The following is a 72,089-nucleotide window of genomic DNA, read 5'->3' on the forward strand; positions in this document are numbered from 1 at the left end:
TGGGTGAAAAGCAAACAGCTGTTTGCTGCGGAGTGCAGCGCGAGCAGGCTCCGGTGAGCGGGAGCGCGCTGCTTCACTATTTCGCCAAAATGTTTTTAATACCAGCGGTAACCGCCCAAGCGCTGGGCAAAAAACAATCTTCAAATAAAAGAAAGTCACCGGAGGAGTTAAAGGAGAGTGACAGGGATCATGAGAAGAAGAGGGAGAGAAAGTTTCAGCTTGATCGATGGAGTTGGCTGCAGTGACGCGTCCTAAAACCCTTTTATAATCTATCGATTAGATTTATGATTAGAAAATTATAAAAGTAGGGTAGACATGTGGAGATTATCCGGCTGAACAAAACGTGCATTTATCAAACAGGTTTGTTTTCCACAGACCTTATTTCCAGCTATTTTCCAAAACCCTTGTGGAGGGAACCAGCAGCTTACTTCCTGGTTTCAGGACGCGTCACTGCACCTCTCAATATGATGCCAGTATAAACAAGGTCTTCTGTCGGCTCTGTGCATCAATGCCGACCTGCTGACAAGTAAGTGAAGAGTAGAAAATATAAAGGTATTGGCGAAATGTCCCACCAGTTTAGGATAATGAAGGATCTAATCTATAGCCATTACATTTCTAACTCCTAATGACAGGAAGGCAGAAAGCGCATTATACAAATAATAATCTCATAATAATAGCAGACATTTTTTAACAATGACCACAATATCATTATTTTAATAAACCAAATATGAACAATTGAGGAAAATGAGGAAGAACTGATGATGCAAATGTTGTAGTACAAGTAGTAATGTAGTTAGTGCATAAATTACTATTGCAACAAATGTGTTAATTTTCTTCATTATTAGTCGATTTGTTTTTGGACGAATGCTCCGGGCCAGTGGTTACAATGGTGGGGCCAGTGATAATACAAGTCAATTTTACCCTTAATGTCTACCTCTGCGGTAAGTCACTAGCACCCCCCCCCCCCCCCCCCCGTCGACAATTTACTAGCGGTATTTACTTGCGGCACCGCGTGGGCCGGCGGTACCGAAGTGGGCCGGTCGAGAGTCCCGGGCTGATTTGTAGTCCCAGTCCGCCCCTGCCTAGACTACTGCAACTCCCTCCTGGCTGGTCTACCTGCATGTGCCATCCGACCTCTGCAGCTCATCCAGAATGCAGCGGCTCGTCTGGTCTTCAACCGTCCTAAATGTTCCCACACCACACCGCTCCTCCGCTCCCTCCACTGGCTTCCGGTAACTGCTCGAATCCACTTGAAGACAATGGTACTTGCGTACCATGCTGCGAATGGATCTGGCCCTTCCTACAGCCAGGACATGGTTAACCGTACACCCCAGCACGTGCACTCCGCTCTGCATCAACCTAACGGCTCGCTGCACCCTCGCTGCGAAGGGGACCCAAGTTCCCATCAGCAGAAACACGTGGGTTTGCTATCCTGGCTCCAAGATGGTGGAATGAGCTCCCATTGACATCAGGACAGCAGAAAGCTTACACACCTTCCGGGGGAGACTGAAAACTCATCTCTTTCGACTCCACTTCGAGCGATAGAACTATTAACAAAGCACTTATATACTAATAAAGGACTGGCTTATCTAAAGCCAGTTGAGTAGCACTTGACATGCTTGGCTCTATGAAACCTGATGTACTTTATGATTCTGTTTTCTTCAAGGTTGTGTCTTCCTGGTCGAATGTACTTATTGTAAGTCGCTTTGGATAAAAGCGTCAGTTAAATGCAATGTAATGTAATGTAATAGTATACCCCCCAGTTTCTGAACAGATATGAGGAGCTGTGAGCTCTGAGTGTGTGCTAACAGCTAACGGCTGATGTGTTGGGCCAATCACGAAGCGTCATTTCTTGACTGGTAGCAAAAAACAACCAATCACAGCAGTGCTTCTCTGGCTGGCTCTGTCCAATCACAAACAAGAAGTGTTCTCCTAAGGAATACCCTTTCCGTCCAATGTGAAATGCTGTGGTGTTTTCTGAAATGCTGTTGTGTTTTGTGAAATGCTGTGGTGTCTTGCATTTCAAGGCCACCATAGATGTGTGTGATAGCCGAGAATGTGTATAGTAACGTCTCCATGGTTACATAAACAAACACTGCGTAGCGTGCGCTTGCCGCCATCTTGTGTATTGTGTATACACACAGTTATGTAATATGTTGTCTTTATATTTTAGTTTAATTATTCTGTAAGAGTTCTGCTATCTTGTCAATTATATTATCTTATCAATGATAGTGTGGTAATTAAGGACTCTCATGATAGAAAAATGCAGTGTTAATAGCCAAGTTGTATGTAGCCTATTTGTTGACTCACTCTCGAGTAAAGTACCGGAGAATGAAACCTCACTTTGACTCTTGTCATAATTCTCCCCTTTTATCAGGGGCATAACATTGAGGACCGGGGAAAAAGGAGAAGGGAAGGGAGATGTCTTCCTTTGAGAAAGGGTTGCTGTCAGCCATCGGTCCTCTGTGCATGCCACCACCAGCGGTGGAGGACGAGGACGAGTTATTTTTCCGGAGTCTCTTGCCTTCAATGAGAAGGCTGTCAATTGCAAAGAGGGCAAGAGTGAGATTTGCAATTCACAGAGCTATTTTTGAGGCAGAGCAGGAGGTGGAAGACAACTGGGCCCTTTCTCATTTCATCAAATCCCCCTCCTCGACTCCTCGACTCCTCTGTCCTCCGGTAGTGACCCGGAAATGAATTTCAGCGCGCCATGTTGAAGGGCGTCTCATTTCTCTAAATGCACCTCGAGGACCGAGCATCGAGCATCGAGGAGGCTCTCTGGAGGAGCTCTAACCGAGGATACACTGATGGGTCCTCCACGGTCCTCCACGGCTCCTCCGCGGATGCATTTCCAGGAACAGAGATGTTTCAAAGAGTCGTGACGCACGGCCGGACTTATCTCAGCCAATGACAGCTCTGCATGCATCCCCTGGATATTATTTTATTATCTGCTCTCATCGCGGCGATGTTTACAGTGAGAACAGCTGTGAGGTCCTGCAGAAAGCAGAGCAGTGTGTAAAATATATATCACTCAGTAGAACAGGCCTACTCTCTTTATTTGCTTTAGTTTAGTAGATATCTACAAACAAAGAGTTGATATTTTTCTAAAACCATTTAGTGCTTCACATAATAAAATACACAACAGCTGTAGCCTGATTATGTGTAGGTGTGTGTGGTACAGTGTGTGTGTAGATGCATCGGACAGACAGGTCTCAGTTGGTTTGGTGTCCTCTGCTTACTTGTAATACTTGTAAATAAAACGTTTGGCCCGTAATTTATTTTCCTCATTGTAGCGACCAGAGAGGGGGGGGGGATATATCCAGTCTCTGATAGTGTTATGTTATTATGAGAGTGCTCTGTTTGATTCTGAAATTGTATATATTTATATAGATAGATACATATATATATATATATATATATATGTGTGTGTGTGTGTGTCCGCATCTGTAGCCTGTTATTGGCTCATTATACCGCACTGTGAATGAATCAAAGTAAATATATAAGTGGTCATGAACACATCTGTCCATCAGACAGAGGGCTGCTGCCTCCTGTCATCATTAATGGACGTCTCTTTAAAATGACCGCTCAGAGGAGAGGAGTTCTCCTTTCTCTAACCGCCTGCTGCTTCCCCTCCTCTCTCCTCGGTTCCCCTCCTCAGTCCTCCGCTCGCATCTCCTGTGGGCGGGACTAAGTCTCGAGGATAGGAGTCGAGGAGGGGAGTTCGAGAAATGAGAAAGGGCCCTGGTGTATCCTTTGTTTTTGTTATTCACACACATACTGATCCACACTACATGACACTCATCACTGCACACACTTCACTCACAATATTACATAAATAAAAGTTATTTAAAGTATGTTATGGCTATACTGTGTCTTCACTGTTTGTCAGTTGCAACATACCAGAAGCTTCATGTATGTCGATATATAATGTGCTGTATTCTATATAATTGTTCATGTGAAAACCTATTGAAACTAGAAAATGCATTTCCTGCTGAAAGTGCGTGGGAAGGAAGGAGAAAAAAATATGAGAAGACTGATCAATACCTCCATAATCTTCAGTGTGGAAAATATTATTTATCAACCTGAACATCTACCACTGAACCAGGAATTTGTATTCTCAGAACTGGTCTTTGTTTTTTTCTTTCTTAAAACTGTTCATGTTTTATGAACCAACACCTCCACCAAGTGGCTTTACAGTGAACTGCATGTGGGATATAAAAACTGTAGATAATGTGTTTCTGGTCATTAATAGCATATTTTCAGTAGCATTAATTATAAATATTTAAGTGGTTCAATACAAGTCACTACAGCATTTCAAACTGAACTGTGAATAAATGCAATTTAAAAAAAAGAACCACAGCACAAAACGTAGAGCTTTACATTTGTATAAGACTTATAAAAAAAGAAAAAAAAATACATTAACCAAGTTAACAATGCTTCATATTATATCATAAATGCTTCATATCATTTACCCCCACATTTACCCGTCACAGTCCACGGGCACATCGTATCTGTGCCCGGCTGTTTGAAAAGCATGGGAAACAAAAGACAGCATTTACCTGTTTGCATCCAGCTAGCCAAGCCTTTCTGGTGTACCAGCTACGTGAGAAGCCTTGTTGATACGTGTTGTCTTTTTCACAAGCTTGCTTCGATATATACAAATCGGGTTGGTCTGGTCCAAGGTCTTTAAGCAACAATTTATCTCCCAAACTTCTCCTTTCGAAAGGATTGGAGATTAGCTCTTGAACTGCACATGAAGCCATCCTCATCAACTACTGCGTCACCCGGATACGAGTCACTGTCCAAACTACTCACAGACTGCACCGGGCGCTGACATTGGCGCCCGGTGATCATCAGATTTGACGACGCTGATTGGCTGAAATTATGTTTCGGAGGCATAGTTTACAGATAGCAACAGTCAGCTGCTGGTGGCTGCTGCTGCACTGGTTGAGGGCTCCTCTCTTAGTGCCCAGACGAGAGAGGCTAATGATACACGGGCAAGGCCAGGCAGGAAACATGTGACGTATCAGTAGCTTTAGACATTGTAATCTTTTATCACAACTAGACTACAAGGAAATAGTGCTACTTGGAGATTTTAACTGGGACTGGTTAACTGCAGTGTCAGAGGATTTTAAAAACCTTTGTATCTCTTTAAATGTTACTCAGATTGTGGACAGTCCTACTCGCCCTAACATTAAGTCCCCTAATAAATCCTCCCTAATTGATCTCATTCTAACTAATGTTCCCCATAAATATTCTTCTGTGGGAGTATTTGCAAATGATCTGAGCGATCACTGTGTTGTAGCCACAATTAGGGACACTAAGGTCCAAAAGGTTAAACCTCGCATTATCATCAAGAGAGACATAAAACATTTTGTGGAGCAGGGTTTTGTGCATGATCTGTTTGGGTTTGATTGGGGTAAATCGATCTGTGTGCTGATGTGGAAACCGCATGGTCTTATTTTTATCTTGGTTTTATGGAGATCATTGATAGACATGCACCCCTGCGTACATTTAGAGTAAAGGGACGAGACAATCCTTGGTTTTCTGCTAATCTGTCCAGTCTCCTTCATGAGAGAAACAAGGCCTGGGCAAAGGCTAGGAAATCAGGCTCAGAGGTAGAATGGCTGCGTTTTAGGCAGCTAAGAAATAGCTTCACTTCAAATGTCAAAAGTGCAAAGTCGAAGTACTATTTGTCAGTTACCACAGAAAACCTAAATAATCCTAGGAAATTTTGGAAAGCAATAAAATCGATATCCACCGGTGAGATCCGTAATGAGCTACCTCCGTGCCTTACCACAGCATCTGGCACTATATCGGACAGGGCCACTATGCTAAATTGCTTTAATGAGCACTTTGTGTCCTGTGGTTCTCTATTTGATTCTGTCACTAACTCTGCTTCTGTGAACACCACAGTATGTGACTCTGAACAACGTGGTCTGGAAAACCCTTTCAGTTTTACCCCTTTTACTGTCAATGTTGTTCATGAAGCCTTATCTAAACTAGATCCTAGGAAACCGGCTGGTCCGGACAACTTAGAACCTTTCTTTTTAAAGATAGCTGCAGATGTTATTGCTCCACCTCTTACTTCTCTTTTGAACCTCTCCCTCAGCACAAATACAATTCCAAAAGTATGGAAGTCTGCTTATGTCTTGCCTTTACTGAAAGGAGGGGAGGCAACTATTTTAAATAACTATAGGCCAATCTCTAAAATGTCAGTTCTGGCTAAGGTTCTTGAACGCCTAGTGAGTGAACAGGTAAAGGAGTTTGTATGTACAAATGATATCCTATCTAAACATCAGTCAGGATTCAGAAAGCAACACAGCACCATCACTGCCACGATGAAAGTGGTAAATGACATTACTAGTATTTTAGATAATAAGCAGAGTTGTGCAGCTCTGTTTATTGACCTTTCCAAAGCGTTTGACACCGTTGATCATCGCATTTTAAAGCAGAGGCTACTCAGTATAGGCATATCCAGCCATGCAGTGGGTGGTTTGTAAACTACCTCTCTGAAAGGTCCCATGTGTTCATTTTGATGGGCTGTCTTCTGAGTGGTTAAACATTTCTAATGGTGTACCACAAGGTTCTGTTTTAGGACCACTTTTATTCTCCATATATATTAACAGTGTAGGTGATAATGTGGATGAAGCTACTTTACATTTTTATGTGGATGATACCGTGATGTACTGTGCTGGTCCCTCCATTCAGGAGGCTGTTGTTAAATTACAGGCTGTTTTTAACACTATTCAGACTCAGCTCTCTGAATTAAAGCTTCTTTTAAATGTGGATCAAACCAAGGTCATGCTCTTTTCAAAAGCTAAAAAGACACCAGAGCCTGTTTTTGATATTGTCACTACGCAAGGAACAAAACTTGAAGTTGTTGCCTGTTACAAATACCTTGGTATCTGGCTTGATGATTGTCTCTCTTTTAAACTCCATGTCAATAACCTGCTTAAAAAGCTGAGGGTTAGGCTAGGGTTCTTCTCCAGGAACACGTCCTGTTTCTCGCTTGAGGCCAGGAAAAGGCTCTGTGACCTTTTTACCTGTGCTGGACTCTGGTGATTTGATATATATGAATGCACCTGCCCATTGCCTGGAAAAGTTAGATGCTGCGTATCACAGTGCTCTGAGATGTGTTACTAACTGTAAAGCACTCACTCATCACTGTACCCTGTATGCCAAGGCAGGTCTGCTTTCACTAACTGTACGGAGGCTCAGTCACTGGTACATGTTCATCTATAAAGCCATGTTGGGTAAACTACCTTTTTATATCTGCTCTCTGATCTCTGGACGAATTTAAAGTACTTATTGCCTGAGATCTCATGATGTTGTTTTATTAAATGTGCCAAGTGCTAGGACTGTCTTAGGGAAGAAAGCTTTTAGATGTGCAGCTCCACTAAATTGGAACAGTCTGCAAACCTGTTTAAAACTGAGCACTTTGGTTCCCCTGCATCATTTTAAAACTCGGCTGGGTGACATGCTGTTTGATACTCATGGTACCTGTCATTTGTAAACTGTACCCTGTACATTATGTTGTATGTCATCCTTATTGTTGTTCTGTTGCTCGGAGCTAGAGCCTGAAAAGCGCCGTTTTTTCCTGTTCACACCGCAGCGGCGCCGGCTCTTAGCTCCGGAATCGGGTTCACTTCCAGCTCCAAAAAATTGTCGGTCTAGAGGCAAGAGCTTCGGAGCTAAGAGGTGGCGTCGCTTACGTCTCTCTTACGTTGAGGCGTGCAGGAAACTAAACCCACCTCCCCTGAACATGGGTCGACTGTCATGCCTGCCTACAAGCAGTAGTGCCTATAAACACACTTTATAAAGTCAGGCAGCACTAACCAGGCTTCGTGTGATTCTGTTTATTTGTACCTTACTTTGACCATCCGTTCACTGTTATCGATCATTGTGGAGAGAGGCAGACGTGTTGTTTTGTATTATAGCAGCTATCGGATGGAATCAATACATGAGCTGCACAGGTTGTCGTGTCCGACTATCACAAGTAGAATCATAATAAAAATACGCCTGTAAAATGTGCCTGTAGAAAACGGTGTATGCCACAATAGGATAGCAATAGCAAGTAGTCAGTTTAGCTTTGGTTGCTATGGTAACATCACCCATTTTATACCAGAGAAACTTTCATAACAGCGTTGTGATACCAAACAGTGTCAATTCAGACTGACACACATTCACTTAGGCTAAGGGGAACTGGGGATATGCATCAGCTGCTTGTGTGAGTCGGACAGTGAATACTTAGAGCGGCCGCTGCAGTGTGAGCTAACCGGGAGCTAACGGGAGAATAAACTCCTGTGGAAGAGCAGCACTGCAGCGGTCGGTAAATGCTGCAGAAACACATTAATAAACAATGAACCACGGCACTCTGGAGAAAAGTATAAGGTTGGAGAAGTCGTTATTTAATTTAATCTGGCTTCGTGTGATTAAAAGCAACACGATCATCGACCCGACGCAGTTCCTCGTTGTTGTTGTTGTGAGCGCCGTAACGCCGTTGGGGAGCAAATCAGCGATATAAACGGTGACGTCATGACGCAGCAGCGGCAGCACCAGTCGGGCTCTGGGTGGTGTGAACAGAGCGGGAGCAGAAAAGGGAAACCGGAGCTGAACCAGAAAAGCTCTAGCTCGGAGCTAGTAAGGGGAAAGCGCTGGTGTGAAAGCTGCATCTAGGGTTGCCAACCGTCCCGTATTAGCCGGGACGTTCCGTATTCGAGCCAACAGGGGCGTGTCCCATCATTGTTTGTGTGGCATGTCAGCCTGTTCAGTCGTGTGGGAAAATGAGCGCTGCCGGTGGAGGAGGTGATAATGAATGAGGAGAAGAGAGAGAGGATGTGGTTCTGGGCCCTGGCCCTTCTAAAAAGAAAAGACTTGTGTCTTACAACAAACAGTGGAAGAAAAACACAGTTGGGTGAAGCCTGTGAGTGGAGATCTGTCTCGGGTCTTCTGTGCGTGTGTGTGTGTGTGTGTGTGTGTGTGTGTGTGTGTGTGTGTGTGTGTGTGTGTGTGTGTGTGTGTGTGTGTGTGTGTGTGTGTGTGTGTGTGTGTGTGTGTGTGTGTGTGTGTGTGTGTGTGTGTGTGTGTGTGTGTGTGTGTGTGTGTGTGTGTGTGTGTGTGTGTGTGTGTGTGTGTGTGAGAGTCAGTCAGCTGATTGATGGGAAAATGCTGGGAAAATGGTTGGTTGAAGGATAACATAACAAGTCTATTCTATGAAGGGCCGTGTAGGCCAAAATTCAAACTCACCTCACACACACACTACTGAAAACAACCTGATCTCACCAGAATGCGTGACTCCACCACGACTCCTTAACACCACAATGCGTGGTGGAGTCACGAACTTTGTTACATTTACGTGTCGGCACCACGCAAACAACCCCAATGTAAAGTGAATGAGGCTCCTTTGTCGTGGTGCACACACGCATTTCTACAACGTCCCGCAGTGAGCTTTTATTCTATAAAACGTTTTTTTTAAATCTACTGTATAGCTTGTAGTAACTCACGGGAGGCTTCTTTTATTTTATTTGTATTCATAATTATTTTTATTTTTCGTCAGAATGTAAAAATTACATTAGTTACGAATTTGTGTTCTCAAAAAACAGTGCATTGTGTGTAATGCAACTGTGATTTTTATTAAATTAGTTAGTTTTTAAGGAAGGCCAGAGCTGCAGCTGTGCCAAATAGATTGTTCCCTTTAGTTAACGTTATTTAAAAGATAATGATCATGTCCCCTGTATTGTATTACGAGCGTCCATTCCCATTGGATAACGGAGAATTTTACACCCGGAAGTAAGTAGCCTATTCTCCTTACTGTCGATTGATTTTACAGTGATATCTGCACTACTCATCGACTAAAAAACACCAAATTGTCCTTGTTAATTACACAACATTGATAGGTTTGAATTGTGTACAATGCTTTTGTATTTTCCCCCTTCGATTCGGAGAAACAAATATTTTTTCGGAGTTTTTGGACGGCTGAAGACACTACACTACCCAGAATCCTCAGCTATCGTTTGGGACTACACCATGTGCTTAGCGTGACAAACCCCGTGATCAGTCCTCAAGCTCTTTGATTGGTTGACCTCCAACTGCATTCCATATGAAAAAAAACTTCTTAATGTCTTTCATTTTTGTAAAGCACTTTTGAATGTGTTATATTTTATGAAAACATTTAAATATTAAGAGTACATACAAAATAGTGGGAAAGTAGAAGGTCAATTATATAAATATAGAATAGAAAATATCAAGAAGATACTCAAATGATATCTAGAGTAAAACAGTTTAGTGCCTGATAGGAGGATGTGCAAACTAATAAGGCTTTATTTAAAGAAATGTGCAGAATATGACAGTGTAATGGTGGAAGTATACACACATTGATAGATGTCTTGTAATGCACTGTTGAGGAACCCAAGTTTTTCATTCATTGCATAACTACACTGTTGTGTATATGATATGTCAATAAACCTTAGAAAATCTTGAAAGGGATGTGCAAAATAGCAATTATATACAGTCTTTAATTAACTATTAGAGAATAACGAGTAATGAATATGCTTTAAACCAGGGGTCTCCAACCTTTCTCCACCTGAGAGCTACTTTGAAAAAATGAAAGTGGCCAAGAGCTACTTGCATCGCATCGCTTACATTTATTCACATAGCACTCATCAGTTGAATTAAGCTACTTTTGTGTGAAATTGCAATACCTAAAGCTTATCTAAAATCTTAACTTCACATCAAGGTCCAAGAAAACGACAATTTCTCACATATTAATATGGACAACATAGTAAGTACTTATTATGGCCCACATAGTAAATACATCGCCTTAATAACCACCTTGCAAGCATCTTATGGCACAGGTGTAAAATAAGTGCATTCACTCTTTTTTACAGTTAGTGAGATGACTGGCGCTGCATGGAGTCCACCATACAGGTGTATGCTGGACCCACTTAGGTTCACTCTAATGGAGTCATTTACATGTTGATCAGTCGGTCTTGTTCTGTATTTAGATGTCATTCATGTCAGAAAAAGCTGCTTCACAAAGGCAATTAGAGCCACATAAAGCAGACAGGTTCAGTGCTGCTTGGTGATGTTCTTATAGTTGTCTGAGCGTACAAGGCTCTAGAAATGTTGTGAGTTTTGCTGAGACTTAAGCTGAACATGATTTTGGAGATTTATAACCTCCATCTCCATCTCCACAGGATTGACACTGAACAGTGCAGCCATCTTTTCTTCTTCTTCATGTTGACATGCAATTATAAACCATAATTAATCAATTGTATAGGTCTAGCCTCCCTATATCTGTGTGTGACATTTTTCCATCCTCAAAAACAAAAAACTAATACTTCTGCAGTCTAGCTGCAGCTTCAAGCCACGGTCTTCTGTTAAAAAAAGGACACTGAATGTCTTGAATGAGGCATCACACACATGAAGTCTGAACACAGCAGACAACAGGAGTATTTACAACAGCATTATAAAAAAAAAATAGTGCATGTGGGTGCACACTTACATTCTCTTACTGTTACATGAATCCCATGAATGTATGAGATTAAGTTAGCTTCATCATATCTCAATCAGTGATTAAGTGAATAATAAAGTTTCTATCAGGTCACTGTCAGCCTGTCACTCTTATTAGTAGTTATTTTTCAGGAGGGGGCGGGGCTTGGAGGAACGGAGAGGAGACGGTGATCGCGGAAGCTTTCCTCCTGCCTTCACAAACTTTACACGCGTATGTATCAACTGAAAATAGCAAGAGGAGATTCATACTCTGCAATCCAAGACTTGATTAAATCCACCAAAAACCTGACATGACGATAACGAGTGTTTTTCAAAAAACACAAATCCCTCCCTGTGTCTCTGAGCTGCAGCGACAGGGCCTGATTCAGAGCGGGTCATTCTGCCGTTGGTTCTGACTGGTGCTGCTGGATAAAGCAGACTGCTCCGTGTGTGGTGTCGCTGTGCCGCTGTGCCGCTGTCACGTCTGTTCCTTGATCTCTGCGTCACTGACCAATTTTATATTCGTGTGACAGAAACAATTCTAAAATAAAAACACTTTATTGTGTGGCCGAAAAATCAAGAAGCAGCGTTACTACGCTATAATCGATAATCGAGCGGCGAGCTACTGAAAAGCTGCCCGCGAGCTACCGGTAGCTCGCGATCGACGTGTTGGAGACCCCTGCTTTAAACGGATCTGCAGATAAATATTTAGTCTTCTCAAGCACCAACAATCAAATATCTCTCCTGATTGTTGGCACTTGACAATCACCTTCACTGAATTTCATTCAGGTGTAACTAAAGTCTGATTTAAGGGTTGTTTATATTTCACATCATTAATCCAAATCAGTAAAGTAACTAAAATAAATGTAGTGGAGTAAAAATACCAGGTTAACTTTAAAGAAAGCCCTCAGGATTATAAAAGACCCCATCACCCCAGCCACAAACTGTTCTGTCTGCTGCAGTCTGGCAGGCGGTACCGCAGCATCCGGACTAAAACCACCAGACACAGAGACAGCTTCATCCCACAGGCTATACGATTATTAGCGGAAGGAGGAACCTATTGCGGTGAGCACGTTGCACGTTGTAACTTCCGGTTGTTGTTGTCATCTCCGGGTATCCCGTGTGCCTGTTCTGTTGCTGATAGCTTATTAACTTAAACTTAATCGATCGTTTTAAAACTCTTGATCACGGCAACTGCCTGACGTTGTAATCACACGTTACTACAGCTTAAGCACTCACAACTCTCCTTCTCTTAGCGACTGTAACTCCACAGTTGCCTACACTCTTTTCGGGTTTGCTAACGGTAGCTACTTTAGCTTGATAGCTAGCCATGGCTCTTTCCCCACCTTCTGGTGTTATTTCCTGCTCTTCCTGTCTCATGTTTGGTTACTTCCCGGCCTCCCTTACTGGTAAGGATACATGTGTTAAATGTAGTATAGTTGTTAGGTTGGAGGCGGGAATCATAGCCATAGAAGCCCGGCTCCGCATCTTAGAAAGTAACTCAGCTAAAGTAAAGCCCATGTTAGCATGTGCGGACCGGCAACATGTAGCTCCTCTTAGCCGTCCCCCGGCAACTCCCGAGCAGCAGGGAGGCTGGGTGACTGTTCAGAAGGGGCATAACGCGAAACCCGCAGGTCCCCACCAACCCGTTCACGTATCTAACAGATATTCCCCACTCAGCGAGACACCCGCTGAGAAGCCAACTCTGGTTATTGGTAGCTCTATTATGAGACACGTGAATTTAGAGACCGAAGCCTCCACAGTCACATGCATTCCGGGGGCCAGAGCGGGCGACGTTGAGGCGCATCTTAAACTGCTGGCTAAAGATAAACGTAAATACAGTAGGATTGTTATTCACGTCGGTGGTAATGATGTTCGTTTACGCCAATCAGAATGCACAAAACTTAATGTGGAGTCGGTGTGTAGTTATGCTAAAACAATGTCGGACACCGTAATCTTCTCTGGTCCCCTCCCCAATCTGATCAATGATGACATGTATAGCCGCATGTCATCATTTCAGCGCTGGTTGTCTTGGTGGTGCCCAGCAAACAATGTGGGCTTCGTAAATAATTGGACAGCCTTCTGGGGAAAACCTGGTCTGATTAAGAGAGACGGCATTCACCCTACTTTGAAAGGTGCAGATCTCATTTCGGCAAACATTTCAGGGCTTTGTGGACGTAATCCATGACAAACTGGAGTTGAGACCAGGAGGCAGAGTCGCAGTCTTACACGCTTCTCTGCGCTCTCTCCTAGGCAGTCACCCATAGGAATCCCGAACCCAATAAAATACCCAATATTAGCGGTGTGTGTGTCTGCCCAAGGACAATTTAAGGTAAAACCTAATAGAGGTGTCATACATAATAACCTAATAAAAGTAAATGTAACAACTACTACAGTGCAACAAAACAGGAAGATTAAATGTGGTCTCTTAAACATAAGATCTCTAGCATCTAAAGCAATATTGGTAAATGATTTAATATCAGATTATAATATTGATATATGCTGTCTCACTGAAACTTGGTTGAGACATGAAGAATATGTCAGCATAAATGAGGCCACTCCACCCAGCCATGTCAACACTCATATTGCTCGAGGCACGGGCCGAGGAGTTGGAGTTGCAGCAATCTTTGACTCAAGTTTACTTATCAATACTAAACCAAAATGTAATTATACCTCTTTTGAAAGCCTCGTTTTTAGTCTTACGCATCCGACCTGGAAAACTTTGCAGCCAATCTTATTTGTTACAGTGTATCGTGCACCAGGTCCTTATTCAGAATTCTTATCAGAGTTTTTATCAACTTTGGTTCTTAAAACAGACAAAGTAATTATCGTAGGTGACTTTAATATTCATGTTGACGATGATAAAAATAGCCTTACTGTTGCATTTAACTCTATATTAGATTCTGTTGGTTTCTTTCAGAGTGTAAATAAACCAACCCACTGTTATAATCACACTCTCGACCTTGTTCTGACTTGAAATTGAGCAACTATTAGTCGAACCGCATAATCCTGCTTTATCCGACCATTTCTTAGTAACTTTTGAAGTACTGTTACTAGACTACAAAGCAGTAGTCAAAAGCTCCTGCAGCAGAAACCTATCTGTTAGTGCTATAGCCACATTTAAGGAAGAGATTCAACCAATACTTAACTCGATAGCATGTCTGCATGTAGGGGAGGAAACTTATACAAAATGTACACCACCCCAAATTGATCATGTTGTTGATAGTGCTATAGATGCGCTGCGAATAAAATTAGACTCTGTTGCTCCTTTGAAAAAGAAGAAAATAAAACAACATAGATTAGCTCCATGGCATAATGCCGAAACCCGCAAAATAAAGCAAAAGTCTAGACAACTTGAAAGGATATGGCGTTCCACTAAACTTGAAGAATCTCGTTTAATTTGGCATATTACTCTCAATGAATATAAGAAAGCACTGCGTAAAGCAAGAGCAGCCTAGTACTCTTCATTAATAGATGAGAATAAGAATAATGCAAGATTTCTTTTCAGCACTGTAGCCAGGCTGACAGAGAGCCACAGCTCCATTGAGCCTTCTATTCCCTTAGCACTCAGTAGTAATGATTTTATGTGCTTTTTTAACGATAAAATTCTTACTCTTAGAAACAAAATTAATGACCTCTTGCCTTCGACCAGTATAGTGTTATCAACAGCTCCCGGAATCGTAAGTTCTAATATTACACTAGATAGTAAACTAGAATGCTTTTCAGCCATTAACCTTGAACAATTACATTCAATGATTCTCTCTTCTAAACCATCAACGTGCATGTTAGACCCAATTCCAACTAAGCTGTTGAAGGAAGTTTTTCCATTAATTAGCACTTCTTTATTAAATATTATGAATATGTCTTTATTATCAGGCTATGTTCCACAATCATTCAAAGTAGCAGTGATAAAACCGCTTCTTAAAAAGCACAACCTCGATCCAGAGGTTTTAGCCAACTATAGACCTATTTCTAATCTTCCGTTCCTCTCAAAAATTCTTGAGAAAGCGGTCGCAAAACAGTTGTGTGATTACTTAAAAAACAATGATTTATTTGAAGATTTTCAGTCTGGCTTTAGAACACATCATAGCACAGAGACAGCTCTGGTTAAAGTCACAAATGATATTCTAATAGCCTCAGACAAGGGACTTGTCTCTATTCTTGTTTTGCTCGATCTTAGTGCTGCATTTGATACTATCGACCATGATATCCTATTGCAAAGACTAGAGCACTTAGTTGGCATACAGGGAACTGCTTTAGGCTGGTTTAGGTCCTATCTATCTGAACGCTCTCAGTTTGTACGTGTTAACGATGAATCTTCCACGCAAACCAAAGTTAGCCATGGAGTGCCACAGGGCTCAGTGCTCGGACCTATTTTGTTCACATTATATATGCTTCCGTTAGGCAATATTATAAGGAATCATTCTGTAAACTTTCATTGTTATGCGGATGATACTCAACTATATTTATCAATCAAGCCTGATGAAATTAATCATCTAAATAAAATTCAAGACTGCCTTAAGGACTTAAAAACATGGATGACCTTAAACTGAAGTTATTGTACTTGGCCCGAAGAATCTACGAAACAAATTATCTAAAGACATACTAACTATGGATGGCATTCATTTGGCCTCCAGTGAGACTGTAAGGAATCTTGGTGTTATATTTGATCAGGATTTATCCTTTAACGCCCACATAAAATCAATTTCAAGGACCGCCTACTTCCATCTACGTAACATTGCAAAAATCAGGCATATCTTGCCTCAAAACGATGCAGAGAAACTAGTCCATGCATTTGTTACTTCTAGGCTGGATTATTGTAACTCTTTATTATCAGGGAGTACTAAGAAGTCAATCAAGTCGCTTCAGCTGATTCAAAATGCTGCGGCTCGTGTACTAACCAGAGTTAGGAAAAGGGACCACATTACTCCTGTTCTGGCTGCCTTACACTGGCTCCCTATAGAACACAGGATAGAATTTAAAATTCTTCTTCTCGCCTACAAAGCCCTTAATGGGCAGGCGCCATCTTACCTTAAAGAACTCATTATACCCTACTGTCCTACTAGGGCATTGCGTTCCAAGAATGCAGGGTTGTTGGTTGTTCCTAGAATCTTTAAAAGTACAATGGGAGCCAGAGCCTTTTCTTATCAAGCTCCACATTTGTGGAATCAGCTTCCAGTTTGTGTTCGGGCGGCAGACACCCTATCCCTTTTTAAGAGTGCGCTTAAGACCTTCCTTTTTGATAAAGCTTATAGTTAGGGCTGATTAGATTCAGCCCCTAGTTTTGCTGATATAGGCTTAGTTTGTCGGGGGACATCTTACTTCTTCCTTCTCTCTGTCTATACCCGTGTACACTAATGTTCCGATTAACCCAGATTCCCCAAATGTCTTTCTTGTTGGTGTCTATATACGCTGGGATCCGGAGTCATGGATGATCCTGCGGTCCTGTGTCCTGGATCGCGAGCGCTGGATCTTGAGTCGTGGCTGTGGTCCTGGATCATAGGTCCTGGATGGATATCCTCGTGGATTCATCTTCCTATTATACACACATGCATTTCCAAACATTTGGACTACCTATGTTGCAAATGTATTATCTTTTCAATTTACACACGGCATCTATTGCACGTCTGTCCGTCCTGGGAGAGGGATCCCTCCTCTGTTGCTCTCCCTGAGGTTTCTCCCATTTTTCCCTTTAAACTGGGTTTTCTTTGGAAGTTTTTCCTTGTACGATGTGAGGGTCTAAGGACAGAGGGTGTCGTATTGTCATACTGATATTCTGTACACACTGTGAAGACCACTGAGACAAATGTAACATTTGTGATATTGGGCTATATAAATAAACATTGATTGATTGATTGATTGATTGATTGATTGATTGATTGATTAAACACCTGAATTTAGAAATAACATTCATCTGGCTGCTACTTAGAAATTATTTATCTAATATATCATATTCCAATCACTTGTATATAGACTCTTATTGCACTATTTCACTATTTTTTCTGTGTATCTGTTTTATTGCGTAGCACTGTTGGAGGAGCCTGTGACCTAAGGGGGGGAGGGGGTAGGACACGTTCGATTCCTGTTTTGAATAGTGTGCCGTCGATGGGTTTCATTCCATTTCAAAGTCCTTTTGGACGCTCTGTGTAAACTTCGCGCATCCAATCACAGAGGTTGAGGACTGATCACGGGGTTTGTCAAGCTAAGCACATGGTGTAGTCCCAAACGATAGCTGAGGATTCTGGGTAGTGTAGTGTCTTCTGCAGTCCTAAAACTCCGAAAAAATATTTGTTTCTCCGAATCGAAGGGGGAAAATACAAAAGCATTGTACACAATTCAAACCAATCAATGTTGTGTAATTAACAAGGACAATTTGGTGTTTTTTAGTCGATGAGTAGTGTAGATATCACTGTAAAATCAATCGACAGTAAGGAGAATAGGCTACTTACTTCCGGGTGTAAAATTCTCCGTTATCCAATGGGAATGGACGCTCGTAATACAATACAGGGGACATGATCATTATCTTTTAAATAACGTTAACTAAAGGGAACAATCTATTTGACACAGCTGAAGCTCTGGCCTTCCTTAAAAACTAACTAATTTAATAAAAATCACAGTTGTATTACACACAATGCACTGTTTTTTGAGAACACAAATTCGTAACTAATGTAATTTTTACATTCTGACGAAAAATAAAAATAATTATGAATACAAATAAAATAAAAGAAGCCTCCCGTGAGTTACTACAAGCTATAAAGTAGATTTAAAAAACGTTGTATAGAATAAAAGCTCACTGTGGGACGTTGTAGAAATGCGTGTGTGCACCACGACAAAGGAGTCTCATTCACTTTACATTGGGGTTGTTTGCGTGGTGCCGATACGTAAATGTAACAAAGTTCGTGACTCCACCACGCATTGTGGTGTTAAGGAGTCGTGGTGGAGTCACGCATTCTGGTGAGATCAGGTTGACTGAAAACATCTGGCCTTGCACACTGAAATCCTCTCACATTCACTACTGAACACCTCACACACACACTACTGAAAACATCTGGCCTTGCACACACACTACTGAAATCCTCTCACATTCACTACTGAACACCTCACACACACACTACTGAAAACATCTGGCCTTGCACACACACTACTGAAATCCTCTCACATTCACTACTGAACACCTCACACAAACAAAATTAACCTCACACACACTCCTGAAAAACATTTTACTGAAAGGTTCTCAGTAGGGAATGTGCATGTGTTTCACCTATGTGTGTGTGAGGGGATTCTTGCTGTAACGGAAGTCATTCTAATGTAACGGAAGTCAGTGGTCTCTTTGCTAGCCCCGTTAGCTTCATTAGCTCCAGGCTGCTACTCCGAAGTGTTTGTTGTGTTGATGCCTGGTGGAGTATTCTTCATTGAAATATCTCACTTCTCGTATGGCTCTGCGGTTCAAACAGACCGTCCATGAATGCAGTTTATTCGGTAAGTGATATTCAAGCACTTTATTTCTTACTTGTCTTTTTATTCAGCTAACAAGCGAGACGAAGCTACATCTGTGCTAACGATGCTATCCGTAGCATACAAGTTAAAACATAATGGAGAAGTGTAAAACATTAAGAAGGATTATACTGTAAAACATAAGGCTTCTCGGTGAGGTTGGTAAAATAAGGTCATGCTTGTACATTAGTTAGTTTGCTAGTTAGGTAACTGTATGTATTGTTATTGTTAATTTAAAATAGCTATGCTCGTCGATGCAGACAGCTAGCGTCACATTAGTGTTGATTGAAGAGCAGACTACTGTATGAGATTAACCTCACTATAAGATCTGTGTATCTGAAAAATATGAATCTCACGTTTCCAGTTGGTTCCAGAAATAACGTTAACGTAGATATTGCAATATGGTTTGTTGAGCTGGAGTTGATTATTGAAGCTTACTGGTTAACGTTCATCATATTAAACGAACGAACCCAAACGTTGTTGTTTTTATTAATATTATTACCAATACTTACTTAGCATTTTATTACCATTACACTGGAGAAACCGACTTATTGTGGCAGCAGAACGTGAACATGTAACTTAATGCCTGCATTTGAGGACGAAAACTAGCTCAGTCAATGCTTTAGGGACAAGGAAATGATTTGTTTAAATATTAGATATGACGTTATGTGTGCTTCTGTGACAATGAAGCTTATTCATTACTTTACATTTGTTGAAGATGTTTGTCTTTTACCCTTACGTGTGTGTTACAAATGAATGTGAATATGGCATAGGACAAATATTTAAATTGACTGTCTCATGAAAAACGATTCTAATAAAAAGGACCACAACTATACAATAATACACAATCCAACTGATAAGATACAGTAAGGGCTTTGATATCCAGCACTTTCTTTAAGGATAACAAAAAGATTATCACATGACATTTGCATGTAAAAAAAGTCTGTGACCAACACATTGTTACTTTACATATATATATATATATTTTTTTTTTTTGTTTAATGTTTCCAGGTGATGCAGCAGACAGACCAGAGGATGCTGACCACGAGAGACAGACCTATTCCAAACATCAGTGAACTTCAGCATGGACTCAAAGGTACAAAGAATCGAGAAACGTTCTGGTTTAAATAGATAAAGTAACAACTATAATCAGCTTTCACATTTCAATGTATTTAAAGCAATTATTATTTTACATTGTGAGAATTGCTACCATTTGTCTCGACATGTTGTCTGTAAAAGACGTGGTAAAAGTGGTTCTTGCAGTGAGACAACCGAGCAGTTGAATATTATTTAATAAGATATTTTAATGTTGATTAACTGCAGACTGTTCATTCATAATCTGATTATCTTTGTAGTACAAAGTGATGAATTAAAAAAACACATTGACATTTAAAAAATACATTATTTCTATAGCCGCTAAATAAACAAACATTTCATAAATAACACACTTGCTCTGCAATAATGTCATATGTTTCTTGTCATTTCTGTTAGGAAAGGACATACCTGAAGGACACAACTGCCTCACCGTTTTCTCAGAGGGTCAAGAAGAAAATGAAAAGCTGATTTCAGATTAAAGACCAATACAGGACATTCACTAAGAAACTACACTTTTATTGTGAACACAAAGTCAAACAGGACCATCATTTGTTTGTGGCAGCTGAGCCCAGTATGGGCTCACAGATGCAGTTAGGGGGTTTCTTCATCAGGCCTGGTCCTCCTCCATCAGGCCACGTCCTCCTCCATCAGGCCACGTCCTCATCCCAGAGAAAGACCTCTCCACCTTCTCCAGCCAAACCCACAGACAGGACATCCGTCACGCTGAGGTTTCTCCCAAAGTCTCTGCACGCTGTCTCAATTGATCCACACTGTGAATATGAGGGGGAAATGTGTGTCATAAATGCTTTAGACAATAAGAAATATGAAGTTAACTGTAAGGAATGGCTCATTCTTTTTTAAATAGACAAAACTATTACTGTATTTCAATATCTCATGTCTGAAAGTTTAATTTAAAAGAAGAAGAGGCCCCAAAAATAAAGATTGGTATATCAATAAATGTAGTTGATTTTGTCTTTTTAATTGTTTAAAGTAGATAGAACTGGTACTTAATCAATGTTTATTTATATAGCCCAATATCACAAATGTTACATTTGTCTCAGTGGTCTTCACAGTTTATACAGAATATCAGTATGACAATACGACACCCTCTGTCCTTAGACCCTCACATCGTACAAGGAAAAACTTCCAAAGAAAACCCAGTTTAAAGGGAAAAATGGGAGAAACCTCAGGGAGAGCAACAGAGGAGGGATCCCTCTCCCAGGACGGACAGACGTGCAATAGATGCCGTGTGTACATTGAAAAGATAATACATTTGCAACATAGGTAGTCCAAATGTTTGGAAATGCATGTGTGTATAATAGGAAGATGAATCCACGAGGATATCCATCCAGGACCACAGCCACGACTCAAGATCCAGCGCTATATCAGCTAAGCCTATATCAGCAAAACTAGGGGCTGAATCTAATCAGCCCTAACTATAAGCTTTATCAAAAAGGAAGGTCTTAAGCGCACTCTTAAAAACGGATAGGGTGTCTGCCGCCCGAACACAAACTGGAAGCTGATTCCACAAATGTGGAGCTTGATAAGAAAAGGCTCTGGCTCCCATTGTACTTTTGGAGATTCTAGGAACAACCAACAACCCTGCATTCTTGGAACGCAATGCCCTAGTAGGACAGTAGGGTATAATGAGTTCTTTAAGGTAAGATGGCGCCTGCCCATTAAGGGCTTTGTAGGCGAGAAGAAGAATTTTAAATTCTATCCTGTGTTCTAAAGGGAGCCAGTGTAAGGCAGCCAGAACAGGCGTAATGTGGTCCCTTTTCCTAACTCTGGTTAGTACACGAGCCGCAGCATTTTGAATCAGCTGAAGCGACTTGACTGACTTCTTGGTACTCCCTGACAATAAAGAGTTACAATAATCTAGCCTAGAAGTAACAAATGCATGGACTAGTTTCTCTGCATCGTTTTGAGGCAAGATATGCCTGATTTTTGCAATGTTACGTAGATGGAAGTAGGCGGTCCTTGAAATTGATTTTATGTGGGCGTTAAAGGATAAATCCTGATCAAATATAACACCAAGATTCCTTATAGTCTCACTGGAGGCCAAATTAATGCCATCCATAGTTAGTATATCTTTAGATAATTTGTTTCGTAGATTCTTCGGGCCAAGTACAATAACTTCAGTTTTGGTCGTGTTTAACATCAAAAAGTTTAAGGTCATCCACGTTTTTAAGTCCTTAAGGCAGTCTTGAATTTTATTTAGATGATTAATTTCATCAGGCTTGATTTATAAATATAGTTGAGTATCATCCGCATAACAATGAGAGTTTACAGAATGATTCCTTATAATATTGCCTAACGGAAGCATATATAATGTGAACAAAATAGGTCCGAGCACTGAGCCCTGTGGCACTCCATGGCTAACTTTGGTTTGCGTGGAAGATTCATCGTTAACACATACAAACTGAGAGCGTTCAGATAGATAGGACCTAAACCAGCCTAAAGCAGTTCCCTGTATGCCAACTAAGTGCTCTAGTCTTTGCAATAGGATATCATGGTCGATAGTATCAAATGCAGCACTGAGATCGAGCAAAACAAGAATAGAGACAAGTCCCTTGTCTGAGGCTATTAGAATATCATTTGTGACTTTAACCAGAGCTGTCTCTGTGCTATGATGTGTTCTAAAGCCAGACTGAAAATCTTCAAATAAATCATTGTTTTTTAAGTAATCACACAACTGTTTTGCGATCGCTTTCTCAAGAATCTTTGAGAGGAACGGAAGATTAGAAATAGGTCTATAGTTGGCTAAAACCTCTGGATCGAGGTTGTGCTTTTTAAGAAGCGGTTTTATCACTGCTACTTTGAATGATTGTGGAACATAGCCTGATAATAAAGACATATTCATAATATTTAATAAAGAAGTGCTAATTAATGGAAAAACTTCCTTCAACAGCTTAGTTGGAATTGGGTCTAACATGCACGTTGATGGTTTAGAAGAGAGAATCATTGAATGTAATAGTTCAAGGTTAATGGCTGAAAAGCATTCTAGTTTACTATCTAGTGTAATATTAGAACTTACGTTTCCGGGAGCTGTTGATAACAATATACTGGTCAAAGGCAAGAGGTCATTAATTTTGTTTCTAAGAGTAACAATTTTATTGTTAAAAAAGCACATAAAATCATTACTACTGAGTGCTATGGGAATAGAAGGCTCAATGGAGCTGTGGCTCTCTGTCAGCCTGGCTACAGTGCTGAAGAGAAATCTTGCATCATTCTTATTCTCATCTATTAATGAAGAGTAGTAGGCTGCTCTTGCTTTACGCAGTGCTTTCTTATATTCATTGAGAGTAATATGCCAAATTAAACGAGATTCTTCAAGTTTAGTGGAACGCCATATCCTTTCAAGTTGTCTAGACTTTTGCTTTATTTTGCGGGTTTCGGCATTATGCCATGGAGCTAATCTATGTTGTTTTATTTTCTTCTTTTTCAAAGGAGCAACAGAGTCTAATTTTATTCGCAGCGCATCTATAGCACTATCAACATGATCAATTTGGGGTGGTGTACATTTTGTATACATTTCCTCCCCTACATGCAGACATGCTATCAAGTTAAGTATTGGTGGAATCTCTTCCTTAAATGTGGCTATAGCACTAACAGATAGGTTTCTGCTGCAAGAGCTTTTGACTAATGCTTTGTAGTCTCGTAATAGTACTAAAAAAGTTACTAAGAAATGGTCGGATAAAGCAGGATTATGCGGTTCGACTAATAGTTGCTCAATTTCAATACCATAAGTCAGAACAAGGTCGAGAGTGTGATTATAGCAGTGGGTTGGTTTATTTACACTCTGACAGAAACCAACATAATCTAATATAGAGTTAAATGCAACAGTAAGGCTATTTTTATCATCGTCAACATGAATATTAAAGTCACCTACGATAATTACTTTGTCTGTTTTAAGAACCAAAGTTGATAAAAACTCTGATAAGAATTCTGAATAAGGACCTGGTGCACGATACACTGTAACAAATAAGATTGGCTGCAAAGTTTTCCAGGTCGGATGCGTAAGACTAAAAACGAGGCTTTCAAAGGAGGTATAATTTAATTTTGGTTTAGTATTGATAAGTAAACTTGAGTCAAAGATTGCTGCAACTCCACCTCCTCGGCCCGTGCCTCGAGCAATATGAGTGTTGATATGGCTGGGTGGAGTGGCCTCATTTATGCTGACATATTCTTCATGTCTCAACCAAGTTTCAGTGAGACAGCATATATCAATATTATAATCTGATATTAAATCATTTACCAATATTGCTTTAGATGCTAGAGATCTTATGTTTAAGAGACCACATTTAATCTTCCCGTTTTGTTGCACTGTAGTTGTTGTTACATTTACTTTTATTAGGTTATTATGTCTGACACCTCTATTAGGTTTTACCTTAAATTGTCCTTGGGCAGACACACACACCGCTAATATTGGGTATTTTATTGGGTTCGGGATTCCTATGGATGACTGCCTAGGAGAGAGCGCAGAGAAGCGTGCAAGACTGCGACTCCGCCTCCTGGTCTCAACTCCAGTTTGTGATGGATTACGTCCACAAAGCCCTGAAATGTTTGCCGAAATGAGATCTACACCTTCCAAAGTAGGATGAATGCCGTCTCTCTTAATCAGACCAGGTTTTCCCCAGAAGGCTGTCCAATTATTTACGAAGCCCACATTGTTTGCTGGGCACCACCAAGACAACCAGCGCTGAAATGATGACATGCGGCTATACATGTCATCATTGATCAGATTGGGGAGGGGACCAGAGAAGATTACGGTGTCCGACATTGTTTTAGCATAACTACACACCGACTCCACATTAAGTTTGGTGCATTCTGATTGGCGTAGACGAACATCATTACCACCGACGTGAATAACAATCCTACCGTATTTATGTTTATTTTTAGCCAGCAGTTTAAGATGCACCTCAACGTCGCCTGCTCTGGCCCCCGGAATGCATGTGACTGTGGAGGCTTCGGTCTCTAAATTCACGTGTCTCATAATAGAGCTACCAATAACCAGAGTTGGCTTCTCAGCGGGTGTCTCGCTGAGTGGGGAATATCTGTTAGATACGTGAACGGGTTGGTGGGGACCTGCGGGTTTCGCGTTATGCCCCTTCTGAACAGTCACCCAGTCTCCCTGCTGCTCGGGAGTTGCCGGGGGACGGCTAAGAGGAGCTACCTTTTGCCGATCCGCACATGCTAACATGGGCTTTACTTTAGCTGAGTTACTTTCTAAGATGCGGAGCCGGGCTTCTATGGCTATGATTCCCGCCTCCAACCTAACAACTATACTACATTTAACACATGTATCCTTACCAGTAAAGGAGGTAGGGAAGTAACCAAACATGAGACAGGAAGAGCAGGAAATAGCACCAGAGGGTGGGGAAAGAGCCATGGCTAGCTATCAAGCTAAAGTAGCTACCGTTAGCAAACCCGAAAAGAGTGTAGGCAACTGTGGAGTTACAGTTACAGTCGCTAAGAGAAGGAGAGTTGTGAGTGCTTAAGCTGTAGTAACGTGTGATTACAACGTCAGGCAGTTGCCGTGATCAAGAGTTTTAAAACGATCGATTAAGTTTAAGTTAATAAGCTATCAGCAACAGAACAGGCACACGGGATACCCGGAGATGACAACAACAACCGGAAGTTACAACGTGCTCACCGCAATAGGTTCCTCCTTCCGCTCAGTGGTCCTGTTACCCATTCAACGCAATAAGCCCCGACCCTCCACTCAGCAAATCATCTAAAACGAAGGACCCCACTAAGACGACCGTTGTAAACTAGCCATGGAGCAGAGAAAAACCAAGACTCGGCCCGCGAGTTGCAGCCAGGAACAGACTCCTAGACTACCATCATCACCACCATTTTGGACACCTGAATCTTGCAATACTACTGCTGCTGATGTTGCTCCTTGGGCCAAAACATCTCTGTTTATGGACACAGTGAAATCGGTGTTGGTTGATATTGTGGAGAGGGTGATACATCGGTACTTCATTACTGAGATCGACCAGACTCTTATTGATAAAGACATTTTCACGGATGATTGGAGGATCTAAGGCGCTTCGGAGGCTTTTCTTCACAATCTCAAAAATTGCAGACGCCTCAAGGAGAGACTTGAAAAGATCCATGCCCAGTTGGATGGAGAAGAAGAAGCCTAATAACCAGCAGTTGACTGAAGCCAGGGACTTGTTCGATACATTGACTTTTTCTCTTTAAAGTAAAATAAAAATGGGAAACTACTATGCAAAACGCTCTGTATATATTGATCAGAATGTAGTCAATACCCTTTTAATAAGTGTGGTGATGAGGACGATTGAAAACAGAACGAGTAGTGACCCCTGTGTAAAAAGAATGGCTGAAGTTTGTAAACTGGAAGACATTTTGGATATCGTTCGTTCTGGCAGTACTATTCCGGGTCATTGGGAAACGATTGTAAACGAAACATTTAAAGTGGTCCTGGAATCTTCATTTTCCGAAACATTCTATAACATTACCTCAGAAATGAAACAAACATCAAAAGTGTATCATGTGCTGTCATTGTATGCTCTGTTTGTAGATGTAATGCATCTTTGTGTCGAAAACAGCATACACATGAATATTTTGACTGAAGTGAAAAAACTCCATCAGGATATCTCCAGTAATATGGGGAATTCTAAGCTGGAGACGGTCCTGGGGATGCTACAATCAGTTCAATCAGGAGAGACGTGATGTATGGAATACATGTTTATTATCGTCACATTATATAAATGAAACATAATGATGACAGTTTATAACAGGTGGATGAAATGTGTTTTGGCGATTAGGCCCAGGTTTTGTAGGACATCATTCGGGAAGGGAAGAACCGTTTCCGATTAACCCCCCTGGGTCTAGACCTGGTGGTGGTGATAAGTGGTTAGGTCCGGTTGGAAGGGAGAAGGTTGAGCTTGGCCCTGAGTTGGAAGCAGGAGGCGAAGGGGTGGAGGAGGGTTGCGCGTTGACACCTGGAAGACAGCTGATATGGGAGAGCATATATAGAGGGTTTAACAGGTGTGATAATTACGCTTGTGAATGGAGGGAAGTATCCGGAGATGACAACAACAACAACAACAACCGGAAGTTACAACGTGCTCACCGCAATAGGTTCCTCCTTCCGCTGAACACGAAGACCACGTCAAAACACAAAATACTCTTATGTATGTAGATAGAATAAGAAATGTGCAGAATATGACAGTTTAATGGTGGAGGTACACACATATTGATAGATGTCTTGTAATGCACTGTTGAGGAACCTGTGACCCAAGTTTTTCATTCATTGCATAACTACACCGTAGTTGTGTATGATATGTCAATAAACCTTTGAAAATCTTGAAAGGGATGTGCAAAATAGCCATAATATACAGTCTTTAATGAACTATTAGTAGAGAATAACGAGTAATTAATATACTTTATTACTTGTTTCCATTCATGTCAATTGCAGATACATGTTTAGTCTTCTCAAGCACCAACTATCAAATATCTCTCCTGATTGTTGGCACTTGACCTTACCTGAATTTTACTCAGGTGTAACTAAAGTCTGATTTAAGGGTTATTTATATATTTCACATAATTAATCAGAATCTGCAAAGTAACTCAAATAAATGCAGTGGAGTAAAAATACCAGGTTAACCTCTTTTGTAGTGGAGTAGAATTACAAAGTAGCAATGAGCTGTCATGTGGGTATATATTAATGCTGCGCATTATGGACACAAGCGATTTTCACCCATTTATTAATTATATGTTTTACATTTGATAACACCAATGTGTTTAATAATGGCAACTTCTAATTGTGGGAAAAACGAAAACGTTCAGTAGAGACGTCCCATTGAACATTTTGCGAAACACAATAGTGTAGTGTGTAGTTCTGGAGGGGTGTTCGATTCCAGTTTTGGATAATCTGGCGTGGTTTCGTTTCATTTCACACAGCTGTTTGACGCTCTGTGTAAGGACTGTAGTCCTAAACGATAGCTGGGGATTATGGGTAGTGTAGTGTCTTCGGCCATCCTAAACTCAGAAATGTTGACAATCGCAATGATGTTCGAAATGTCCCTTATAGGCCTATGTCTGTTTCCGGTTATTTTTATTTTGAAATTCAGTTCCTGACGGACACCAAAAAAGCCCGAGATTATGGAATTAAACCAATAAATAAAAGCAAGGATAATTGTGTGTTATTGGTGAGTAAATAACAGTGTGTTATTTTGAAAAGAATAATAAATTAGAAGGAAAGAAATATTTAAAAATACAGATTTCAGTATCCTGAGGCTCTGAGCCCCATTTATTTTCCTCACAGACGGCAACAAAAGTTCGAAATTATACGATTTAAAATAAAAGCAATACTTGTGGCTTGATATTGAGTAAGAACATGTTTTTATGAACCACACAGCTTCTGGTCTTCCACGACCCGACCGGAGAAAAAGACGTGCTGCAGCCTGCAGGCACGAAACACGTTACCAGTAGAAATACATTGCTTTTAAAATCGTGCTGTACAACACGAAAAAAAGGGGCAAATCGTGATGGTGAACACGAAATGCCGTGAGACTGGGTTGGGATATTATCCGGCTGAACAAAACGTGACCCATCTTTTAAATGTGTCTCAACCACAGACCTTATTTCCAGCTAGTTTCAAACCATATTGCAATATCTACGTCAACGTTATTTCTGGAACCAACTGGAAATGTGAGATTCATATTTTTCAGATACACAGATCTTATAGTGAGGTTAATCTCATACAGTACTCTGCTCTTCAACACTAATGTGACGCTAGCTGTCTGCATCGTCGAGCATAGCTATTTTAAATTAACAATAACAATGCATACAGTTACCTAACTAGCAAGTTAACTAATGTACAAGCATGACCTTATTTTACCAACCTCACAGAGAAGCCTTATGTTTTACAGTATAATCCTTCTTAATGTTTTACACTTCTCCATTATGTTTTAACTTGTATGCTACGGATAGCATCGTTAGCACAGATGTAGCTTCGTCTCGCTTGTTAGCTGAATAAAAAGACAAGTAAGAAATAAAGTGCTTGAATTTCACTTACCGAATAAACTGCATTCATGGACGGTCTGTTTGAACCGCAGAGCCATATGATAAGTGCGATATTTCAATGAAGAATACTCCACCAGGCATCAACACAACAACCACTTCGGAGTAGCAGCCTGGAGCTAATGAAGCTAACGGGGCTAGCAAAGAGACCACTGACTTCCGTTACATTAGAATGACTTCCGTTACAGCAAGAATCCCCTCACACACAGATAGGTGAAATACATGCACATTCCCTACTGAGAACCTTTCAGTAAAATGTTTTTCAGGAGTGTGTGTGTGAGGTTAATTTTCAGTATTGTGTGTGTGAGGTGTTCAGTAGTGAATGTGAGAGGATTTCAGTAGTGTGTGTGTGAGGCTTAATTTTCAGTAGTGTGTGTGTGAGGTGTTCAGTAGTGAATGTGAGAGGATTTCAGTAGTGTGTGTGCAAGGCCAGATGTTTTCAGTAGTGTGTGTGTGAGGTGTTCAGTAGTGAATGTGAGAGAATTCAGTAGTGTGTGTGTGAGGCTTAATTTTCAGTAGTGTGTGTGTGAGGTGTTCAGTAGTGAATGTGAGAGGATTTCAGTAGTGTGTGTGCAAGGCCAGATGTTTTCAGTAGTGTGTGTGAGGTGTTCAGTAGTGAACGTGAGAGGATTTCAGTAGTGTGTGTGTGCAAGGCCAGATGTTTTCAGTAGTGTGTGTGTGAGGCTTAATTTTCAGTAGTGTGTGTGTGTGAGGTGTTCAATAGTGAATGTGAGAGGATTTCAATAGTGTGTGTGTGAGGCTTAATTTTCAGCAGTGTGTGTGTGTGAGGTGTTCAGTAGTGAACGTGAGAGTATTTCAGTAGTGTGTGTGCAAGGCCAGATGTTTTCAGTAGTGTGTGTGCGAGGTGAGTTTGAATTTTGGCCTACACGGCCCCTCATACTAATCAGTGGCGTGCACAGACATTTATAGGGGCAGGTGCTCAAGAGAAACAAAAAGGGCACCTTCTGAGTCGTCGTGGCGGTCTGGCGGTCGCCCGCGTGCGAAGCGTGCGCCGAAATTGTGCGCCAAAATTGTGCGCCAAAATTTGCCGGATAATGGCGGATTTTGTTCGTTTCTTTTCGGTTTTTGGTTACTCATTCCATCTCTCCCTCATTTTGGTCATCATCAGAGAGCACTGTTTCTGAACATGGTGCTGCTCTGGACTCTGACATTTCTGCTTCATCTGTGTCTGACTCAGAGATATTTTCTATGGATTTGTCTCCCTCATCTTAGATGGACTATTGCAGGACAGCAGGGGGCTGCTTCCCTGAGCCTGCTGTAGCTGCCTAGAATACAAACAATATAGAATATGATGTTTATTTCAATTATTTGGGTCAGGCAATGCAATGCATGACAACATTAAGACTCACCAGACTTTAACTGTCATGGCCAAAATTCAACACCCTACCACTAGTTGTTGTTTTTTTGTCATTTGGCAAGTAGCTTTATGTCTGATTTAGTATCACCAAAGCACTTAGTGTGGTTCAAATACATTGTGGGCCTCTCAATAAAATTATATTATTATTATTATTATTATTACTACTATTATTATCACAGTTAAAAACTGCCATAATTCCCAAGCCCTACATTCCTGAGACATACTTTTTCATGACAAACGTAGGAAAACTCGTAGCTTCAAAAATGACAAATAATTAACAAAAACAATTAAAAAAAAATGCCTCTTGAGGACATGAAGTGACAAAAACTTTCAACATGCCTCCATTAAAGCCCATTGTAATTTCAGGCTGATATTTCCTCACAGCAGCAGCCGCACACCTTTAATTAAACTGCCAAAAGGCCACATTATTAACCCGAAAGTACACACAAATTACACTTCAGATACTCAACTTCCTTAACATGCTTCACGTTTTGAAATTTCACAGATATCTGTTACGGTTCTTCCACAAAACGTTTAAAAAGGTTTATCTCTCATTCCGAACAATGGAAACCTGTGATCTCTGCACAGCTCGTTAGCTCACATATAAACACCTGTGTAATGGAACACGATGATGTCATCACACACAGGTGTTGGTGTTTGAGCTAACGACGTGGCCACTGGAGTTTAACAGACTGTCTGAGCCTAGTCTTTTCTGTCTGATGGAGACTTCATACTGACTTCAACATGTTCCACCTATTTTATACATTATTGGTGACACACAGCTGTCGTCGTTAGCTCAAATATAAACACATGTGTCATGGAACACGATGTCACATTGACAGGTTTGGTAACGATGCAGCCATCAACGCATCTAAGCGTATTATGGGGTGTCATCAAATGACGTTGCCATGGCAACAGACCATTTGCCATGAAGTCGCTGTAAGTCCAATGGACATGGTCCGATCGTCCCCCAAAACTTCGCTTGTATATCACCGGTCCAGCCCTCAACAGCTCTACGTCAATTATGGGGTTTCTTCAAATGCCGTTGCCATGGCAACACAATGCTCGCCCTGAAACACGGTTTTCTCATAACTTCAGTGAAAATACTCCAAACACTTCAAAACTTCACAGGTTTGGTAACCATGCAGCCATCAACGCATCTAAGCGTATTATGGGGTGTCATCAAATGCCGTTGCCATGGCGACAGACCACTCGCCATGAAATACGATGTCGCTGTAAGTCCAATCGACATGGTCCAATCGTCCCCCAATCTTCATTTCAATCTAAATTCTTCACTTTCTTCTTACACATTAAATTTCAGCATAGCAATTCAGCGTCAGCTTTTCAGCATAAAGCATTCCCACTAGCAATTTTTTCAGGAATTGCATTCTCTAGTTGTTGGTCTACTGTCTGAATATGATTAATGAAAGGCAGGTTTTCTTTTTTTCAAAAACTGAGCAAAGGACACATGTTAATACTAAATATCTTGGTTTCATATTTTGAAAGTTTACATTGTTCTGTTGTCTTACACAATACACTTAATTAAACGTGTGGCTAATGCAATGAGTTCACCAGAAAATGAAAAAAGTAAAACAATAAAGCATAATGTAACCAGGCAGATATGTCCATGCATGTACGTCCTTTTTTTGTCTGGCCTTTGCTTATTTTACCAATCTGTATGTGCAGGAGGTAAAGATGTGACAAGTGGTGACTGGAGAAGGCCTGACGGAATATTCGTGTTCACTGCAGCAACTTACAAAACTATTCCATAAAACGGTCATCTCGTGGCCATCTTCCTGATGTACTCCTGGACCTTTGGTGTTTCACCCTGGATTGTGGCCCTGACACTCAGACAATGTCAATAACGTGGTTGAGTTCAAATGGACTCAGTAGTCATGTACCCAATCTTTGAACCCTGCTACCTCCTGTACAGATATTAGCAATGACATTCATACTGAGCAGAATTTAAATTAGGATTTAAGTTATCTAGTTGATAAACGATATCGAATAGTTATGGCTCACTAGAGCGAAAACATATTCAATGATTGGTGGTTCATGGTTTTAATGATTTTTGACCGTAGGTATTTCTATCCAAGCCATCCAATATGTTATAATATATACGGGGCAAAATACAAGGACATTAATAGTTTTAATGTATTAATAAAAAATAGACAATATTACGTGCTAACCATGATATTGCTTTTATTTCCATCAGAGAAAAGTAAGAAAAAACAAAACCTGCAATGTTGTTTCTTTTTAAATCCTACAGACCCTTTTACATCATTCTCATTAGATTATTCAGAATTGAGTGATAAAGCATGAGTGTGAAAGTCTGTGAGAACTCTACAACACAAACATCTTGAAACCTTTCATTTTGTTTGAGAATTGTAAACTCGTAGTAAGACTTTTCTCCAGCCACCCCCTAGACCTAAATGTGCATTTAAAAAATAAATGAATAAAAAGCAGTAATTCTTTGGAAAAGGTTAACACTAATCTCAGTATTATTTCCCCCTAAGAGAAAGTCATAAAATAATTAAGCTACATTTTTGAGCTTGCATCTGAATTGAGAACTGTTCGATCCAGAGCTCTAAGCCCTGAAAGCTGCTGGTTTCATTGTTTTGCTCGATTAAGTTAAAGGAGGATGCGCACTAAGGCTTCACAACCATACTTGTGGAAAAATGCCAAATGTTCCCTTTGCAATTTGTCAGTTTTAAGTTGCTTAAAATTCTTAAATTCAGATCAATGTTTTAATCCTTAGTCTTTAACACACTACATGTGAACTACGAACCTGCAGTGCGATCCTTAATGTCAAATATCCAGACACCTTCACAGCTCCTAAAGGTTATACACTTGTAAAAACGGAGACTTGACAAAGTAAAAAGCACACAGCAATTGTCTAGGTGAAGAGTTTGTTTTTCAGGCTGATGAACTTGGAGGTTTGCTTTGGTTGAAGCATATCAAGTCCTACAAATAGTCTTTGAAAGACTTCAAAAGTCTTGGCAAATTTGGGAGGATAATCCAGATTTAGGGCATATGTGAGGCCAAGGAGAAGGCAGCAGGCTTTGGGCAAGTTATCCAGATCTGTCATCACTGGAGTTCCATCAATGATGATGCCCACTGCATCTGGCTGCTGGCAGACATAGATCCTCATACTTTCTGCTTGAAGGTCTTGATGCACTTTCGTCTCTGCTGTTCTCTAGAAAAACATACATTACATGACGTGTTACTTGTTAGATGCTTTTATCCAAAGCGACTTACATACTCAATACTGTGGACAATCCCCACAGGAGCAATTTGGGGTGAAGTGTCTGAGGGACACAACGACATGCTGACTGCAGTGGGACTCAAACTTGCTACCCCCTGAAGTCCAGCACTCTATCCACTGAGCCACAGCCACCTGATGCCAAAGCCGCCTGATGCATACATACAATCTTATATTGCAGTTGACAAGCTTTGAAATAAGAAAACATGCAAACTTAAAATAATTAATGTAATCCATTTCAAATAATGACTCAATGTAAGAAGCAGGAATTGTATTATTTTGTATAAATTGTATTTCCCCTTCAAAAGGTCGATCCAAGTGGGAGGGGCTACAGGATTAAAAAGGGACAGTCTTGGGCTGCGTTCCAATAGTCATTTAGTTTAGGAACCTTCCTAACGGAGTGAAATGACCCGGAAGTCCCTCAGTGGCAGCCATGATAAGTGCCGTTCCAATTCTCTAGATGAAAGGAAAGGAGGTTTCAAACTTCCTTCATAACCTCCTTTAGCTTAGGAACCACTGGACCTCCCTAATCGAAAGGAGAGGAGAAAGTGCTGCCCCACAATGCATTGCAGCCATAGCATTTGCCGTCACTCAACAGTCGGCCGTTCACGGAAACAAACGATTATGACGGAGAAATGATATCATGAAAGTTACGGTGCTTATTAATCTTTTTTAAGTGCTTTGTTTTGAACGTTCATCAGTATTATAATCAAAGAGAGAAATATGAACGTTAGTTTTTACTGAAATGATCAAATAAAGTCAACATTTCAGTCTTTACTGAGCTGTGTGGGGTTTGTTCAACTTCTAAAAGATGTTTGAATGGTGATATACTTAAGCAATAGCTCACGACAGGCCGTGGTATATGCTCATTATATCACAGCTAAGGGGCGTGGTTCGGCCCGACGCGGAGGGTCGACAACCCCCTTAGCTGTGATATAATGAGCATATATCACGGCCTGAAGTGAGCTATTGCTTTTATAAAACGGTTACCAAGTGTGGCAATATGAAAAAGAAATACACACTCTAATTTAAATAGTTTTTATTAGTAAATAATGATGTTCCAAATAAAATAGTCCCTCCGTTGCCTTCTGCGCGAAACATAGTGCGAGGTGGTTGCTATGCAACAACACTAACAGCTAGCGAACATATTAGACAGAGAGCGTTGATTCATTATTTGGCTATTTATTTACATTCATTTGTATGTTGCAGTTTATTGTGCAGCCACTGAAAACCTGTCCAGCATCAGTAGCATGGCTTACGTGGTTACTTGTTGAGGTTGTTCTAGGTTGCTGCTCGGCGTGGTGAGAATATTGCTCCACTTTCTCCGGTCCCCGAGATTTGGCTTCCAGCAGCTCTGGAGAGAGCTTTCGCACCTGTGGCCACTAACGGTCATACTTTCTCTGCTTTGTTTCAAGACCCGCATCAGAAAGCTTTTGAATGGTGGTACTTTTCCAGTTGGTGTACCTGCTCTTCTCGTAGCTCTGCATGTCGTCGTTTAGGTGCTTTCTGGAGATAGGCACTGCTCAATCCACTCCTCCATAGTAAGACCCCCCGGAGGTCGAAGTTAATCTTAAATGTTTCCATTTTATGCTTTGTAAGTTTGTTTCGTAACAGAAGAAATGTAAATATATTTATAAAACTGACAAGTCAAATCAAGCAATCTGATTGGCCGATAGTATTTTTGCGGACCTCTTTGATTACAGATTTGAAAACATCGTTGCTTGCTTTAAAAGTAGCTCAATTCATGATGTCAGACCTTGGAAAGTATCTAGATATCCCTGCCCTGATGCCAAAGGAACTGCACACTGAATATGTTTTGCCGTTTGATGTGTATGTCTGGACCGCTGCGTAAAAAGGAGGGTTTCTGCCCCGTTACTTCTCCGCTGCTTTCTTGTTCCAGTATGAAAAGCAAACTGCAGGCAGTTTGCTTTTCAGCCTAACGGTATACTGTTTTTCTCAGACGCGGAGGGATACTGACTTGTTGTGAAAAGTAACTTACAATTCTACCCGTGGTATACGCTCAGTATATCACGGCTAAGAACCAATCAGATTGCTTGATTTGACTTGTCCGTTTTATAAACAGTGATAGATGTTAAGGACTAACGTTTATAATAAATACATCTGTATTGATTTTAAGATCTTTAGTTCATACAATCATACGTATTGGGATCATTGGTATTAAAGTGGACCGGAGGGAGAGGGGGACGAGCAGAAGTTTCACTTTCCTTTTTTATTTCAATTCCAACTTTGGTCCTGAAGAATATGTTTCTCTGTTGTCCACGTTCATAAAGCAAAGCAGCAGCATCAGAGCACGGAGCAGAGTCTCTAGATGAGTTCACAGTAGTCCCTCGTTCTTATTGAGCATCCATGTTGTAGTCTGCTGTATAGAAAACTGTGGTTTCCATAGTTTTTTTTTTTTCCTCGGCCGCCCCGTAGTTTCAGAGCGCATCGAGTTTAAAATACCATCTACAAGCTGATGCTGACAGCCCCGCTCCTGCCGCCCGCTTGTGGCAACTGGCCATCGGGAGAACCGGGAGGGTGTGTGTATGTGTGGCCCGAGCGAGAGAGAGAGAGAGACCTTACGTGCATTATTGTTGTTGTTAGCATCTGGTGCTAGCTAGCTGCGCTAACGGATATAAGGAGCCGTTTAAATGAAAACAGAGGAGCGCTCTATCCACCACACACACACACACACACACACACACACACACACACACACACACACACACACACACACACACACACACACACACACACACACACACACACACACACACACACACACACACACACACACACACACACACACACACACACACACACACACACACACACACACACACACACACACACACACACACACACACACACACACACACACACACACACACACACACACACACACACACACACACACACACACACACACACACACACACACACACACACACACACACACACACACACACACACACACACACACACACACGAGAGAGGTTCCAGGTTGAATTGAGGCGAATATTTGTAATGTTCAGAGGTTGTTGTTTAATATTCATCATTGTTCAAATGATAATAAACATTAGCATAAAGCATATTTGTCCACTCATATGTTGATAAGAGTATTAAAAACTTGAAAAATATCCCTCTAAGGTACATTTAGAACAGATCAAAAATGTGCGATTAATTTGCGATTAACTATGGACAATCATGCGATTAAATATTTTAATCGACTGACAGCCCTAGTTTATTTCAATCTTTTTTGTGTTTGGAATTACTTAGAATTTTGCACTTTGTTTAAAAAGTCATTTGAGGTCACGTTTTCAAGGTCGATTCCATTTATGTGTGAAGTGTGTGTGAGAGGATTACTAAAATACAATGTTTTAAAATCCTTTATATATGCATAAAATATATATATAAACATATATGCAAGTGTGTGTATGCATTCATCTATACATATATACAAACACGCCTTAAAATACAGTAATAAGGGCAATACTTACGTAGTAGTCAGAGATGAGCTCAGGCACACTCTCCCCCAGGTACTCTATGAGGCACCTCAGAATCACGTCCCTCTTCTTCACCACGGACACATGCTGATCCTACAGTTAGTCAGTGGATCAGAAATACAATCAGAACCGTGTGGCTTGGTGAACACGTTTATCTTCAAACCAAAGAGAATTGGAATAAACCTAACGCTCCGGATTCATTGTTTGTCTTGGTTCTACACCCCTTCCTCACCAGCCTGAGTTCAGTCATGAAGCCCTTCATGCGCTGTCCAACAGCTCCCCCCTTCGAGCTGAACAGCTGCAGGAACTTTGACGTGAACCTGTCCAGCTGAGACATGAACGTCGACTCCAGGGGAATAGTGTTGCACCTTCGGAACTCTTCATTTATCTGGAGGAGAGCATTTTGTCAACTTCTTGTACAGAAAGCATAAAAAGGGTGCATGAAGCAGGACAGGAACATTCGCATTTAGTGTAATAAGATACTCCAGAAAAACAAATGTTGGTAAGTTGGTATCACCGACTCGACCAAACAAAGTTCCAGTTACATGTCTCGAGCTGACAACGGGTGAGCTACATGCTAACTGTGTGTCCTCCCTGCCACAGCACCCTGTGGGGGGGGGAAGTCACTGACACCGAGAAAGTGGACCAGTCCAGTTCTGAAGTCTTTACACTGGCTTCCTGTGTGTCAAAGAATATTTTATTTTAATTGAACTATTCATATCTTAAAATGCACTGTAACTTTTATCATGTATTTTTACCCGTGTTATTCATGTTTTCTTTTGCTTTTTAACAACTGTTTTTAAATGCCGTTTTATAATTAGTTTTCACTGCACTTTCTTAATGTCTTTCATTTCTGTAAAGCACTTTGAATCGACTTGTGTCGAAAGGTGCTACATGAATAAACTTGCCTTGCCGAAGTCGTTTTCAGGTTTCTGCGACTCTTTTTGTAAAAATACTCAAATACTATAAATAAGCCTCATCAACCAGACCTGGCTATACATAATGTATGCATGTATAGACACAAAACACATGTACATATGCATATTCTCCCATAATATCAGATGTTGCCATACGAAAGTGTGTCTGTTTAATTCAAGTCTATCTTGTTCTACTCTCTCATTATTGTTTTTAGTATCTCTAAGCAGCTGATGGGGCTTCTTTGATGTCGGAGGACCATATGTGCTTAAACCCAATTCATTCTTCCAAAAGCTTAATAATGGCTTTCCTCTGGCAGAAAGGCCCTGGGGGCATCATTCCTGCATTTCATTACTTGTGCTTCTATCGTATGTTTTTATGACAATAATCTTTAAAACATGCGGTATGAGATTAAACACACGCTGGTGCTCTGGGTCCGTGAGAAGCTCTGGCCGCGTGTGATGCGGCTGCAGTGCGGCAGGGAGATTCAAGAGGATAAACAAACAGGAATACACAACAAATGTAGAATTTGCAATTGGAACATTTGTTGGGTGAGTTTTCTTTTTTTTTAAAGTACGATTACAAAACTGTGTCTGGGAAATAATATCGAGTAAAACAAAAACTTGAATTCCAACACTGGCTGAAATACTTTCAACAGATATGAAGTTTGGAGGAAAAATAGACACTAACATTTCTTAAGATTCCCATTTAGTGAGTCTCTCACAAAGCCCACTGTGCTACACCACAGGGTGCGGCAGGACCACTCAACCAGTTTCTGTACCTGTGCAGGGCTGAAGAGGGCAGGCCACCTCTCGTGGAACTGGGCCACTTGCATGGACTGGCCGACCACCTCCCGTCTTCTGCAGCTGTACGTTCTCGACATCATGTCATTCATCGCCTGGCTGTCGTCCCCGGACTTGCTTGCTGCAATGAGCTCAAGTCTTGTATTCTCCAGGCTGTCCTCAGTTTCCCCGGCTGGGTGTGGGGGGTAGTAGTTCACCTCAGATTTCCTCGGTTTCTTTATATTTTTGGCAGGTTTCCTGTCACACTCTTGCTTGTGTTTCAGCGTATTGATCATCAGCTCAGGGTTTCCATGGGCTTTAAGTTTGCTCCGGTAGTTTGCACATTTGTACTTTAGGCTTTGCTGCCACCCGTCACATCCGTTATAGGAGCCGGGCTCCCTCAAGCAGGGGTGCCTCTCTATAAGTGCATGTGCAACGGCGGTCCTCTGTGGATCATTGGGGTAAGCTGTGTAGGAAAACATGGCCTCAGCCAGGCGCTCCAGAATGTCCGATTTCACACTTTGTGACGTCAGCAGGGTTCCGTCTTTTAAAAAAATGTCATTGCCCTGCTGCAAAGCCATCTCCGTGTTGTAGGAGAACACGGGAATTGGAAAGACGGCGGGCCACAGGTTACGCCTGTCCGTGGCAAGGGGGCTGTGAGTTACTGGATCTTGTGAATCCACAGAGGGCAGATCATCGACCGGGGACATGTCAGATGTGTCCTGGTTGTGCTCCTGAGGGACGGTGGACTTTAATAGGCCTGGTGGAATGTGCACTACCTTGAGTGTGTCTTTGTCCTTGAGGTCACTTGTAGAGGTTAGCGTGAAGAAGTCATCAAAGTCAGTATCTTTGTACTGAAGACCTATTTCTGTGGTGATGGAAAAAGCTTGTTTAAACACTTTAATCAAATCCTCCACAGATGAGGGGAGGCCATTTTGAAAAGTTATCTTCTTTATTTCGTGATCGATGACGACTCGAAATTTAAAAGCTTGTTGCATATCTGCAAATAAAAGAAACACAAGCGGTTATACAAGAGTTAAACATGTTCCCGTGGTCTTGAAACCAGGATGTATAGCTGTATCTTAAGGTTAAAGATAGGGTTACTTTATGGTTACCATGGAAGAGGATTGCTTTTGAGAAAAAAAGAGAAACAGCCAACCAATTAGTCACACACCATTAACCATGTTAAGAGCTACAGGAATAACAAACAACTATTTACAAGCCTCCATATGTTTGTTTGTTGATCATTTCAACTGGCAGATGGACAATCAAGTGTTGGTAACCATTGCTTACACAAGGCAGCCCTGTAGCTCCTTCCAGAATTAATTATCTCAAACTCCTGCTAAATAGGGGCCCATGGGTTCCCAGCAGCATCATGCCTCCACTAGGCAGTGAAGGCACCTTGTTCTTGGACGAAAAGAAGAAACACAGGCAGCCTTGATATACCTGGGCAGTCCGCTCGAGTCACCCAAACACCGTATGTTCATATGCAATCACTCCTAAACCATCCGTCCTGTTATGGTATCGAATGATTGGATTTGGGGGGGCACGTGAAGCTTGGGAAGAAGTTGTAAAACTCGGTTTCACTTTGATATAATAAAAAATATATAATAGATTTCATATACATTTCTTATTGCTACATAAACGTCATCTTGCACATTTTATTGAACCAACTCAGCTTCTAACTTTCAATATCATTATTCCGCTACTTCACTCCACGAGAGAGATCTCTCGCTCTCGTCTCTCGTGTGCGGGGGGGCTGCTCGCTCACAGAAACGCTGCAGCGGTGTGAACAGATCTGCCGGGAGAACGGAGCGTTCAGAAGTAGAAGGACAATGCTCGTTTGCCATTAGTGTTTGTTGGTAACACGAGCAGTCTGTCCAAACATCTGGCCAAAAGGCATCTTATTCTGTCAGAGAAGTGCACAGTGGGTGGCATTTTTAAATCCTCTGGAGCAGAGAGGATTATTGTTATTGATTAATGCATCAGTGTTTCTTAGGGTCAAAAATACTAAACTCACAACTTCAAATTAAAGTGTTTATGTAATAAAAGAGCACATGTTCAATGTGACAGATATAGATAAGTTGCAATTTGGTGCTATATATATATATATATATATATATATAACAAAATTATTATTATTTATTTTTTAAACACCTTGATTTTCAGGGGGGGCGCGGGGCTCCGTTGGAGGGCCCCCCCCAAGACAATGATAGGGGAAACACTGAAGCTGGTGAAGGTGCAGCTAGTTTGAATGACTTTGTATACTGCAAACTAAAGTCTGATTCAACACTTGATTATATTTCACATCATTCATCCACATCTGTGAAGTAACTAAAGGTATTAAATACATGTAGTGGAGGAAAAGTACACCATGTACCTGTAGTGGGGTAGAAGTACAACGTAGCAAAACATATACATTAAATAAAGCAATGTTAATTCTGTTTCTAATTTGGTTAGTTTTTAAAAAATAACCGATAAAAATGCAGCTAAAGTACCGGATCGATAAGCAGTATCGAGTAAGAATAGTAGTACCGTTAAAATCTTCACGATACCCATCCCTAACCACAAGTCAAGTCATTGATAGGAAGGCTATGTGTGAAATAGGAATGGAATAGTGATGTGATTATTTGCAACCTGCAGTACTAGTACTTTTTTTAATTAAAAATCTACTATCCAAGGAGGTAGGCCTGCTTGTTTCAATTAGGCCTAATTATTTCACAGTGGCACAGGGTCATTTGCCAATACAAGCACTTAAGATCATGTTCAATCTATGATAAACATGTAAAATTATAGTTAGATCTTTGTGTCTTGTTGTTATTATTAGTAGAGAAAATGTAATGTTTGTACAACTATATATAATTAATCCTACCAATCTTGGTGGGAACCAGGCTACGGGGGGCTCACAGATACTTCCAATTACCCAAGAAGGGCCTGACTGAAAACGTTTGGGAACCACTAAGCTATGCAGTATTATTCCTTCTTTACACTTTCAGTATCACTCCAGGTCTGAGAAGAACATGTGTTATATGGTTGATGGTTCCATTCCAACTCAGTCTATCCAGGCCTAGAGTCCACTAGGGTCAGTAGTACGGAAAACAAAAACAAAAAACAACTCGGTAGTCTAATGTAACTTTTTACAATTATTCATAGATTAAAAAAAACTTCGAAAAGAGCGGGACAAATGAGGAAAAGCATGATTGGATGATGGTGAGGACTGGATTTAAAAACAGACTACATACAGTTAATGATCTTAATCCACACAAAGGAACATTTTAAAAACACTTTGTGCAGCAGATAAACCCTGTCCAGTCAGGTGGAGCTGAGCCACGGCTCACAGCTGACCAGCTTCTGTAGAAGCAGTTCATTTACGGTTCTTCTTAATATGACTTGAGAGCCTTAAACTTAATAGTGATCTGTGATTCTACAAGTTATCTCTTGAACCCCAATGGAGTAGGCCACCGCAGGAAACTACTAGTTAATTGAAGTCAGAGGAAAAGTGTAAAGTAATATTTACCATGTTATCAAATCATGCTTTACCATGAAACACTAATTTGGCCATATTGCCCATACTCGTAATAAAATAACGCCAAATTCCTCTTGTATTGATTTAGTAGACCCTTTGTGTAATATACCAAAGATCAAATGGACAGTAGCCTACTGTGTGTTTGCATTTCCGTTTTACTTTGAAGACCGGGAATGCTTAAACTATTGATGCCGCGGGAGCTAAAGGACCTTTTATCAAACACGACAAAACAACTAGTCCGCTGCTTTACAGGTAGAAGAGAGGAATAGCGATATATTGCTGAGTTTCAGCGGAGCAGTGGATCAGATACCTGCGGTGTCGATCTGGGACCCGGACCTCTCGTTGGAGAGCAGCCTCCGTTGGCGGGAGATCTCTTCTTCATAGTTTGAGATTGTTGTTTCCAGCAGCCCAGATATCTCCTCCACAGCGACAGCGAGCCGCTGGCTGATGAAGGTTTTCAGTGTCTGGAGTGTGGACATTTTCAGGAGAAAAGTGGCATGTGTAAAACTTCTTCTTCTTCTTCTTCTTCTTCTTCTTCTTCTGAGGTTTATTGGCGGTTGGCAACCAACTAAAATGTGCATTACCGCCACCTAATGGACTGGAGTGTGAATCGGTAGATTGGCAGGAAAACAGCAACATTAAATTGCCTCTTTAATTCTAGTTGCTTTTAAGAAAATGTTGAAAAGGCTGAATACTATGGAAGCAAATAAGAGACATTGGTGTAGTTTGTGTAGCCCTACGACACAGTTTTAATTTGCTCATGTCATGCACGCAGGCCATCCCAGGCCTATTTTCAGAGAGGACCTTGAAGGCCAAATAAAATTAAGCTTTTTTTCCTCAGTTGATTCAATATATGGAAGTGACAAGTGCAGGGATTAAATGAGGGGTGTGAAATGTAATGTCAGATCACATTCCTTTTGTAATGTCACTAGATTGTGATAGTCTCCCTGAGATGTCTCAGGAGGTTAAAAATGCCTGTACCACTAAAGTGGATTGGTCCAAGCTCACAAATGAGGATAGGCTATTGTACTATGGGAGAACTGATGTCCTATTGAGTGATGTATATCTACCCAAAGTGGCAACTCTGTGCGTTGATGTGGGTTGTAATGAAAGCTCTCACGTGAAGACCTCTGTAACATGTATGATTGTATTGTGGGAGCTGTATGGGAGGCCAGTAGACCGTGCTGTACCTACTCTAGGAAGAGACACAACGTCAAGCCAGGGTGGAATAAACATGTGGCTGATCAATACGCTGAAGCCAAGAATGCTTTCGGGGCCTGGGTCCGGGCAGGAAGGCCCAGAGAGGGGCCTGTCCTGGATCTCAAACAGCGTACACATGCTAGATATAAATATGCAGTTCGTTATGTCAACACACACACAGAAACATTGAGAGCGGACTCGATGGCTGAAAAGCTCCTTCATAATGATGTGACCGGCTTCTGGAAGGAGGTGAGAGCTCTGAACAGGGCCAGTACGTCGTTACCGTGTACCATAGAGGGAGTATCTGGAGCCCATAACATAGCTGAGTTGTGGAAGCAACATTACTCTACTATACTTAATTGTGTTAAAAGTGACCCCTACAAAGTTGGTAATGTTGTGAAAAGTGACGCAGTGGGAATCTCAGCTAAAGAGGTTTATCGAGCAATTGCACAGCTAGCTGATAACAAAGCATGCGGCTCTGACCCAATCACTGCAGAGCACCTTAAACTGGCAAGCCCGAAGGTTGCAGTTCTTCTTGCCATTTGTTTTACCGGCCTCATGACTCATGGTGTGTTGCCAGACTCCATGTTGACTGTTACTTTGGTCCCTGTCATTAAGGACAGAGCGGGCAAGGTAGGGAGCTTGGATAACTAGAGACCAATTGCTCTAGCCAGTGTCTTATCCAAAGTCCTGGAAAGAATTTTGTTAGATAGACTATGTTCTTATTTATGTACCTCAGATAACCAGTTTGGCTTCAAGGCTAAGCATGGTACTGAGCTATGCATCTATGCTTTGAAGGAAATGGTAGAAACATATAGGAGACATAATTCCACTGTTCTGATTGGTTTCATTGATGCCTCGAAGGCTTTTGACCGAGTTAACCATCATAACTCATAAACAATAAGCCAGGATCCTGGCTTATTGGTATGACAACCAGAGCATGCGGATCAAATGGGGGAATGCAGTCTCTGCGCCATTTGGTGTTGGTAATGGAGTCCGCCCGGGGGGGCTCCTCTCACCATGCCTTTTTAATATCTATATGAATGATCTATCAGATGATTAAGTGTCCGTAAAACAGGGTGTGTGATTGGTCATGTGATTGTAAACCATCTTATGTATGCTGATGATCTGGCAAGTGTTTCTCCTAGCAGTGCTGGATTTCAACAGTTGCTAAATGTTTGTTCTGATTACGGAGTCAAATTTGATGTTAAATAGAATGCTAAGAAGAGCGCTGTAATGATCTGCAGAGCAACAGGGGATAAGAACCTTTGTTTTCCAACATGCTACCTATCAGGACAGGTGCTGTCTGTTTGCTGTAACACTAAGTATCTGCTGTCTGTTTGCTGTAACACTAAGTATCTGCTGTCTGTTTGCTGTAACACTAAGTATCTGCTGTCTGTTTGCTGTAACACTAAGTATCTGCTGTCTGTTTGCTGTAACACTAAGTACCTGCTGTCTGTTTGCTGTAACACTAAGTACACTAAGTATCTGCTGTCTGTTTGCTGTAACACTAAGTATCTGCTGTCTGTTTGCTGTAACACTAAGTACCTGCTGTCTGTTTGCTGTAACACTAAGTACACTAAGTATCTGCTGTCTGTTTGCTGTAACACTAAGTATCTGCTGTCTGTTTGCTATAACACTAAGTATCTGCTGTCTGTTTGCTATAACACTAAGTACTGTACCTGCTGTCTGTTTGCTGTAACACTAAGTACACTAAGTGTCTGCTGTCTGTTTGCTGTAACACTAAGTATCTGCTGTCTGTTTGCTGTAACACTAAGTATCTGCTGTCTGTTTGCTGTAACACTAAGTATCTGCTGTCTGTTTGCTGTAACACTAAGTATCTGCTGTCTGTTTGCTGTAACACTAAGTACCTGCTGTCTGTTTGCTGTAACACTAAGTATCTGCTGTCTGTTTGCTGTAACACTAAGTACTGTACCTGCTGTCTGTTTGCTGTAACACTAAGTATCTGCTGTCTGTTTGCTGTAACACTAAGTATCTGCTGTCTGTTTGCTGTAACACTAAGTAGCTGCTGTCTGTTTGCTGTAACACTAAGTACCTGCTGTCTGTTTGCTGTAACACTAAGTACCTGCTGTCTGTTTGCTGTAACACTAAGTACCTGCTGTCTGTTTGCTGTAACACTAAGTACCTGCTGTCTGTTTGCTATAACACTAAGTATCTGCTGTCTGTTTGCTGTAACACTAAGTACCTGCTGTCTGTTTGCTGTAACACTAAGTACCTGCTGTCTGTTTGCTATAACACTAAGTACCTGCTGTCTGTTTGCTGTAACACTAAGTACCTGCTGTCTGTTTGCTGTAACACTAAGTACCTGCTGTCTGTTTGCTATAACACTAAGTATCTGCTGTCTGTTTGCTGTAACACTAAGTACCTGCTGTCTGTTTGCTGTAACACTAAGTACCTGCTGTCTGTTTGCTATAACACTAAGTATCTGCTGTCTGTTTGCTGTAACACTAAGTATCTGCTGTCTGTTTGCTGTAACACTAAGTACTGTACCTGCTGTCTGTTTGCTGTAACACTAAGTATCTGCTGTCTGTTTGCTGTAACACTAAGTATCTGCTGTCTGTTTGCTGTAACACTAAGTATCTGCTGTCTGTTTGCTGTAACACTAAGTATTGTACCTGCTGTCTGTTTGCTGTAACACTAAGTATCTGCTGTCTGTTTGCTGTAACACTAAGTATCTGCTGTCTGTTTGCTGTAACACTAAGTATCTGCTGTCTGTTTGCTGTAACACTAAGTATCTGCTGTCTGTTTGCTGTAACACTAAGTATCTGCTGTCTGTTTGCTGTAACACTAAGTATCTGCTGTCTGTTTGCTGTAACACTAAGTATCTGCTGTCTGTTTGCTATAACACTAAGTATCTGCTGTCTGTTTGCTGTAACACTAAGTACCTGCTGTCTGTTTGCTGTAACACTAAGTATCTGCTGTCTGTTTGCTGTAACACTAAGTACCTGCTGTCTGTTTGCTGTAACACTAAGTACCTGCTGTCTGTTTGCTGTAACACTAAGTATCTGCTGTCTGTTTGCTGTAACACTAAGTACTGTACCTGCTGTCTGTTTGCTGTAACACTAAGTATCTGCTGTCTGTTTGCTGTAACACTAAGTATCTGCTGTCTGTTTGCTGTAACACTAAGTATCTGCTGTCTGTTTGCTGTAACACTAAGTATCTGCTGTCTGTTTGCTATAACACTAAGTATCTGCTGTCTGTTTGCTGTAACACTAAGTACTGTACCTGCTGTCTGTTTGCTGTAACACTAAGTATCTGCTGTCTGTTTGCTGTAACACTAAGTATCTGCTGTCTGTTTGCTGTAACACTAAGTATCTGCTGTCTGTTTGCTGTAACACTAAGTATCTGCTGTCTGTTTGCTGTAACACTAAGTACCTGCTGTCTGTTTGCTGTAACACTAAGTATCTGCTGTCTGTTTGCTGTAACACTAAGTACCTGCTGTCTGTTTGCTGTAACACTAAGTACCTGCTGTCTGTTTGCTGTAACACTAAGTATCTGCTGTCTGTTTGCTGTAACACTAAGTACTGTACCTGCTGTCTGTTTGCTGTAACACTAAGTATCTGCTGTCTGTTTGCTGTAACACTAAGTATCTGCTGTCTGTTTGCTGTAACACTAAGTATCTGCTGTCTGTTTGCTGTAACACTAAGTATCTGCTGTCTGTTTGCTATAACACTAAGTATCTGCTGTCTGTTTGCTGTAACACTAAGTATCTGCTGTCTGTTTGCTGTAACACTAAGTATTGTACCTGCTGTCTGTTTGCTGTAACACTAAGTATCTGCTGTCTGTTTGCTGTAACACTAAGTATCTGCTGTCTGTTTGCTGTAACACTAAGTATCTGCTGTCTGTTTGCTGTAACACTAAGTACCTGCTGTCTGTTTGCTGTAACACTAAGTATCTGCTGTCTGTTTGCTGTAACACTAAGTATCTGCTGTCTGTTTGCTGTAACACTAAGTATCTGCTGTCTGTTTGCTGTAACACTAAGTATCTGCCGTCTGTTTGCTGTAACACTAAGTATCTGCTGTCTGTTTGCTGTACACTAAGTATCTGCTGTCTGTTTGCTGTAACACTAAGTACCTGCTGTCTGTTTGCTGTAACACTAAGTACCTGCTGTCTGTTTGCTGTAACACTAAGTATCTGCTGTCTGTTTGCTGTAACACTAAGTGTCTGCTGTCTGTTTGCTGTAACACTAAGTATCTGCTGTCTGTTTGCTGTAACCCTAAGTATCTGCTGTCTGTTTGCTGTAACACTAAGTACCTGCTGTCTGTTTGCTGTAACACTAAGTATCTGCTGTCTGTTTGCTGTAACACTAAGTGTCTGCTGTCTGTTTGCTGTAACACTAAGTATCTGCTGTCTGTTTGCTGTAACCCTAAGTATCTGCTGTCTGTTTGCTGTAACACTAAGTATCTGCTGTCTGTTTGCTGTAACACTAAGTATCTGCTGTCTGTTTGCTGTAACACTAAGTACCTGCTGTCTGTTTGCTGTAACACTAAGTACCTGCTGTCTGTTTGCTGTAACACTAAGTATCTGCTGTCTGTTTGCTGTAACACTAAGTACCTGCTGTCTGTTTGCTGTAACACTAAGTACCTGCTGTCTGTTTGCTGTAACACTAAGTATCTGCTGTCTGTTTGCTGTAACACTAAGTACCTGCTGTCTGTTTGCTGTAACACTAAGTACCTGCTGTCTGTTTGCTGTAACACTAAGTATCTGCTGTCTGTTTGCTGTAACACTAAGTATCTGCTGTCTGTTTGCTGTAACACTAAGTATCTGCCGTCTGTTTGCTGTAACACTAAGTACCTGCTGTCTGTTTGCTGTAACACTAAGTATCTGGGACACATCATCACAGATGAAATGGCTGATGATGATGACATGTATAGACAGCGGCGTGTCTTATATATACAAGCCAACATGTTGGCTAGAAAATTCTCTTGGTGTTCAGATAAGGTTCAGGTGAACCTCTTTAGAGCTTATTGCTCTCCTCTGTATACTGCCCCCTTGTGGCTCAAGTTTAAGAAGACGAGCCTCCGGAAGCTCCAGGTTGTTTATAATGACTGTTTGCGTATACTGCTTAGAAAACCGAGGTGGTGCAGTGCAGGTGAAATGTTCTGTAATGCACGAGTCAACACGTTCCATGCTCTCTTGAGAAGTCTGATGTACAAATTCATCTGTCGATTGAATGTTTCTCATAACTCTGTCATTATGCTGCTGTCAAATCCGTGTCTCAGTGCTGTACGACCAGTCACCTCTGTGGAAACATTGGTATAACTGCCTTTTTTAATTTATATTTGAGTGTTGTACGTCTTGTAATAATGGACCAAGAGTCTCTTTAAATAAAGCTGATGATGATGATGATGATGATGATGATGATGATGATGATGATGATGATGATGATGTAAAGTCCAGTTTCATCCAGCCTATCTGTTGAACCTCAATAACAATCACATCAGTAACGGCCCGTCTACACTACAGGCATCAAAAAATCTTGAAGCTGGGCGTGTCTGAGGCTTGGCGATTTCTCGCGCCCAAGGCGACCAACAACCAATCAGGAATCAAAAATTAGCTGGTGTATCCCGAGGCGGACTCTTGCCCTCTGTCCCCTTGTCATCAGCCTCATGGTGGGAAAGAGGCTCTTAAAAAACTGCAAGTCCTCGTCCTCCTCCACCACTGATGGGGTTGGCTGGGCAATTGCTGGGTAATTGCTGACAGCAGACAGCAGACTTCAGACATCTCCCTCTCCCTCCCCCGTGTTTTGCCCCGGACCTCAGCATTCTCCACCTGGCTGGCTGCTGCTGGCTGCTGCTGGCTGCTGCTGGCTGCTGCTGGCTGACTGGCGGGCTGACTGGTGGACTGGCTGGCTGGCTCACTCTCTAGCTGGCTCTCTTCCTCTGCCACCAGGGTGGATGGAGGCAGGGTCTGCCGGGGGACATTACTGGACATCTACGATGAATGGGGTTAAAAACCCCATCACTGCCATGAAACACCAGGGCTTGAACCCCCCTGCAGACCCTGCCCCGCTTCTTTTGGCCTCCTTCTCCATATTCTTCTCCTTGCGGAACCTGTCCCTCAGAGTCTTCCATCTCTTTTTGCACACATCCTCTAATAAAATGAAATGAAATAATAAAGTTAATAAATAATAAAGTTAATTTCTTGAATTTACTAAATTATTCCTCCATTATTTCCACTTCTGCGCCGTCATTTTATTTCTTCATACAGCGGGAATCCAAATGAATTAATCCTGAGTCCAATAACTATCAAAGTCACTCCAATAATGCTCCTTGATTATGCTTTCATCCTCCTTTAACAAAAGACTTCACATTCATCTAGTTTGTGACAGTAGTTGTAGCATTTTTGAGACTTTTAAACTTTAATTACCGCTGTTGCGCGTGCCCCCCCCCCCCCCCCCCTTGTGTTTGGGGGGGGGGTCATTTGGGGGGGGCTCTTGGGAAAAAAGGTTGGGAACCACTGCTCTAGGCAACTCAAGGGCTCAGGTAATGTGATTACTATATGAATAATTGTCCAAAATAACATGAAATGCATAGGGTTTTTTGTCAAGTAACATACTTTTGTCGCCGGCCGGCCCATACATGCCGCACTTTAAGTGGGCCTGTCTGTCAATTAATCCCCGGGCCACTTTTTCCCCCCAGTCCGTCCCTGATGACATCAGGGATGGGATTTGTAGTCTTTCTAGTTGCGTATTTTTCATAGTCTTATATTTCAACAGTTTTACGACAAACTGTGACTTTTTTGACAAATGATTTTTTAAGATTGACAAACATCATATGTGTAATTTGTGGCACAATTCAAACAGGATCGAAAGATAATCTTTCATACATAATTTTTCCGAAATAAGGTCCTATGGGGCGGAATTAGATGGGCGGGACTTCGCCTCTCTATAGAGGGTGCAGTGACGCGTCCTAAAACCGGAAGTAAGTTAGCCTTTTACCACTTCCGGTTCCCTCGTCAAAAAAGCAATGCAATTTCTCGATAGGATTTTGGAAAATAGCTGAAAATAAGGTCTGTGGTTGACACACATTTAACAGACAGATCACGTTTTGTTCTACAACATTAAATCCATCAGCAGTAACCCCACTGGTGATTTCTGAAGAGTTGACGTGTCTGAAAAACGATGGTTGTTAACAAGTGGCTGAATAGGACTACAGAAGTTGTCGAGGACGTTGTACGCCGAACACGTAAACACTCCCGCTAAGTTTGTTTGCCCCTGTTCTGCTTGAAAGCAAGTACCTGCCTCCTGCAAACTGTTAAAACAAAAGCTTCAACTTGTACAATTTAGGTTCCCTCTCCCCCACTGCAGATCCATATGCACGGTGCTGATTTCCAGGACACTTTGAGCTACTTCTTCTCACCTTCTGTCCTTCCACCAGAATATGGAGGGGAGGGGCCTGGCATAGTGGGGGTGTGTCAGGCCCAGTGGCGACGGGTCATTAGGGGCAGCCCCACCTAGTGTCAGCAGAAAGTATTACAAATAATGATTACAAAAAAATAAAAGATATATAAAATATATTTTAAGATCATGTTTAATCATCTGATTCGTCTGTACATTGCTGTTTTAGTTTTAGAAAAACACTCGTTATCGTCATGTCAGGTTTTTGGTGGATTCAATCAAGTCTTGGATTGCAGAGTATGAATGTCCTCTTGCTATTTTCAGTTGCTAAATATGTGTGTAAAGTTTGTGAAGGCAGGAGGAAAGCTTCCGCGATCACCGTCTCCTCTCCGTTCCTCCAAACCCCACCCCCTCCCCTAATGGCTGACAGTGACCCGATAGAAACTTTATTATTAACTTAATCACTGATTGAGATATGATGAAGCTAACTTAGTCTCATACATTCATGGGATTAATGCAACAGTAAGACAGAGAATGCACCCACATGCACTATTTTTGTTTTTATAATGCTGTTGTAAATACTCCTGTTGTCTGCTGTGTTCAGACTTAAGTCATGTGTGTGATGCCACATTCAGGACATTCAGTGTCCTTTCTTTAACAGAAGACCGTTGCTAGAAGCTGCAGCTAGACTGCAGAAGTATTAGTTTTTGTTTTTGAGGATGGAAAAATGTCACACACTGGGAGGCTAGACCTATACAATTGATTTATTATTGTTTATAATGTAATGTCAAGACGAATAAGAAGAAAAGATGGCTGAACTGTTCAGTGTCTGTGGAGATGGAGGTTATAAATCTCCAAAATCATGTTCAGCTTAAATCTCAGCAAAACTCACAACATTTCTGGAGCCTTGTAGACCCAGAAAACTATAATAATATTCACCAAGCAGCACTGAACATGTCTGCTTTATTTGGTTCTGTTCTACAGACCTTTGTGAAGCAGCTTTTTCTGGCATGAATGTCATGAAATCTAAATACAGAACAAGACCGACTGATGGACATTTAAATGACTATTAGAGTGAACCTAAGTGGGTCCACTCCAGCATACACCTCTATGGTGGACTCCATGCAGCGCCATTCATCTCACTAACTGTGAAAAAGAGTGAATGCACTTATTTTACACCTGTGCCATAAGATGCTTGCAAGGTGGTGATTAAGGCGATGTATTTACTATGAGGGCCATAATAATATGTGAGAAATTGTCGTTTTCTTGGACCTTGATGTGAAGATAAGATTTTAGATAAGCTTTAGGTATTGCAATTTCACACGTGTACAAAAGTAGCCACTTTCATTTTTTCAAAGTAGCTCTCAGGTGGAGAAAGGTTGGAGACCCCTGGTCTAAGTCAATGGTGACTGTAAAAACTACACTGCGTATGCTCAGAGGATTTTCCTATTTAATGTGTGTGGCAAAAAAATAATGACCATAGGGGCATTGAGCTGCCATCCCCACCATACGTCATCTCACATAATTCAGAATTGATTGGCTGTAAGTACGTCATGTGTGCAGTGCTGCGAAACGTCACGTGTAGTTTGAAGAGGAGACGAGGGAGCAGCATATAGCTAACATCACCAGCGATTAAAAGAAGTAAAAAACTGAAAGAAAATGAATGAAGTTGACCATTTAGGGGGAGGCGTATGGCACAGTGGACAGAGCCTTGGTGTTGGTGTTGGGATAAGGGGGTCACAGGTTCAAACCCCACTGCAGTCAGCATGTCGTTGTGTCCCTGGGCAAGACACCTCACCCCAAATTGCTCCTGTGGGGATTGTCCACAGTACTGAGTACGTAAGTCGCTTTGGATAAAAGCGTCTAACAAGTAACATCTAATGTAATGTAATTTACTGGAGCACATATTTGAGACACTTAGTCTCGGAGAGAAACTGGAGGTAAAGCGCCTCGGTGCCCACCATCCACCGGATTTCCAAATGGTCCAGACTGCGGGCAAAGATAAACGCGGGTTTAACGCTGAGTGGTTTGCTAAAAAGAAATGGCTAACGGCGAGCATCCAGAAGAATTCAGTCTTTTGCTTTCCTTGCCTGCTTGTTGGTGAAGATCAAGGTACTTGGTTGAGGACAGGTTACAAGGACTTAAAGCATCTTTCGGAGAGGACAATGAAGCATGAGAGCAGCAACAGTCACTTGGAAAATACCGTAAAATTGGGATTACTGAAGGGTGGGGATTGACAGCGCCTACAGATGCGGCATTGATGATAATAATAGGAAGGTGGAAGAAAACAGGTACGTGCTGCATCGGATCATCACCTGTATTAAACTGTGTGGGAAATGTGAGACAGCACTGCGGGGCCACAACGAGTCGCCGGACTCTCTGAATCCAGGGATAATTGCATGCATTGGCCGCCACCACTCATGATGGAACAGACGAGCCAGGCCGACGAGTCAGCAGCACAGCGCCGGTGATGAAGGAGGCTTGGGACACAGTCATCCCACAGGTGGAACAGAGGTTCTCACAGAGTGACCATTTGATCGCTGCAAAGCTTGTTGACAGCTCATTCTTCCCACAGCATGTCCTGTCATTTTGTTACGAACTCAAGCACTTAGGAGGTAGGACCCAATTGCACGACCCGGGAGACAGAGGTAAAGTATTTGTAAGATACTTTATTTTGTCATGAACAGCAAAAATGAACAACAAAAAAATGGTCTCTATCAATCTCTAGCTGAGATGACAAAAAAATGGAGAACAAAAATGAAAACGCTCACGTAGAGAGGATCAAACTTATCAAGAACTCAAAAGAGCATCGACCTGACTGTGGCAAGAGACAAGAGCAAAGCACTGACCATGGCAACAGACAAAACTGAACTGACAAGGAACACTGGGGAACAGGGGAATTTAAACACATGACAATAAGACACAGGTGGGAACAATCAGGGGCGGGGCTGACGCTGATGAGCACAGGAGACACAGAAGGGGTGACAGGTGAAAACAATCAGGGCCGGAGCTGGTGTTGATGTGTCTGGAATGACAGGTAAACGGTGAGTGACAAAACAAAACAGGAAGTGGAAGACAATACAACCAAAAAACAACACATCTCAACATTTCTGTCGGTGCACAACAGGGCCGACTCCTGATGGCCCAGGCTGATCATAAAAATCCTGAATCAGAGTTTTGTCAACAATGAATCACGCAGGAACCCAGCCCCTTTCCTCGAGACCATAACCCTTCCAATCCACCAGGAATTGCTTGCCTCGACCCCTATTGCGGACCTCGTGCAGCTTGCGAACCTTGTATGTTAGACCACCTTCGAAAAACTGGGGTGGTGGAGGGGGCTTGGAGGCGGGAATAAGTGCGCTCTTATACACAGGTTTAATTTTGCTCACGTGGAAAGTAGGATGTACTTTCATGGACCTGGGGAGTCGTAAGCGCACAGACACCGGATTGATGATTTTAGACACCGGAAAAGGTCCCACAAACCTTGGAGCCAACTTCTTGGAAGCCACCTGAAGTGGTAAGTCCTTGGTAGAAAGCCACACCTTTTGACCTGGACTGTAGTGTGGAGCGGCCCTGCGGTGGACGTCTGCTATAGCCTTCTTCCGAACCGAACTTCGGAGAAGAGATTGGCGACCTCCAGCCCAAACTCTGCGACAGCGTCTGATCAAGGCATGAGCCGATGGTACCGTAACTTCCCCTTCGTTGGTTGAGAACAGCGGAGGTTGATAACCATTGGCACAATGGAAAGGAGAGAGACCTGTGGCCGCCGTGGGAAGAGTATTGTGAGCAAACTCAACCCATGTGAGGTGGTCGCTCCAGGTGGTCTGGTTCTGGAAAAAGAGACAGCGTAGTGTAGTCTCCAGTTCCTGATTCAGGCGCTCCGACTGTCCATTCGATTGAGGGTGGTAACCTGAAGACAAGCTGACAGTAGCGCCTATGAGTCTGCAAAACTCCTTCCAGAAAGCTGAAATGAATTGTGGACCCCTGTCGGAAACAATGTAATTTGGGTATCCGTGGATCCTGAATATATGGGTCATCATGACCTCTGCGGTACCCTTGGCAGAGGGAATCTTGGTTAGAGGAATGAAATGAACCATCTTGGAGAACCGGTCCACCACTGTCAGGACCGTAGTTTTGCCACTGGACAAGGGGAGACCTGTCACAAAGTCCATGTGTGACCAGGGACGTTGAGGAATCGGCAGCGGTTGGAGCAAACCCATCTTGACCTGGGACGAGGTTTTATTGCAAGCACACACCGGACAAGCCGCTACGTACTCCTGCACATCCTTCTTCATGGCTGGCCACCAGAAATGCTGCTTAATCCTGCACAGAGTCATTTTAACTCCAGGGTGGCACGAGAGCACAGACGTGTGGGCCCAGTGGATGACCTTGGAGTGGAGAAACACAGGAACAAAGAGCAGATTGTTTGGACACTCGCTAGGTGCCGGGTTCAACATATTAGCCTGCTTAACATCCAACTCTATTTGCCAGTAAAAGGCTCCGACCATACGGTTTAAAGGAAGGATGGTCTTGGGCTCTACAGCAAGGAGTTCTGGTTCGAAAAGGCGAGACAAGGCATCAGGCTTTTGATTCTGGGAACCGGGGCAAAAAGAGAGTGAAATTGAACCTGGTTTAGGCCCAAAATACATTACTGACCTCCTGCTAAACTATGAACCATCCAGATCTCTCAGGTCTTCAGGGACTGGTCAGCTTTCTGTCCCCAGAGTCAGAACTAAACATGGTAAAGCAGCGTTCAGTTATTATGCTCCAAATATCTGGAACAAACTCCCAGAAACCTGCAGGTCCGCTGCAACTCTTACTACTTTTAAATCCAGGCTGAAGACTTTTCTTTTTGTCGCTGCTTTTAATTGAACTATTCATATCTTAAACTGCACTGTAACTTTTATCCATGTACTTTTTCTTGTAATGTTTAATTGAACTATTCATATTTTAGACTGCACTGTAACTTTTATCCATGTATTTTTCCTTAATGTTTATTTTATTAGCTTTTCTTTTTTAATGCTTAATGTCTTTCATTTTTTTTTGTAAAGCACTTTGAATTACCCTGCGTCGAAAAGTGCTATATAAATAAACTTGCCTTGCCTACTGAAAAATAGAGTCCATCTGGCCTGGCGGGAGTTGAGGCGTTTAGCCTTTCTAATGTACTCCAGGTTCTTATGGTCGGTCCAGACTAAGAATGGCTGTTCTGCCCCCTCCAACCAGTGTTTGCATTCCTCAAGAGCAGCTTTCACAGCTAACAGTTATTTATTCCCCACATCATAATTCTTCTCTGCCGTCGTCAACTTACGCGACAGGAAGGCACATGGGTGCATCTTGTTGTTTTCACCGGATCTTTGAGACAACACCCCTCCAATACCCTCATTGGAAGCATCGACCTCGACCACAAACTGGTGCTGGGGATCCGGAATGGTGAGTATGGGAGCTGTGGTGAACCTTTCCCTGAGGCGCTGGAAGGCAACGTCAGCCTGGGGAGTCCACTTGAAGGGAACCTTAGGAGAAGTGAGAACATGCAGAGGAGCAGAAACAGAACTGAAGTTTCTAATAAACTTCCTGTAGAAGTTTGCAAACCCCAAGAACTGCGGAACCTTTTTCCTGGAGTCTGGTGTTAGCCAATCGGAAACTGCACTGACTTTGGCAGGAACCATTTGCATTTGGTTAGGAGATATTATGTATCCTAAGAAAGACACAGTTTCTGCTTGGAACTCACATTTTTCTGCCTTGACATATAATTGATTCTCAAGCAGTTTCTGCAGAACCTGACGGACATGGTTAACATGGGACTTAGTGTCTGGTGAGAAAATCAAAAATGTCATCGAGATATACAAACACAGAAACATTCAAAAACTCCCGCAAAACCTCATTCACAAAACCCTGAAACACAGCCGGTGCATTACACAGTCCAAAAGGCATTACAAGATACTCATAGTGGCCACTCTGAGTGTTGAATCCTGTCTTCCACTCATCCCCCTTCCTTATTCGAACCAAGTGATATGCATTTCTTAAATCCAACTTGGTGAATATCTTGGCAGTCTGAAGTAGTTCGAAAGCAGAGGACATGAGTGGCAGAGGATAGCGGTTATTTACCATAATGTCATTAAGAGGACTAGTCTATGCAGGGTCTCAGAGAACCATCTTTCTTTCCTACAAAGAAAAACCCCTCTCCAGCTGGGGAAGATGAAGGACGGATAATCCCTGATTTGAGAGAAGAGGAAATGTACTCATCCATTGCCGCTCTCTTGGGCCTTGAGATTGAATACAGTCTTCCTTTGGGAATGGGAGCCCCCGGTAGGAGATCAATGGGGCAATCAAAAGATTGGTGATCTGTAGATCAGGATAGTCAGGGTGATCTATAAGGCAAGGCAAGGCAATTTATTTGTATAGCACAATTCATACATTAATGCAATTCAAAGTGCTTTACAGGATCAAACAGAGAAAACACAATACATTGAGAAGAAATACAAAAACACACAAAATAATTAATTAAAAGAGAGAAAACCATGTTTAACAGTTCGATAGTTATAATGATCCTATCGGTCTGTTGGTGCATTAACAGAGTGTGAATGTTTACACCTGTTAGTACAATCCTCTCCCCACTCCTTAATGTTCCCTGAGCGCCAGTCAATGTGTGGGTTGTGAATTTTTAACCACGGAAAACTCAAAATAATCGGGTGCTGAGCAGATTCGAAAATGTGAAACTGCATAACTTCTGTATGGTCCTTATTGACGGTGATCCGAATAAGCTCAGTGCAGTGGGCAACAGTCAACAAAAGACGACCGTCTAAAGCACTGGCGTTAATAGGGCGAGATAGCGGAACAGTATTTATTTGTAGCTGTTTGACTATGCCCCAGTCCATAAGACTTTCGTCAGCCCCTGAGTCTATGAGCACTCCCTGGTCAATGGCCTGATTGTTAATACAAATGTTTACCTGAGTAACAGGTCGAGGAGGGAAGTCTGTGGGAAGCTTGCTCACCAGCGCCTTCCTTTTGGCTGGTGAGCTCTGTCTTTTCCCGGACATAAGGAGAGTTGGTGATCCGACTGGCCACAGTAGAAACAGCAACCCTCCCGAAGGCGGCGCTGCCTCTGCTCCAAAGAAAGCCTGGTCCTACCGAACTGCATGGGTTCGTCTGAGTCAGACGGAGGCGCTGTCCTCTGATGGTCCGAAGCCGCGGGCAGGAAAACTTCCCCCGGCGGAGCGGCTCTCCGAGGAAAGCCCTGGAAACTGGGATGTCCGTCATGGGTGCGCCGGCGTTCTCATTCCCTCTCCCGAAGTCGGTTGTCGATCCGGATGGATACAGCAATGAGAGGCTCCAGGTCTCGTGGCACCTCCAGAGGAGCCAGCTGGTCCTTTATTGGATCCGAAAGTCCAGTCAGGAAAGCGTCACGAAGAGCCGGAACATTCCACCCGCTGTCTGCTGCTGCCGTGCGAAACTCGATGGCATAATCAACCACCTGACGGTTGTGCTGGCGCATCTGAAGAAGCCTTCTGCTGGCCTCTGTAGCAGGTGACGAGTGGTCAAAAATGCGACTCAGTGTCTGTGAAGTCGGTTAATGAATAGCAAAGCATAGAGTCTCTGGACCATTCTGCAGTAGCCCAGGCTGCTGCTCTTCTCGTTAAATGGGACACAATAAACGCCACTTTACCATGGTCTGATGAGAAAGCCCCTGGGGTGTGCTGGAAATGTAGATCGCACTGAACCAGGAAATCTCTGCAGTTCATGGAATCCCTGGAGAGCCTCTCCGGAAGAGCCAGCCGTATTGAGGAAGGAACAGCCTGACTTGGGTAGATTGTGTCAGCTGGAGTATTGACAAGTACATTCTCAGCTGTGGATGACGTCACCGGAGGAGCAGTCTGTAGGTGAGTAACCCAATGATTCATTTGTGTAGTCAGTTGTTGTATCTGTGTTGAGATGTTTCCTTGAAAATCTGCCTGGCGTCCTTCCAGCTCTTTCCCTTCATGGGCAGCTATGCCTAGCTGTTCCTCGTGGTGAAAAATGCTCACGCCTTGTGCTGACAGAGCGGCATGAAGTGTTCTTGGGTCGGCTGGGTCCATAATGGTCAGTTCGTTCTGTTACGAACTCAGGCACTTAGGAGGTAGGACCCAATTGCACAATTGCAGAGGTAAAGTATTTGTAAGATACTTTATTTTTTCATGAACAGCAAAGATGAACAACAAAAAATGGTCTCTATCAATCTCTAGCTGAGATGACAAAAAATGGAGAACACAAATGAAAACGCTCACGTAGTGAGGATCAAACTTATCAAGAACTCAAAAGAGCATCGACCTGACTGTGGCAAGAGACAAGAGCAAAGCACTGACCATGGCAACAGACAAAACCGAACTGACAAGGAACACTGGGGAACAGGGGAATTTAAACACATGACAAGAAGTCACAGGTGGGAACAATCAGGGGCGGGGCTGACGCTGATGAGCACAGGAGACACAGAAGGGGTGACAGGTGAAAACAATCAGGGCCGGGGCTGGTGTTGATGAGTCTGGAATGACAGGTAAACGGTGAGTGACAAAACAAAACAGGAAGTGGAAGAAAATACAACCAAAAAACAACATAAATCTCAACATTTCTGTCGGTGCACAACACATTTCCTACACCTGAGCTTGACTGCGCCGTGAAACTGTGGCCTGCTTTGGGAAACAAGGAGAAGTTGAAGTCTGAGCTGACCACGCTCTACCGCCACAGTGAGCTTCACACTGGAAGCACTGCCCTGTCTCTGTTGAAATCCATCCACGAGAACAACTTGGAGGATACGTTTGCTGAGACTGTTATGTTGGTCAAAATAATAGTAACAACTCCGATTACGACATCCGAGTCAGAGAGGAACTTTTCCACCCTCAAAAGGATAAAGACTTTCACTCGCAACACCATGGGACAGCCGCGACTTAACGCATTGGCCAGGCTTTTAATTGAACGCCAGTTGATCCAGCAACTACAGGACTTCATCCCCACAGTGACTATATGTTTTAGTTACTTGTGGGGTACTTAACATGAATAATCACAGTTACTATCCTTTTACTTCATCACATTTCAAAGAGAAATAGGCTATGGTTATTTTAACTCCACCACAGTAATCCATCATCAGCTTTACTTTTTAGATAAAGAGTTAAATCACAATTGATCATAACTCAAAATACATATATAGCAAAAAAAATTATATTCTTTTAAAAAAAACATTTACATTTATTGTTTTGGGGCCCCGAAAATATATCGAGCCCGATCTATGATTTCCAATGATTTAATGTAATCGTTTGCCTGACTGGCCATCGTAATCGGGCTCTTTGAAGATCCAAAAATCCACTGTTTTCAAACATTTCTGATCGGATTGGCAACAACTTCAGAATTTGAATTGACCGCCATTCAAATGACAGCATTGTTTTCCCCCAAAAGTGGGCGGGGCTGTAATTTTCGTGTGTTACTCTCATCTATGCATTGACCGGTTCATGCAGTCTTCAAAGTAACCAAGCAACCTAAATTAATTTGTCTGTCCAATGACCTTGCTCCCTTTCATGTCATGTGATACCTTGCGTGACGAGTGAACTGTTTAATCAACCTGTACTGTACTGTAGCTAGCAACAGCAAGTTCGGTAGCATTATAAAAAATGTAATAGCTTGCATCTATAATGTACAGCAAACCAAAGCACAAGAGCAGCGCTCAAAAGAGAAAGGACAGTTTTTTTGTCAATCATCGTCCTCGAAATCGAGCGCTAACGCTAGCAATGTTCACGTGCAGTGGCAGCCGGAGCCGGAGGCTAACGATAGCTCACCTGTCTCACCACCATCATTGCCATCTACCAGGGTTGACAACTCTCACGCATCTGGCGTGTGACACACGCTTTCACTCTCAATATCACGCTCTCACGCTGCCCAAACTATTCTCACGCCAAAAACAAGATGAACCAGCGATCGTTTTTGGTTGGTTATTTACAATGTTGAGTTGACAGCTGCTCAAGCTGTCGATCCGCTCCCTCCCTGCCCCCACCACTCTTAACAACGTTAACAGACAGCAGAGCAGTGGGAGCCGGTTGGTCAATCCCCGACCCGTATTGCGCATGCGCAGATCTAAGATCCAGTAGAAATGATAAAAAAGTCAAAGTCTGCTGCTTATTGTTCTACTAGGCCAAAATAGAGTCAAAGAGTATATGAGAGTGAGAGTGTGTTAATTAATATATTTTGCAGTTTGGAGTAAGTCTGTATATTTGTTTGTGTGTGTGTGTTTCATGTATAGGCCTCTCACGATAATTAATTTTGTTGGATACATTTTCCCGGAAATTATTGCGATAAACGATAATATTGTCGGCACCGTTGTATGACCATTTTAGACCCCTGACATAATGAGAATATATAATAATAATTCAAGTACATCCTTTCAGACTGCTAGTCACATCCTCATGTAAATGGAAATTTATCGAGTTCATTTTTATTTATCGTACGATAAGTCAATTAATTGCTTATTGCGACAGTATATAAAACAGTGGAAACAAACATGCGTTATATGTTGTGTAATTGTATATATTGTATATATATCCTATATATATGCTAAGGTCCCGCTACTGACACGATAGCAGTCATTTAGTGCCCATATGTGTAATTAAACCCATGATATCAAAATGTCACTCCAGCCAGGTACCCAAAGTTGGCAACCCTGGTCTAGCTCCACAAGTGAAGCTGTATCCGTGGCCGTGGCTGTGCAACCTTCCAGCCAGCCAGGAGGAGAGGCTGGATGTGGCTGTGCCCGGCGGTGGTCCAACAGTTCCCCCAAGGGCCCCAACAGATAGGGGACTCTATGGCGCTATTGAGACCCCCGACGCCAAGATCAAAAGCTATATTATAGCAACTGGTCTATGTAGGCCTACAGGCCCATTCCCCAGAGACAAACATCAAGGAAACAGGTGTAATCCTCTTCTTAGTTCGCTGTGCCGTTGTCAGGCTGTGGTGGTCTGAGGTCAGGGCAGGCTATTGTTGATAGCCTACATGTGGCGCATCTGAGTGGTTGTGTATGTCCGTGCGTGTGTGAGCTCATCAGCGTGCGCTTATGTTTGGGGCGATGGTGGGGTGGGGCCCAAAGCAATATTTGCACCGGGGCCAATCACAACCTTGTTACGCCACTAGTTCTGATTAACTAAGTTCTGATGAACTAAGTACGGCAAAGTACTTGGTGTGAAAGCGCCTATTGTGTTCTCATGTGGTTACACATTTGAACAGTTTTGACACAACATGATTGATAAGCAATCATCAACCCTTTGTTCTTGTAAGGTTTGTACACATTAAAGGGTCAATGAAATAAATGTTTTGAATGTTTTGAATAAATGTGTAGCATGTGCTCAGCCTGACGATATGTCAGTAACAAATAGGTATCTTTTCTATTCAAGTGAAGGATTCTAAGTTTAAATATCTACTGGTCATGTTAATGTTTCAGCAGATTCAACTTGTAGTATTGCTCAAGAAGCAGCGGGCTTGAGATGACAGACATAAGGGTCAAATCACAGACTTAAGAAAAGTGATCAAATATATCAATGTAATTTGATATTAGCATAAATGTCACCTAAAAGAACCTTTACATTTCCACATAATGACCTTCAACTTTTGTGAATTTCATTTTCTAAATAAGACTGACCTGTTGGTGAAAAATAGAAAATAACTAAGAGAGGCTTTTTAAATAGTATATTTCACAACGAGCTGATACAGATTTGCTGCGGATATGACGTCAAATCGGCGGCGGACCCACAGAAAGTTGCAATCATTTTCTTATCAAGCTCGATAGTTACGGCTGTAACTACGGTTCTATGAGTCCCGGATGAGATGCTCCTTGTAGAGTGACATCTCACCCCCAATGGCGGGGGTCGGCCACTGGCCCCATAGGCATGTGAGATTGTATCCACAACCCAGTGGGACAGCCGCTGCTTGGAGAGAGCACAGCCCCTTCTCGTGCCGCTATGGCAAATGAAGAGCTGCTCTGACTGTCGTATATGGGCCGTAGCACCAATATACGCCTCTAGGGCACGCACAGGGCACAGCAACTCAGGCGTGCCATTCTCCTGTGGGACGTTAAAGCGCGCCAGCTGGATAAGCCGATTGGAGTGGGCTAGTGGAAGCACCTTGGGCAGGAACGCCACTTTCGGCCAGAGGGCAACACCCGAGCCATCGGAGTCCCACCTCAGGCATGTATCGCTCACGGAGAGGTCATGTAGCTCTCCAACTCGTTTCCCTAAGGTCATGGAAAGCAGAAATGCTGCCTTTAAGGACAGCCACTTAAGCTCCACCTGGGCCAGGGGCTCGAAGGGAGGAGATGATAGGGCATCCGGCAGCAGGGGCAGGTCCCAAGCCGGAGCCCTCGGGGTGCTAGGGGGATGCTGCCTAAAGCCCCTCTCAGGAAGAGGGACACCGACCTGTGGCACCCCGCCGTGGTGCCGTCGACCCGAATATGTCGGGCAGAAATAGCAGCCACATAAATTCAGAGTGGAGTGAGAACGCCCACTGTCTAGAAGGGACTGCTGTCTGGGCAACAGCGTACATGCTGTCCCAAGGAACACGCGCATTCTTGCCCCCCAGTAGGGGTAGAAAGTGCGTGAGTGCAAGCTGCACAGCCCGAAGCTCTAGCACGTTGGCATGGCGTGCACCCTCCTGGGCAGACCACTGACCCTGAACAGTCCTGCCCTGCCGTACTGCACCCCACCCTGAGAGACCTGCACCTATGGTGACGGTCTCCTTGCGGGATGGTATGGCGCCCATGGGCACGCCCATCAGGAGATAGGCCCTGCCCCTCCAGTGTGACCGAGAGTGGAGGCAACGCCCTGACTTCCCTGCGCCTGTGCCACTTGGCATCCAAGTGAAGGCTGTTCAGCCACATCTGCATGGGGCGCAACGCCAATGGGCCCAATGGCCGAGGCAGCCTGCCCAAGGGCCGAAGAAACTGAATATAAGACGCCATGTTGCCCGGCCCACATGGAAGTAGGCATCCCTCAAGTCCACGGCTGTGCATGTGCTGTTGTCAGCATATAGAGTGGCAGCACCTTCAGGAATCTGTTGATTCCTCTGAGGTCCAAGATCAGCCGAAATCCGCCGACTGTTTTGTTCACGAGAAAGTACGCCGAGTAGAACCCCCTGGGCTAAGCAGAGGCTCTACTGGCTCGATTGCGTCCTTGGACAGAAGGACGGACAACTCTTGGGCCAGAGCTAGGGCCTCTGCCGGATCGCTGACGACTGTCATTTTGGCTCAGCCGAAGGCTAGGGGCCGGAACTGCGGTTCATACCCCTGGGTTAAGGTGAACACCACCCAAGGGCCGGAAGTACAGACAGCCCAGTAACTGAGCTGCTGCTGGGAAAGCAGTCGACGATGTCCCAGAGAGTCTCGGGGCCTAACCCCCCAGCCTGGGGAGCGCCGGTAAGGCTCTGAGGCACGAGGCCGCCTAGAAGGCCGGCGGCACGAAAGCCCCTGGGAGGTGGATGAGTGGGGCGCTGGGACATGTGCAGACCACCACTGTAAGCTGGTGGCTGAGAGCGGCTGCTAGAGGGGCCCCTGGGCCTGCTGGGAGTGGGCACAGGCCTATAAAGACCCAAGAGCTGCTGCCTGGTCTGCCTAGCTTAGGCAGCACGCTCCAGTGCCTACAGGGCAGCTGCCCCAAACAGCTCCCCTGTCTCGACTGGCTCACTACGGAGGACATGTCTCCGACAGTGGTGACTGAGTAGGCCAAACATGGCGACGAGTCTGCATGGTGAGCGTGTCTGAAGCTTGGGGACTTTTTGCGAGCAACGCGACCAACAACCAATCACATGAATCTCCCGCCCCCGACATACAAAGCAATAGCAATGTTAAAACGAAGTAAACTGGATATAAAATCCCCAAACAGGCGAAAACCTACCAGTTTCACCCACTGTCTCTGCCACCTCCCTCCATGCCTCGCTCCTCCGGTTTGTATCCCGGTAGATGAACAGAGACTGATCATACAGCACTGGGTGATTCACTACCGCTATAATGAATTTTCCCTCAATTTTTTTGAATATGAGGAAATGACCTGCGTAGTCTCTCCCAGCATACACGCAGTTTGATTGGCTAGCGCTTGTACTGGCAGATTTGCATAAACGGGATTTCATTGGCTGACGCTTCTGCCGAGGCGCCAAAAGTTGAACATTTTGAAGCGAGCAACGCCATGAACGCTCCACGTTGCTTCCCAAAATGCAGTTCTGCTAAAAGTGACGTCACCCCATTCAAAGTGAATGGGCAGAAGCGTTGGAAGCTTCAACGCACGCCGCTGTGTGGACGGGCCGTAAGAATCAAGCAGCACGTCCACCAGGAGCGGGGGCGAAAAACACTGCCTTCACTGGATGATTTAAACAACGAAGCTCAACAGAACACGCCAGATGTTAGCCAAGCGGCCGCAGCTAACAATCAGAGCAATACGTTACCGGGAGCGGGAGCGAGAGCACTGCCTTCACCAGCTGAGTTAATAATGAAGCTTAACAGTACACGCCAAGCGGCTGCTGCTAACAATCAAGCGAGATCAAGTCAAACACAAATGTTTAAGACCAGATAACTAGCTTCTAAAGAAGAGAACAGCACAGAGCCGTAGTTACAGCAGTAACCATGGCCAGTGCTTACACGGCAAGAACCGTAGTTACAGTAGTAACTATGGCCAGTATTTACACGGCTTAGACCCGTAGTTACAGTAGTAACTATGGCCAGTACTTACACGGCTTAGGACCTAGTTACAGTAGTAACTCTGGCCAGTACTTACACAGCTTAGACCTGTAGTTACAGTAGTAACTGTGGCCGGTGCCTAAAAGTGTCAGCCAACGGCTGCACCCTAGATAATATAATATTGGGAGGATGAAATCCTCTTTAATGGCCACACATGCAGAGCACACAGCACACACAGTGAAGATTGTTCTCTGCATATCATCCTAGTACAGTAGTAGTAGACTAGAGTCTAGTACTAGGAGCAGTAAATACCACGATATAGCGCTACTGCAATCAAAACCATACGTTACCGGGAGCGGGAGCGAGAGCACTGCCCTCACCGGCTGAGTTAAATAATGAAGCTTAACAGTATATGCAAGGTGTTAGCCAAGCGGCTGCTGCTAACAATCAAGCAACCAAGTCAAAACACAATGTTAAGACCAGATAATTAGCTTCTATCGAATAGAACAGCCTGCAAAAAACCGTAGGCCATGGTCACAGTAGTAACCATGGCCAGTGCTTACATGGCCTAGGACCGTAGTTACAGTAGTAACTATGGCCAGTAATTACCTTACTCTCTGCATCTAAACAAAAAACGGGCAATATATGCACACTGGGCTTTCCATACTAAATTGAATGAGAGACGCAGGTAAAGCTGGGACTCAAATGCTAATGATAGCTCGGGCACAATGCCACAAACAGAACTTTCAAAAGAGCATAATAAGGGCAACTTTATGGGAGAGGAAGCGAGAACACTGTCGTCACCAGAAAGTCTAAGCCAAACAATAAATAAGACAGCAATCAGGACAACTTAGCTGGGAGAGGGTGCGGGGACACAGCCATCACCAGCAACAAGTTGACACAAACCTGTCCGTCGAGGCTCTGCACAGCCGGCCACAGCTCCTGAAGGACGCGTTAACAACCCGTAGCTCCGACTGTCAGTCGTGAAGCTGCACGCGGCCAGCTGCTTGCAGAGAAATCCCTCAGATCAAACGTTCAAACCCGAACGCTGTAGGCTACAAGAATGTAGCCGCGGTACTCTCGCGAAGCGAGAAGATGAAAAGGAACTGATCCACTAGTGACGCCGGCCTATGTAGCCGTAGTCACGTGGGTCACAGGTGACTTTGTTGTTATTAGGTACTCTAACTGCGCATGCGTGCGATGGACATATCCAGTGCTAAAAGCACCGCCTCTGGCGGTCAGTAGGGACAAAATAGAACCACATTTGTGGAATCAGCTTCCAGTTTGTGTTCGGGCGGCAGACAGCCTATCCGTTTTTAAGAGTACGCTTAAGACCTTCCTTTTTGATAAAGCTTATAGTGATAAAATAAAATAATCTAATAAGAGTGCATTGACGTAGATACGTTGTGCCTCTTCACCTATGCATTTTAGTTCTTACTCTTTCACTTAAATCCTAAAAACTTAGATCTTATATTTAAAACTTTATCCAAAACCGTTCCCCTCTATGACTTCTCGAGGTTCTAGAGGGTAACAGGTTGCAGAGAGGCCTATTCCGGCCGGGGAGTGTGGAACGTAGTCACAGACCTACTCCTCACCTCTCACCAATTCCAATTAAGGTTCCAGTGGGGACCTTTCTCCCTGCGTGTGCCTCTCCACCTCTGTTTCTTACTTCTTACTTGCTGCCCCTTATCCCTCAACACACTCTCACTCCCTAAACGTCCAGGAGCGACGCTTGGTCAGGGTCCCGTGGCGTGCAGTTGGGACGCGCCAAGGCTCCTTCAGCTTCATAAACGGACGCAAAGAGCTTTCAACTGATTGCAATGTATTGCCATCGGCGGCGGTATTTGACGCTCATGGAAGCACCGCACCCGTTTATGTCGGCAGCTCTTAAAGGCAATGTGAGCGTCCATTCCCATTGGATAATGGAGAATTGTACACCCCAAGAGCAATAAAAACAAAATATCCTGACTGAGTTTTTCATAATTCATGCATGAAAGGGATGACTTTATAGAGATCTGCAGATAAATGTTTAGTCTTCTCAAGCACCAACTATCAAATATCTCTCCTGATTGTTGGCACTTGACAATCACCTTTCCCTGAATTTTACTCAGGTGTAACTAAAGTCTGATTTAAGGGTTGTTTATATTTCACATCATTAATCAGAATCTGCAAAGTAACTCAAATAAATGTAGTGGAGTAAACATACCAGGTTAACCTTTGAATTGTAGTGGAGTAGAATTACAAAGTAACAATGAGCTGTCATGTGGGTATATATTAATGCTGCCCATTATGGATACAAGCGATTTTCACCCATTTAGTAACATGTTTTACATTTGTACACACCAATGTGTTTCCTATCGCCTAAACCTCCAGGGCTGTACACAGTTTAATACTGTCAACTTCTAATTTTGGGAAGAACGAAAACGTCTTTTAAAACTACAATTCCCAGTAGAGACGTCCCATAGAGAACATGTTGCGAAACACAATAGCCAGCAGGCTTGTTTGAGACAAGCAAGACCTGTGCAGACCTGTGCAGACCTGCGCAGTTGCGATCAACGTCTTGCTAGTGCGTTGCATGATGGTTAGTCATTTTGTCCGACTTGCTCTGGAGGCTCGCCCACATGAGACTTTGAAATCTCGCGGGACAAAGACGCCCGCAGCCTTGAGAGCGAGGCGAGGCGAGTTGGCGCAGTTGCTCTCTACGAGCTGCGGAAGCGAAATGCTTGATGGGAAACGGCTCGCTGGTATCTCGAGCTGAGCGCTCATTGGTGGTTTTTACCACGTGCTGCTGATGAAGCTCTCCAATTGGCTGGAAAAAGTTTGTTGTTGTTTTGTGTCAGTTTTACGTCGCCACATCCATTCCCATTTTTCATCATTGTTCCACAATGTTTATCATCATGAAATTAATATCTATATATTTTATACTATGCTGCTTACCGTTTTCATACTTTATATATCTTAGCATATTCATACACACTGTTCATACTGCTCACAGGCTGATATCTAGTGTATTCATACCCACTGTTCATACTGCTCACAGGCTGATATCTAGTGTATTCATACCCACTGTTTATTCATCATTCAATTCATTCTATATGTTATTCTGTAGATTGTGTACATTACTTTCCACTTCACTGCTTGTTGCACCTGGTTAGAAGCTAAACTGCATTTCGTTGTCTCAGTACCTGTAATATGTGCAATAACAATAAAGTTTCTCTTTAAGTTAAACCAAATCATTAAAATAAAATCTATTGTAATGTAATGATTTGGTTTAACCTTATTTATTGAATACATCATTTAAAATGGCAAGATTAAATCAAATTACATCCATGTTGTACACATCATAAAGCTTAAAGTGGCAGCTAAAGAATTAACACAGCAGCAGGTCTGTTCAATTCATGCTCATGAAGCTTCATGTGTGCGGATCTGAAGGGACTGATCATTTGTAGCCTGTCCACCTATCAGTTTTGCAAACATTAAGAGGGAGGAGCATTTCTAATTATGGAACCCAGTCACTGGTGTGGTTCCTCATCATGACTGAATTAACAAACCTATATAAAGCAATGGAGATCACCTTTGTCTACAGTGGGTAAAATGGAATTTCCGCCATTGCAAACCCAGCCAGTCAAGCCGACTCCGAGTCCGAGCTGTCCGACTTAAGATGAGCTTTTTGACACCTCCCCCGGCTGCGATCGGCTACTCTCGTCTACTTTCGAGGCGAGCCGCAATGTGTCTCAAACAAGCCTAGCATGTGTAGTTCTGCCGTGGTTTTGTTCCATTTCAAAGAGCTTGACGCTCGGCGTAACTTGGCGCACTGCCACTCCAACATCCAATCACAGAGCTTGTTGACTTATCACGAGGTTTGTCAAAGCGGACAGGCGTTGTCACAACAATAGCTGGGGATTGTGGGTAGTGTAGTCTCTTTGGAGCACCACATTTCAGAGAATTTCAGTTATTTCTCAGAATTGAACGGGAAAAACACAAAAGCATTGTACACAATTTAAACCTATCAATGTCGTTTAATTAACAAAGATAATCTGGCGTTTTTTAGTCGATGAGTAGTGGAGATATCACTGTCAAATCAATCGACAGCAAGAAGAATACTTACTTCCGGGTGTACAATTATCCGTTATCCAATGGGAATGGATGCTCACTGTTCTGTCCTCATCAGGACATTGTTGTTCATTTGTTGGATTTGTCTCCCCCTGCTGGCGGTAGTCGTAATGTAATGCAGCTCACAAAAACATAACTTGGAGAAATAAATAAATACGGAAATGTTATTGAAAACCACCTCGAATATGTTGTGTTAATGTTATGAAATGTTTTCTCATAAATGATGGGGTAAGCAGGAGGACAGAATTACGTCTAAACTGATGCCGTTTTGCATTTCTATAGGTTGTAGATACGAGCATGGTTTTATATACTATCATGTTTAATCGTGTTTTATGCCGTTTGCCAAGACTTGATAAGTCGCTCGTAAAACACAAAAGGTATGGAAACGAAGAACACCATATGCTACTCTGGTTCAAACTGCATCCACCACACAATATGATGTATCTTGACCTCCCCAAAATAACCAAAATCTGACACGGTGTGAGATGTCTTTTTTAGCTGTTCTGTCGTCATTTCCTGCGATCTTCTTCATGCAGTCAGTCAGAATGAATGAATGAAGGGGCGTTTCTTTGACTATTTATAGGCAAATATGGGCGTTACGTGAAGCCCGCAAAAGCTGCACCGCATTGCGAGTTGATTGTGATTTATAAAGGGAGTGTAGGGAGTGCCGTACGCACTTTCCTCGCCGGTACGCAATGTTCGGTGAATCGGAAAATGGTGGAAAATGTATGTACCTATTTTTCGGATTTCTACTACGTAAGCAACCTTCCCACGTCAATCCTACGCATGGCGTTATAAATGAGGCCCCTGGACTTTGAGTCGTGGCTGAACCAGTCTCTGTGGTCCTGCCGGACTCTCATCATGCTACTTCCCTGATGGCTCCCACAGGATTGTTGACATCCTCGTGGATTCATCTTCTTATTATAGACACATGCATTTCCAAACATTTGGTCTTTCCAAACATTTGGTCTACCTACGCTGTAAAATGTATTATCTCTTCGATTTACACACGGCATCTATTGCACGTCTGTCCGTCCTGGGAGAGGGATCCCTCCTCCGTTTCGCCCATGTTCCCCTTTAAACTGTGGGTTTTCTCCGGAAGTTTTTCCTTGTACGATGTGAGGGTGAAAGGACAGAGGGTGTCGTATTGTCATACTGATATTCTGTACACACTGTGAAGACCACTGAGACAAATGTAACATTTGTGATATTGGGCTATATAAATAAACATTGATTGATTGATTGAATCAGAAACAATGCCTGACGTGTTTTGGACTTAATCTCGTCTTTGTTTACATTAGCAAGCCTCGCTAACACTCAGAGCTAACCTGTACTGGAAAGCACATGTGTTTAAAACCAGGAAATAAAAAAAGGAACTCACCTTGTGATAAACCCGCAAGAGAAAAAGCATTTGAGCTCCTTATTGTTTCAGAAATAATCCTTAAAGTGGTTTAGAACAGGATGGCGTTTTATCACAGCAGAATTTAACTTTATCTCCGGTAGAATTCTGATCAGGCATTAGCTCTGCCTCCTCTTTTTTTGGTTTTCAAGCTAAGGACCCAAGATCTGCGTTTCTCGAAAAGCCCTGACACACCAAACTGACACCAAAGAACCCGATTGTTGTGTCGCCTCACGTCTCCTGCGTCTTGGCCAAAAAGTCGCACTGGAACACACCGCAAAGACTTCAGCCGACCAGCAAGCGGTGTGTATTCTTAATTCAAAAGAGGCAACTGGAAGACAGACTGCGTGATATATACAAACAACAAATAGCGTGCGTTCCATTTTCACTCTCGTCCATCACAGACTGTTTCACATAACGACTTATAATCGAAAACATGTTTAGTGCGGTACTGGAAAATGGAAAATAATAGCCGTCTGTGTGTGCCTTCTTCACTTCCGTTTCGCTTCTCATGCACTGATTCACTAAGCTGAACAGCCAATCAGAGTGATTTATTTTGCCGACAGCCTCCCGATTCATGTCGGAAGGTGTCGGCACGGCCGAAAATACACGACGGTGCTGGACACATCAATCTGAGTAGGGCGACAGGACGCTCATCGACAGCCCGACATCTATCGACGGCCGAAATCGGCCCGGTGTGTCCGGGCCTTACAAGGCTGCAAAAGAGGGGTATGAGCAGTATGAGGCATGGCTACAATGGGTGATCTGTTTGGTATTTTAGGCAAAAAACTTCACAGACATGTTTTGTATAGGTATGGCCAGGGGCGTTTCCTGGACC

At 42.7% G+C, this 72,089-nt stretch overlaps 1 protein-coding gene across 3 annotated transcripts; it reads right to left on the reverse strand.

Annotated features, from left to right (window-relative positions):
- Nucleotides 1–20,577: 20,577 nt before the first annotated feature.
- LOC117462893 (uncharacterized) lies at nucleotides 20,578–43,044 on the reverse strand. 3 transcript variants are annotated; one of them, XM_071206328.1, is made up of 5 exons: nucleotides 42,819–43,044; nucleotides 38,982–39,982; nucleotides 37,518–37,673; nucleotides 37,280–37,378; nucleotides 20,578–20,852 (listed from the first exon to the last, which is right to left on the reverse strand). In XM_071206328.1, the coding sequence occupies exons 1-5, from the start codon at nucleotides 42,985–42,987 to the stop codon at nucleotides 20,730–20,732; spliced, it is 1,548 nt and encodes a 515-aa protein (XP_071062429.1). In that variant the 5' UTR covers nucleotides 42,988–43,044; the 3' UTR covers nucleotides 20,578–20,729. The 3 variants fall into 3 exon arrangements, with proteins under 3 accessions (XP_071062429.1, XP_033961150.1, XP_033961149.1); XM_034105259.2 differs by lacking the exon at nucleotides 20,578–20,852 and adding an exon at nucleotides 32,703–33,713 and having other exon boundaries at nucleotides 38,982–39,850; XM_034105258.2 differs by lacking the exon at nucleotides 20,578–20,852 and adding an exon at nucleotides 32,703–33,713.
- Between the last annotated feature and the right edge of the window lie 29,045 nt (nucleotides 43,045–72,089).

The sequence above is a fragment of the Pseudochaenichthys georgianus genome, chromosome 17 (genome assembly GCF_902827115.2).
Source record: "Pseudochaenichthys georgianus chromosome 17, fPseGeo1.2, whole genome shotgun sequence".
In the NCBI taxonomy this organism is placed as follows: domain Eukaryota; kingdom Metazoa; phylum Chordata; class Actinopteri; order Perciformes; family Channichthyidae; genus Pseudochaenichthys; species Pseudochaenichthys georgianus.

Excerpts from the sequence above, each read along its gene's own strand:
- LOC117462893 (XM_034105258.2), bottom strand. The coding sequence starts at position 42,987 with ATGTCCACACTCCAGACACTGAAAACCTTCATCAGCCAGCGGCTCGCT. Across the intron at positions 39,983-42,818 it reads GTCCCAGATCGACACCGCAG|ATATGCAACAAGCTTTTAAA; the intron begins GTATCTGATCCA and ends TTTTATTTGCAG. Across the intron at positions 37,674-38,981 it reads CCCTCTTCAGCCCTGCACAG|ATAAATGAAGAGTTCCGAAG; the intron begins GTACAGAAACTG and ends GCTCTCCTCCAG.